Source organism: Magallana gigas, chromosome 6 (assembly GCF_963853765.1).
Source record: "Magallana gigas chromosome 6, xbMagGiga1.1, whole genome shotgun sequence".
NCBI lineage: Eukaryota > Metazoa > Mollusca > Bivalvia > Ostreida > Ostreidae > Magallana > Magallana gigas.
Window position 1 is genome coordinate 17,168,990 of NC_088858.1, and position 71,248 is coordinate 17,240,237.

A 71,248-nucleotide genomic window follows, 5' to 3' on the forward strand; every position below is an offset into this window, starting at 1 on the left:
TGACATAGAATGATTATAAATTTGAAATGCAGGAATGTCAATTATAACTTCTTCGGGAAACATAGTATAACCTGAGATAGATTTTATAGACGAAGCATTGAAGAACTGCTGTAATAATGCTAAATTTACAGGGTGAAAGTAAGTTGGTTTTAGTTTGGGTCTTGAATTGCATGCAGTTAAACGAGCGGGAAAGTAGAGATTAGAGTAAGTCAAAGAACAATAACATGGAAGTTTAACTAAACAAAATTTGCAACCTGTAATGTTGGCGACTTTATGCTTACAGTTGTATATAATTTCCGGAACATTGTAAACAATTATTGAAGATGTATCTAATTCGATAAATTTAGGACTTAATCGTTCTTGAACAAATCTGAAATTGCATGTTTTATTAATTGTTTCTATGTTATTGTTGAAAAGCGATATAAGACAAGAGTCGTTGTTAGTAGTCGCAGTCAGTGCATTTGTTAGTAAACAATGTTTGAGTGTGTCACCTGCACATGTGTCAATCATCGATTTACTGACTTCTGTAAAGTAATCTGCTTTGTTAGAAATGGCAATATAATCAGGCAAATTTAGTAATTCTGTCGCATGGTTAGAAGAGGAGTTAATAGGAACTGGAAGGGAAACAACTTTGTACAGGGTAAATGGTAATCTAAAAGTAGATAACGGTATTTTCAAAGTAATAAACAAAGTTGAACGATGTCGTGCAAAGAAAAATTTAGAGTGCGCATAATGAACTTGAGGATCAGTAGATGAAATATAAGTTCGTCTATAGTTTTTGCTTAGTATTCCCTGAATTTCTCGCAAAGATTTTTGTAAAAGGGCGGGTTTAATAAGTATAGGAGAGAGTTTTCCTTGCACTAAAGTTTCTACACCTAGCTTGAATTGTTCTAACTGAGATTCTAAAGTTTCTGCATCATTAAGTTGGTTAATTAAAAACGTTGATACAGTGTCAATAGCATCATTCAACAACGTAATATCTTTTCGTAATGAATTGCTTAAAGAAATAAGTGCGTCATGATTTTGCTTTACACCTAGAACCATATTATCGAGTCTACGGGTAACCGTTGCCGTAAAAGACGACAAATGTTTTCCGTGTTGAGCTAGCGCTTCGGTAACCTTGTTGACAGTCGATGTGACTCTATTAATATGCTGTGCCAAAACATTAACATCTTCAACTGTTGCTAACCCAAAGACAGATTTATAAATTGTTCCAACAAACCCTAATAATGCTCTGGGCGATTTGCCCGATTTTCGGTCTTGGCGTATTTGAGGAATTAACGTGTACAGTTCTTCAATAGTGGCATTTAGCCTTGCTTGACATCTAATTTTAATTTGGTTCATGGTTTGAACAACCTTATTAAATTGTGTGCAGTTAAAACACTCATTTGCCGATTCAAGTGCCATACTCTTAGGTATGTCAACCGCAAATGTATGCAGCCACATCTCGTTCGAAAATTGTACCTTGGTCTCTTCCTTGAAGATGACCCCATAGTTCAGCCTAATCTTGTTGGAACTTTCCGCAGGTGAAACCAGAGAAGCCACAAGGATGATGAAGAAAATATACCACCGCATTCTGTACTTTGAGGTCTAAAATTAGATATAAATGAAGGATTCTTAATTGTTTGTTAACTTGTGTGTTGGCCACCACACTTAGCACTAATATACGAGAATAATCCCAAAGTTACAAACAATGAAGGATGCTCATTAATAATAAATCTAAGTAAATTTTGAATAAAATACAGAATGCATCTGGTAGAAGTTTCAACTTACCTATGTATGCTTAATTAAAATAGGTTTTATTGCGCTTACGCTTTTTACCTGCCATAGTCCTCGTTGCATGATACTCACGTATGAGTCCTGGGCCAAGGTCTTCTTCCTGTAACCAACTTTTGGCGTATTTACCTTCCCAATCCACTAGGTACTGACGCTTACCTTGTACATATCTAGACTTAACTATCTTTTTGATCGGAAACCAGCCATTGCTAGGATTGCTCGGCGCCGCGGTTTGCTGCATGTTTGCATTTTCGGCCGTGTGAGGAAAATCGGTAACAGTGTTATTGGGCGCAAGGGGCTTACCGGTTTGATTTTGCAATTTATTATCTTGTTCGGCAAGCTCATTGTCATTCTTACCTGCATCTAGATTTTGATCCTCAACAGGCTGCAGTCGTCTATCTTGTGGATCGTGGTACGCTTTTAAACGATTTGCATGAATAGACGCTTTTAGAAGTTTGTTGTCTGAACACTTTCGTAAACCGTATGTGTTGTTACCTGTAATTTTCACGATGTAGTAAGGTCCTTCCCATTTTGCATGTAGCTTTTTGGAAAAACCCACCGGCGTCTTTTCAACTTTAACGAGGACTTGTTGGAGCATGCGAAAAGATGGTTCTTTGGATTTTACATTGTTAGTAGCTGTTGTTTGTTCCCGTTTTTGAGAAACGTTTTGTTTTGCTGTGTCCTCAACCATTTTTAACTCATCAAGAAGTGCGTCAAAGTGTTGTTTTGCATCCTTACCCATCGTTTCCTTGGGAATAATTTGTGTGTCGAAAGCCAGATTCATCTCCTTACCAAAAAGCATCTTGTAAGGCGAGTACTGCGTAGACTCGGTGCATGGTGACCTTCTCAGAGACATCAGAACACTTGGTAAAAGTTTGGGCCAGTTGTTTTGTTCTTTATCAATGTAGGCTCTGAGACACTGTGAGATGACTGAGTTATACCTTTCTACTGGAGAGTTGGACTGCGGATGATAGGGACTTGTAGCAATCTTCTTGATCTTGAAAAATTCACACAAAGCACTTACCAATTTAGACATAAAGTTCTTTCCTCTATCTGACACTAAGGTTACTGGTGCTCCGTACCTCGCAAATATTTCTGCATACAAGATCCAGGCTACTTCAGAGGCTTCCTGTGTTTTGGTTGGAAATGCTTCAATCCATTTGGACAGACTGTCGGTAACCACAAGTACATGTTGATATCCTTCAGTTGTTTTGTTGAACGATAGGAAGTCTATGTGCCAAGTCTCTAATGTGTCCGATATCGGTAGTGGTTGTAGAGGTGCGTTCAGGTGGTTGGTTGGTCGTTTGATTCGTTGGCATACGTCGCAGGATGAGATATAATCATGTACATCTTGATACATACCGTGCCAGAAGTACTTTTGTTGTAGGGCTCTGTGTGTTCTTGTTATTCCCAAGTGACATCCTCCAGCTAGGTTGTCGTGGTAGGCTTGTAGGGCAGCTGTACGCAAGGTCTCAGGCAGCCATAACTGTTTAATTGATTTGCTAGTATCAGTTTTACCTTTTGTTCTTGGCTCATAAAAGTGGTAGAGAACGTTATTCTCAAGTACAAAGTAGTTCTCCATGTAGAGTATGGTTTTAGCCAACTTCTCATCATCCGGCAATTCCTGCGTTTCTAGGTATTTGATTAGATGTTGCATCTTTGACTCACCAACTCGTTGTAGTTGACCAATCTCACAAAAATCTGGCAAACTTGGTTGTGGTTCTGCATCCACCAGGTGAACAGAGGGGTTCTCCTCGTACGTAAAAACAGTTTTACACGTCTCATCAGAAAGTGGCAAACTTTTGTCAACAATGCTTACTTGTACTTCTGGTCTGTCATTCTTCGTGTTGTCGTCTGCATTGTGATCACTGGAATATGGTCGTCTGGACATGGCGTCTGCATTTTGATTGGTAACTCCGGGGCGATATACTACCTCAAAATCGTACTCTTGTAATCGTAGAGCCCATCGTCCGAGTCGTCCAGTTAGATCTTTCTGGTTTTGTAGCCATTTCAGAGCTCTGTGATCTGTTATTACCTTGAAATGGTTGTTTGCTAAATAGACACGAAAATGTTTGATACCTTCTATGACAGCTAAGCATTCTCTATCTGTTATCCCCCATTTCCGTTCAGCTTTGTTGAGCGATCGGCCCCCGTACGCTACTGGATGTTCCTTACCATTCTGCAGTTGTCCCAATATAAATCCAATAGCCGATGCAGAAGCGTCACACGTCAAGATAAAAGGTTCTGACATGTTTGGATAAGCTAAGACTGGTGCTGAGGAGAGTGAAGCTTTAAGCGTTTCAAAGGATTTCTGGCAGTCTGTTGTCCACTCAAAGGGAATATTTTTCTGAAGAAGCTCGTTTAAAGGAGATGCAATAATAGAATACGAATTGACAAACTTACGATAATAATTGCAGAGACCCATGAAGCTTCGTATCTCATTCTGGTTCTTAGGAACAGGATAGTCCTGTACCAACGCAATCTTGGATGGATCAACCATAACACCGTTTTTAGAGAACCTGTGCCCAAGATACGATACCTGTTCTACTGCAAACTGGCATTTGGACGGCTTTAGTGTAAGTCCAGCGTCCTGTAGTCTATGAAAAACCTGTTTAAGATGGTGCAAATGAGCTTCAAAGTTCTTACTGTAAATAAGGATGTCATCCACGTAAACCAGAGCTTGTTTCCAATGAAGACCACGTAATACTTGGGTCATAACCATTTGAAAAGTAATCGGCGCGTTGCGAAGTCCGAATGGCATTCGTGTCCATTCATAAATTCCCGTGTGCGTGATGAAAGCTGCTTTATGTTTTGTGGACGGATCCATCGGAATCTGCCAAAATCCGCTGGCAAGATCTAATACCGAGAAAATTTTAGCATCAGCTTCGCCAATAGCATCGACAACGTCTTCTAACTTCGGAAGCGGAAATGAAGCTGGTCTCGTGACCTTATTTAGTTTCCGATAGTCTATCGCGAAGCGGAACTCACCATTTTTCTTCGGGACTAGTACCACAGGCGAATACCAGTCAGAATTAGAAGGCTCTATGATATTATTTTGCAGCATTTCGTCGACTTGGCGCTCAATTTCCTTTTTCATATTCGGTGACGTTCGGTAGTTCGGTCCGCGAACCGGAAGTGCATTGCCTGTATCAATTTGATGTTGATATGTTTTACTTTGACCTATTTGCGACAAATTAGACGAAAATACGAACCGATTTTGATTGAGAAATTCATGAAGTTGTTCTTTTTGATTAACTGTTAAATCGCATTTTTCTAAATCAAACTCTATAGAATTTTCAGACGAAATATTTGCGACAACCGCCTTTTCCGCGCGTGAATTCGTGTCTATATCAACAATTGATTCTTGATGTACGTTTGAAACCGTAGCAATGACAAGTTGCGATGAAAGAAAACGTTTGTTTTTCGTCGGATTCATAATTTCCATTACAGCGCAGCCTTTGTGAACTTTAACTAAACAGCGCGCTCCTAGCAATTGACGGTTTGCGAGTGCTGAAGTTGGTTCTAAAAGTACCGAGTTACCTGATACTTGTCTTGATACTGACACATTCAAGCGTACTGAACTGTCTGGTTCAATCACCACAGATTCCAATGGTCTGACTAACCCTAAATTTCTATGTAATGTACATACCAGAGGTTTGTTTCCTGGGATCGTCATGGTCTCTGAGGAAAAATCTATTTCTACCTTATTCTCAACAAGAAAATCTCTACCAAGGATTAGTGCATGATGCAAATTGTCAAAAATCAGAAAGGTGTTAGTAATTGTTACATCACCAAATGTTAGTGGAAGAGTGATTTCCCCTTTGACATTATGACATTCTCCGCCAACACCTGTAATTTGCATGATATTAGATGACCGTACTTCAACATCAGACATTTCTAATTTTGCAAGCAATTTTGAATGAACGCAACTAACATCAGCACCTGTGTCAACCAAAGCATTAGTTTTAACATTTCCTACATGAACTGTTACTGTACTTTTCTGTAAAGATGTTTTTAGACTGAGCACAGAAGGTTTTGGGGATTTTGTAGATTTAGCACTTTTGTTATTTTTACACTTTTTCTCCGACAATAATGTATTTTGGATCAAAAGATGTTGCTTGATTTCAGAAAGTGTTTTATCCCTAGCACTCATAGCAGCTCTAAGTAATTCTTTGTCAGTGTGCCCACCTATAGAATTTCTATAGATAGGCCCGAATCCCTATTTACGAACCCCCGATCTACACATTCTCTGAAAATGATTTGGCTTACCGCACTTTCTACAAGTCTGATTGTGTGCAGGACAGTTCCTCCTACCCCTACAATCCATCCCGCATTTCGTACATTGATACTCAGAGTTGGATTGATGAGGGTAAGAGTATCTACCCAGAATTGGTCTAGATTGTGATCGATAATTTCTATGATTTTGACCCTGAGTTCTCTGAACACTGTTGACATTTACAGAATTGAGCGTTAATTGTTGTATCTGTTTTGTCATTTCGTCAAATTTAGCATGTAACGATTCAACATGTGCATCTGAAGTGCAATTCTTTTCCGCAAGAACTGCATATCGACGGACTTGTTCTACTGATTGTGGCTCCTTCATATTCACATAGTTCTTAATTGAGCCCGACAAACCATTCAATAGAGCACCAACCTGCACATGCTCAGGCCAGTTAACTTTTTGTACTTGTTTCAGAAATCTAGTAACATATTGCTCGGCTGATTCACCGGGCAACTGCTGAATCTTAAATAATGATACATCAGTCTGATTTTGTTCATTAAATCTTTCTAGAAATGCTCTCGTAACATCTTCAAACCCTCTCGTTTTAACCCTTTCATCAAGATTTTCATACCAGACGAGAGCAGTGTTTGTTAGAAAGAATTGAAAGCCCGCTGTCAGTTTTTCCAGTGGCCAATTCATGAATACAGCATACTGGCGATATTTGGCCAGCCATGCTGCGGCGTTCTCATCGCCACCCCCAAACTTCTCCAATTGAATAGAAGTCATTACCTCGGCTTCTGAGGTGTCCTCTAGTTCTTGGTTGTCCTCGACTTCTAGTTCAAAATCGTCAATGTCCTCGTCCACGTCGTACACTGTACGAAGATAGTAGTTGTGGGGCCTTGGCATCTGATGAAAGAGAGGTCCAAGATCTTTTCCTCCACCACGTTTTACGAAGTTCTTCTCGTAAAGGGGAACTCGCTGTTGTAATTAGCCTTACGCCCGGACGTAAATGGTAAGAAACCTTATTAACCTGAATAAAGACAAGGTCGAGGATACAATGTACATATGATGTTTATTCCTCTGTGTCCCAAGCGTAAGTGACACAGTATAAAAATGAATATTAATTACAACATATTGACAATTAAATTTAAATTGAACATTATTAAAGAACATGATTAAAATAGACATTAATATAACATCACTGGTCCGCCATTTAAAGAGTGGCGGCCATATTTAAAATCAACTTCCGGTATCAATTCCCGGCCGTTGATTGACAGTATTACAATTTTAAAGTAAAAATATTGACTAAACAAATTTTCAAATACTGAACCCAATATCCAAATTAGTATTAAATTATCATTAAAGTAAGTGAATATGAATCGGATTTACTGTACAAAATTATGTTTAAAATTATCTTAACACCCAAGTTAAACATGTTATGGAACTTTTACTAATTTCTTAATGTTAAATTAAAGCTATCACTTTAACTTAATTTTTAATAACTTGATTAAATAATAAAAATACCTATAATTCATATAAACAATCTAACTTATAAAACATAGAAATACTGACCTGAATAAAGACAAGGTCGAGGATACAATGTACATATGATGTTTATTCCTCTGTGTCCCAAGCGTAAGTGACGAGAGGGAGACGGGGGAATAAACTTAATCCTCGACCTGTCCTCAGTGAGGTCACTCAAAGGGGGTAATTACAGTGTAATTAACAAATTATTATAATGACTTTATTGAATTTCCTTTGGGGAGCCTCGCGAGGTTAGCGTCCCCTTTTACCTTAATTTTTATTCAATTAGCGGAAGAGTTTCTCACTATCCCTGGCATCTATTGTTATGCGTTAATCCTAAAGTGATAGTAAAATTAACTCAAATACCTACGTACTGACAGTTGAATAGATAGACCGACTTTTGTTTGCATTACTTCTTAACTTGAACATTTGATAATTGCCGAAATGTGAGAATGATTTATTCCTAAATAAATTGTTACTAACTTTCTAGATCCGAACAAAAAGGAAACGTGTAAACGTTAATCCGAACCCATGTACATTATTTATCTAGCACGACGCTTTCTTCTTAATATTTCTTTAGCCCAGAAATTCTTAACTTTCACGTACCTTAAATCTTAAATTGTAAAATATAAAATAATTAAAACATTTACGAAATATTATAGACTATAAGTAATTATTACGTAAAATATATAAAAATCAAAATGTGCACCGTCACACATTTATTGATAAAGAAAACATATTAAATACATTTAACGACCTGTTGCATTCTTCTGTCAAGTTATCTGTATACATAATGATAATGCTATATACAGCATGATAAAAAAATATCGAAGAAAAAAATATACTGAAGATTTAAAAATCTGATATTTTTCTCAAATTAATAGTACAGTGCCGTACAGTGGGGTACAGTGCTGTTCAGTGCCCGGTACAGTGGCGTACAGTGGGGTACAGTGCTGGTCAGTGCCCTGTACAGTGGCGTACAGTGGAAGTCAGTAGGACTGTACAGTGGTGAACAGTGGGATACAGTGCTGTTCAGTAGCAATGTACAGTGGGGTACAGTGGGATACAGTGGAAGTCAGTGAAATGTACAGTGAGGTACAGTCAATGTACAGTGGATGTCAGACAATGTCAGTCAATATTTGAGAATATCAGTGGATTTTGAATTCAGTAGTGTAAGGACCTATAAGCACTTTCTTAAAGGTGACTTAAAGGCGGCTTAAAGGTTGTATAGCCTTTAAGCTCCTTTAAGTCACCTTTAAGCCACCTTTAAGGACTTGCTTAAAGATGGTTTTTCGCCCTGTGTTCTGAATGATCTTGGTTTAAGCAATGGCCGTCGTTTCTACTATGAGCGTTTTGGTGGACATTTTCTTTGGAGTCCTGAAAAATATATACAAAAACAAAATGATTTGGGAACACATAAATTAACTATTGCAAGTTATAAAGTCAGAACTGTCAAATTGATTTGAAATTTATACTTACAAATGAGCACATCTTGTCCCCTAGAAAGACCTTGGTGCTGGCTTTTGCCTGGATTCTGTCGCAGTTTAGATCTGTATGCTGTACCAGGAGCTTGGTTTTTTGACGAAGGTCGATTATCTTCTCCGACACACGGGTTACGATCAAAATCTTCGCCCCTTCAAGCCTGGTTGGTGGTGGGAGTTCCGCACATGTCATAATTTCCCCTTTCCTCTGACAGCAGCTAGCTAAGCCTATGAAACATATGAATACTAGAAGTCTTGTCATCTTGCTATTAAGATAATGATGGAACGATCTATGGCGCTGGGTTGATCAAAATGGAAATGACCCAATGAATATGATTTAACTTTTATATTGGGTGGATAAATGAACTAAAAAGGAATGGTCAAGATAGGCATAGCCTCAATATTTGAGGTGCAAGTCGATTATTTTGCCCTATCCTAAATATTTCAGTATCATTTACACTAAACATGACTTTTACTACCGTAAACTTTAGCATTCAAACTCATTAATTATCAATCGTTTAATATAAAACAACCCGTCCACCCCTTTCATTTTAATATGGGAGGGTTCCTGGGTAGAAGGGGTGAAAGATGAAAAGTAAATTCCTAATTCAATTATATATGATTTAAAATATGTAGATTCTTGGTCTATTTTAAATAAAGTTTGGACAAGGTGAAATTGAATTCACGGTAAATTTCAATTACATATTTTAAGAATGAAAAGGTGAAGAACCAGTCCAGCCCACCCCTATTAAAACAATGGGCCTACTCTATGGGAGAGCGGTCAGCGCGGGACGGTCTGTGTATAGTATTGTTACGTAATTGAAAGGGGACAGTCTGAGAAAATGTCCTATGACCATCCGCGTCGAGGGTTCGTGTATTCCGAATCTTTCTGTCAAAGGTCTCTTGTGTTAAGCTTAAACAGTTCAGCTACTTTCAAAAAATTAAGTAAATGAGCATGTTACAGAAAGTAGATGGACATAAGCTTTTCTTATACATGTTCAAATCCTGCATGTTTATCTCTTCTTCTTGAATTGACCAATGTTATTAATGTTAATTCTCTTGATCTTTGAAATAAAATGTATTAACCACGAGTATGTCTTAAGCGCGTATACTTGAGTTAAACGTTGAATAAGAAGCAAGATCCGAGAAATGGAGTCTTGTATTAAGTGTGATGAGGCCAAGGGAAAAAAGGGTAGGGGTGATTATATAATACAGCTGTGCTTTGTCCGAGTTTGTTCATTTAAGTTGACCATTGTATTTAATGTTAAATCTCTTGATCTTGGAAATAAAATGTCATAACTACGAGTATAATTTAATTATTCTTATGCTCTTATGCTCGTCTACTTGAGTTAAACGTTGAATAAGATGATCCGAGATATGGAGTCTGGTATTATGTGTGATGAGACTATGGGAAATTAGGGGGATGGGGTGATTATATAATACAGCAGTGTTTTGTCCGAGTTAGCTCATTGAAGCATTTAATGCTTATATTTATATATTCATACTGATGTATATTTGTATGAAATACTGTCTATCGCCGCTATAAAGCCATTATTTGCGCTCTTACATGTGGTCAGGGCTATGAAACATACATGGAACGGCCAAATTAACATGTTATTAAGTTAGATTCCGCGACAAAAAATATAGTGCCAGAAACTTTGTGGAGAAAAATCTTTTTTATTAAGGAGTAGAGATATATGAATGATTGTTTTTCAAAAGTACATATCAAATTGGTTATGTAAGATTGAAAATTTTATTTAATCTTAAAAAAAAATACACTCAAAACACGTGAAAACTGCGCTGGAAAGTGTGGCAGTACTATTGGCATAGACAAAACTTTCAATTTAGGATCCTGCTTCGTCTCCCCCCTCACATACAAGAATCAACATGTTATCAAAAGAGAGTCAAAGGACTTCCAAATTTTCCTGGGCCCAGTTATGCTCTTTTACGAACGTGACTTTGAAACCTTTTTTTTCTCACATTAAACAGAAAATTGGAGATGTAGAGATAATTTTTGGCAGTGACGAAGAGAAGGCCATCAACAAAGCCATCCATAATGTTTTCCAAACGCCACACATCTGCTTTGTACGAAACACATGAAAGACAATATTCGACGAAATTTAAAAGATAGGATGTTCTAGGGAAGAAAGAAAAAATTATTCAATTTTTGGACCCAGAGCAATTGTCAGCCTTAGTGATGATGACCCGAAGACTTTGGGCCTTCATTTACAAAGCCTTCGCCCATTGTTCGTGAAATATCCTCCATTTGAAAAGTACTTCAAGGAATATATTCACCAAAATCTCCTGGAACATGTCATTCAGCCAATCAACAGGCAAATTACCCCCGGCCTATAGACAAACAATAAATATGAATCAATCAATAACAAATTAAAAATGCAGTATAACTGGAAATCTCAGAAGATGTCATTCTCTTATATCAGCATTGGAAAATATTGTTTTGGTCCAGTTTAGACATTTGAAGAGAAGCCTGCTTTCGGCAACTATAAACTATTTGACTTTTTACATTTTTAAATACCCCAATTATCCTGGATCTCCAAATCTTCCAGTCAAAAACAGACTATCTTAAAGAAATCTAGATCTCTAAACGCATGTACAGTATCTCAGAATTTGGACACATCAAAATTTGATAAAACCTTCAAAATTCTAAAAACCCGAAGACAAGCCAGAAAACCAAATCAAAGAAGAAGACCAAGATCAGAGAAAACGAAGTCCTTCGCCAAGCTGAAAAAAGTGAAGAGACGTGATAGCGAGTTAGAATTATAACTTTACCCAAACATCGATCTCAGCGACAATAAATCTGCTAATGGTGCAAAGCTATTACGACAATCTTAAATCAATGTGGATTGACATATATATGGTATGAAAACGCAATTAACATACCTGGTTAAAACTAATTATACAATATTTTATTAGACCATTTTAAGCAATAATTGGATAGTGAAGTACAATAGTCTCTAAAAAGTTTAAATCATAGGATTTTTTAAAAATCACTGGATTTTGAGAAGTATTTATTGGTTTTGCCAACAAAATTATGTAAAAAATATTGTAATTTTAGAACTGGTAATGCTAAATTACCTATTGAGATAGATGGACGGTTTAATTCCTAAAGAAAACATTTTGTAAATTGTAAAATTCTGTAATGAAATTTGGGATGGGTTTCACTATCTAATCAAATGTACTGATGTATATATATATATATATATATATATATATATATATATATATATATATATATATATATATATATATATATATATATATATATATATATATCCAATTCAAGGGCTATATGTTTACCAAAATTATTCGTTATTCCTTCATTATGCCTGTACGAATGATTTCCATCTATTATATTGTAGTTTGTACATAAGTATTTTCTCTACACTGTAAATTAACTTATGCAAATAAATTTAGAATTGATTCTAATGCACATCAAATATCGAACGCACGCTACTTAGATCCTCAAATTCCGATAAAATTCCTTAAATACTCTCCAAACTGATATTTTGTTCTGCAGCCACATCAACTTCTGTCAAGGCCGGCCATTGTGATAGCTAATGTTAAACTCAGTTTCATTGATTAATATTCCTGATGGTCCAATCAGAATCAGTCTTATTTGAAGACGTCAAAATGGCTGGTCCTGTCAGATGTCAGTGTGGTTGCAGAAAAAAAGTTCAGTATGGAGAGTAATTAAGGAATTTTATCGGAGTTTTTTCATGTAAATATTGTGCGTTTGAGAGATTTCAAAAGATAAGTGCGAATGTTTCTCCATTTGTCGAGATACTGTTGATGTCATAGGCAAAAACCCATCGTGAGCCCTGGACCGTTAAATGTCCGAGTAAAAATAAACTTGCGACTTCGAGGGAATAATGACGTATATCTCACTATTTTAAGACCCATCAACTTGAAATTCGGTACGGTTGTATCTCAGACATCACTTTTCTGAGAGCCACATGCATATTGCAAAAGTTATAAAAATTATTTGAGTTTTTAAGCTTTTGAAGCGAGCTTGTATTTTTTTTTCTAGGTCACAGTTCGACCCCTTTCTTTATTAATGGTTACATTAAGATTGATGTTAAAACATGCTTGGCCCCTGTGAACTAAAATAATGTGATTTTGAGATGAGCGGATTTGATGGAGCAAGTATCCATATCTGTTTAGATGTAAAATACACATTTAAATTTTAAATCTTTGAAATTGTAATACAGTTCTGAAAATTGTATTTTTCACTGAAGTCTGACAGTGAGAATTAATATTTAAACAAAGAACAACAAAACATAATTTCATTGCCTAAAATTTTTGGTAGTATTAAGCCCTCTATCTAAAAAGTCACGTTTAGTATGGTAATTTTTAGACAGGTGCTCCAACAATTTTCAATGAAATGATACATGAAACTTTGGCCACGAATTTACAGACTTTCATTATTTTGTTTTTTGAGTACAAACTGATATATCTAATGTATATACGGTAGTATAAACTAATACAGTATAAAATGTTTAAGAGTTACAAAACGAGTTTTTGTTAATTATGCATTGCTTGGAACCAGTTTTGGAAAGATTTATCATATTTGTTAGTATCTTTATCTTTTAATATTTTATATTTAGATAGATATTTTATTTTATATTTAGATAGATAGATATTGATCATCCTCAGATATTTGATACCTTTTTTATTGTACAATAGTTGTTGGAAGACAAGGTTTTTTTCACACCTGTTGTTATTAACCTGGCCATGAATTCACGAGAGCTACATTGACGTGTGTATACTTAACACATACCTCAAACAGATGTCACGATTATTGTGAAAGAATTCTCACCTTACAATTGATCAAAATTGATTGATTTTGTACAACATGTGGGGATCAAGAGGGATCCTATGCAAAAGAAAAGTAAAACTTATTAAATAAACAAAAATCCCCCCCCCCCATGAGAAAAAATCGTAATCTGCGCAAAGCCAACATGTTAACATTTGTCAAATTTTTAAGGCAGTCAGTCTATTATTTTCAGTACCGAAAGCAATATCAGTTTAGTATTAAAAAAATCACGTGAAACCAAAACACCACACTTAACGTGATTACAAATCAATACACGCATTAAAGAAAATGATGAATAAATGAACGAATGAAATGTTACTTCTATACAACTATTAAATAAAAACATGTGATAGTCACCCTGTGACATTCTCCCTTGCTTTAACAAAATGTCTCCTGACATTTCATTGGAATACTTCTTACATTAAGTATTTCTTAATTACTTATAACTAAGTACTATCAATACAATTTACTACTATACTGCTATTGAATAAAAACGTGACTGTCACCCTGTGACATGTTTTATGACCAGTGACCTGTAATAAGTTGATTATATTAAGTTACCAGTTTAAATATCAGTTTTGTCTCCATAAATGATGAAAAGTAATTTTAATTAAAAATTCATTAAACATATGACTCAAAGTTTTAACCGATGAGACTATATATACATTCGTTCTCAGTCATCGCCAAAAATGTGAAAACAATAACTTGAAAAGAAAAAATATGTAATTTTAGAATAGTTTTTTAATTTTTCATAGGCAAATGTATCTTGAGAATTATATCATTCACGTTACATGTATAAAAAATATTTAAGTATAAATTATAATTCCAACAAAATTACATAAATTCTAAAGAGACCTTACAATTTTATTGTATATTCTCCTTATTTTTTTTTTTAATTCAAGTTGTCTATTTTGCTCTGTATTCGTTTTCAACCATTAGACATATGCGATAAGTTACGCCATTCATATCTAGAAAAATCCAACAGCCGGCAAATTTCAAACGGAAACTGTACTACATAATTAAGTACGTTTGGTGATAAGCCTGTGAGATTTACTGCAGTCTTTGCCTTATGCGGATCTTTATACAAAATTGAAATCAACAACTAGGGAATGCAATTTGGAAATACTACTTAACAAAGGTATTTTTGATAAACTCGACAGAACTGGGAAATACTATATACAGGTAAGATAGATAGGCTAATGATAACATATTTAATGTGTCTGAATAGAATTATTTACAATAAAACATATCCTTCTTATCATTATGATTTCTTTCGGTAACGATGACATCTGTTGCTTAAGTGATCTCCGTATCGATCTTATTCTGAACTGTAATATGATTTCTAACAATTTTAAACATATTACAAAACCTTAGTTGTCATGCACGCAGTTTTATTTATCAGTTTAGTCAGGATTTCATGCTAAAATTCAAATTGTAAACTGTATTGACAATTGATCTTATCAGTTTATTATATCTTTAGAATGTGGACTATTGTTGTCCTCGTCTTCTTTGCATCTGCTATTGCTGAAGAGTAAGTAATGATTAATAATTGAAATAAATAAAACAAAACAGTAGTAATCTCTTTTTTCAAAAATAATTATCCTGTTTAATTGCCGAGATTAAAAAACATCTTTATGAAGGGAGCCATATGTGATATGAAAATTAAACAAGATTATTCAGATTCACTTCTTGCATTCAGCACCTACCTAATAGTCACACCCTCAGACGTTCGACCCGGGGTACCCCTCAATATCAGCATCAATATTCTACAGTCCCATGGCAACGTTAACGTCAAAACCGACCTGGTTGAGAGAAGCACGAAAAATCAAATTGCCACAGCACACGGAATTTTCTCTCAAAGTTGGTGTTTTGAATATACAATAATTTTTAATATCAATCCCCTTGCGTTTTTTTCTAATTTACTCAAGGACCATTTATTATACTTGAGAACTATATACACGGATGAATTGCGAAGATTAATTGATTATCATCTACTCTACTACAAATGACAGAAAAAAAAAGTATATCACGAATTTACTCAAAGCGAACATATCGCGTAAAATTAAATTGACCTTCAGTTAGATTATTCAAAACCAAGTCTTCATAACTTAAATGACATGCTTCTCTTAAGAGAATTTACATTTTTGATTGTAGATGTTCCAGGCATTCTAACAATCCAGGTAAAATAAAGGGGTAATGATATTTCTTGTTTTATGTAATATTTGCAGGGTGCTATTATTGCGATTAATCGCAATTTTGGTGAGAATTTTTTTTCTAAGTCTAGTCATACTTACACCAATTATTGCATAAGTGAATTAAAACCAATTCATTATATATATATATATTCAATTACACTAGTTTTTCTTATAAAAGGTTTTTATTTGAAAGTATATAGAGTAAAATACAAAGCAGATGATTATTAGGGTCTTCCGTCTTCAGCGGAAGACCCTTCTATTATTCTATTGTTTCTTTTTCACTTTTCTTATTGTTATTATTATAATTTTTTTTTCTTACCGATTTTGTGCAGACGATTTCTCAGAGATGGCTCGATCGATTTCAATAAAATTTTCAAGATTAACCTGTTTTTATCTGAAGTTTATTGTTTTCTATTTATTTCTGAAAATTCACTTCCAGTCGAAAGTTATCGTCCGTTTACGATTTTAAAAAGTCAATTTTGTCTGCGACGTTTCTCAAAAACGAGAAAATATATAGGGCTGAAATTTTCTGAGATGATAGATCTACCGTTTTTCTGGTGCAACACACTCACCAAAATGTCCACCGTCACTTCCTGTTGTTATTGGAAAAAAAAAATCAAAAATCGATTTTTTCGACTTTTTTATTTTTTAATAGTTTTCTTTGAAATTTTTACACCTTATAGTGACCCTCTCACTGACTCAGATATGTAATTTGTTTTAAAATCGATCAAGGCGTTCTCGAGAAATTAAGCGTCAAAGTTCTGAAGCGAGAGTCCGAGTAGCTCAGTCGATAGAGTCGTGGACGTGGCCCAGGCGACCCGGGTTCAAGCCTCGAGTGCCGCAATTTTTTTGTTACTATTTTTCGCTTAGATCTACGTTTTTATCTTTGAATTGATAAGTATGATCTAATCTATTCAAGAATCGAACGGAAGACCCACTCGTTGCTCGCAACGAGATCGAATCTAGTTGTCTTTTATTATTCGTTTAAAAAAGAATTTCGTGATGGGTTTTGATAAGGTACCAGACAGTTTGGGACCGGGATCTTACTCACTTGCCGTTCATGGGACTCATGGATTGAAGTTTAGCAATGAGACGGATCTGTACTATCAGTCCAAGAGTGTTTCATTCTTCATTCAGACGGACAAGGCCATGTACAAACCAGGTCAAACTGGTGGGTGAAGTTAAACAAGTTTGCAATCTAATAAAGGAATAGGAAATCTTATTAAATACATAACAATATTTACGTATTTTTCCACATGAAGTTTTTATTGCTATGAACATTAAATTATTTAATGGATCATTAGTAATATTATCAATGAAAATCTACTTGATTTTTATGTTTTATGTTAAAATGCAATGTTAACCAAACGAGACAGAAACCTTTACATATTATTAAAAATGTGTATACTTGATGTAATTGTATCATTATAGTTTTTCTTTAAGTCAACTTCCGGGCATTTGTTATATATCCCAACATGAGTATCTACACAGGAGCTATGGATATTGAAATTTATGTGAGTGAATCTGATTGTTTTTTAAATAGTATAAGATTCATCAAGAAAGAATAAACGAGATTTGACATGGTTTTACCCAAATCGTCTTAATCAAACCAAGAAACGGTTAAACAAGTGTTTTATTTTTTAGGGTCAAACTATTACATAATAATATATTACTAGCCCTTTCTGAAAAAAAAAATGAGAACAAGAATATTATTATAAATGTTTCCCTCATGAATATAATCAAAAACTTAAACACATGATCAGTTAGTCGTCATTCTGTTATCTCAGTAAAGGTCAATGTCATATCTAGAGAATAGACGTTAATAATGGTGACGTCTTCGACTGTAACTTTTAACTTTGCATTGTTAGAACTCATCGAAAGTTGAAGCTGTCGTGGATACATTTTAATCATTGTGACATATTTGAATTTATGATTCTTTTCAAGTTCACTCGAACAAAAGGTCTAACCATCCAGGCCTTGTCGCCCGCATACCGTCCGTAAAACTGTAAATGTCAGTGCAAGCATTTCACATCCTCACTAGATTTAGGGAAACAAGTTTATCCAAACTTGTCAGAAACTACCTTTAGGTAGATATACTCCAAATTTGTGCCTAAATGTGCAGAAAAATTTCTCCTATCAGAACAATTGAACTGGAAATGCCAATATTTACATCAGAGATTTTTTACGTAGTTACAGTGGGGTTGACACACTGACTTTAAAGCTATTCAATGTCGGTAGTAAGAAATATGCATACATAGAAAGTGCATCTTCATAAATAAATAGGAGATGTCTTGAAAACATCAGGTTTCACCGAGAGGTCGCTGGCTCATGATATACTAGTATGCCACGCTGCAATATTTACATTTCCCTGCCCTTGCGTGGCAATGAAACGACAGGGAAACTCGATATTATTGTGTTGGCCCAACGTTTAATTCTATTTTTGCTTTTAAGTTTAATTTTTAATTTTCTAAAGTTCATCTTTTCAAACGATATATGAACATGGGAAGATGGGAAAATCGATAATAGGTAAGTCATTGGTTTGTGCGTTACCAGTATCCTAAAACTGGACCAACAAAGAACCAAAAAAAGTTTTTTAAAAAATTTAAAATTCTCCTTTAATTTTTTTTAAGAAAGTTGTTATCCCTAGAACGCTTAATCGAAGAACTTAAAAATACTAGAGAATTTATAAAAGCAAGCATTGCTTTAATCATGACATTCCCATTACTGTCCAATATGTCACATCTATTCTTAATCTCAAGTACATGTATAGTGTACTGAATGCGTTAAGTGCGTTTGTAACAAATAGGTCATTTTCATAAATGCCATAACAAATATAGAAGAGATTTGAAAACGTACCTTTTTACATGCATATTAAGATCACGAAGCGTTGATTTAATCATCTTAAGCTTCTTTTAGGATTTTGCATTTGAAACAATGTCGATAAGATTTGTCTGACGTTTTTTCCTCATCACTTCTTCTGTGCCTAGTAACCAAATAAACATATTATAGGAAAATTTCGGATATCTATTATTTACCACCTTAAACATTTTACATAATACATTTGCAATTGAAAATTAGCAGGATACATTCTAAGTATAAAATAAATCAGTGTTAAAATGCAGTAATTACTACGCTGATATGAAAAGAATTGCATGCAAATGTAAAGAGTGTTACATTTAAACGCAAAAAAAAAATTATTGAAGTGCATCTTTAATAAAATAACGATACCCTCGATCATAAATGTTGTAAATTGGTTAGTTTTAATTTAATTCAACGAATTCACCGAATGTTTCCGATACTTAAATTACCTTCTTATATACGAGTATGTAAGTGACTGCTTCATTTTTGAAATATATAAAAGTTATATATTCAATTTTTATGACATGCAACAGGACCCCAACACTAATAAAATCAAACAGATTTTGGGAGCCAGGGACTCCACAGGTGTGATCACCAACTATTTAGAGGTGGATACCCAACCTGTTCTGGGAGATTGGAAAATAAAAGTCACAGCGCACGTAGGTCGTCATTTAATCTAAAATCATTCTTACAAAAGATTGTTTATTTGGTATAAAAAGACATTCTTATGGTTTTTTTTACTTCAGGGTACATCTTCAGAAAAGACGTTTACTATTGCACACTATGGTAAGCATATTCTTTGACAATTTCAAACTCGGAGAAAAAAATTAAGAATTGATCATTCTCTTTTTTACAATGATTTCATGATACATGGTAAGAAAGTGAAACATGACAGAGACTTAAACGACGAAATGTTAAAAGTAAATAGTAAATATACTTTAAACAGGTTTTACGTTTTAAAAGAAAATGTTAAAGAATCAATTAAACTCGCGATAATTTTGTTCAGTTTTACCAAAGTTTGAAGTGACAGTTGATCTTCCGGCATTTGCTCTCTCTTCCGATGACAGCCTAATGGGGACTGTAAAAGCTAAGTATGTAGTTTGTGGTTTGCTTTGTTTCTTTTGTTGGTTGTTTCTTCTGGCCTCATAGCACTTGAGTTGAAGGTCAATTGAACTTTTCTAATAAAAACTTTGCGAATTGTCTGTCATCGGTATTAACTTATACTTTTTTTAATATCATTCTACATTATAAGTTTCACTGACTTTTCACAAAATATCCTTTCTTTAAATTTCATTGTTGATTATTATACATGTAAAGCAATACCGTCCTTAAAACTGTGATTTTTTTTAACAAACCCAAAAATGGTCGATTGTCAAAATAATTTTTCCTTAAAGGGGTCACGATTTTGGTCAAGGATTATTTATCCGATTTTAATATTTACAATGCTTTAGAAAGGCATTTTAAATAGGCAACCGAAATTTTAGTATTATTTGTTGAGTTATAAGCGAGTTACAGAGCTATATAATCAAAGTACTTGTTTACATTTTGAACGTTGAAGTAAAAATTTCAGATTTAAACTTAAAACGAATGTGTTAAACATTAGGAACTGTTTATCTATGCTTAAAATAAATAAAAAGACAAATAAGCTGGAAAAAGATTTTTTACTGGTATGTATATTGAAGCTATGTAAACAAAAACAGAGCACGAGCCTTGTTTACATGACAAAGAATCGTGAGCCCTGTATCTTGCTTATAACTCTTTGAATGACTCTCAAATTTAATTTGATCATTAGAAATGCATTTCTGAAGCATTGTAAATAATAAAAACATAAAAATAAAATTTGACCAAAATTGTGACCATGCCCCTTTAAAGACCTCTGCACTGGAAAAGCTGATATTTACAGGAAAACTTCTTTACATAGTGTCAATTGAATATTTTCTTTAAACATCAATTTTGGACTATGACAAAAAGGGGTCCCAGGAAGAGTTCTGAGTTTTAAATAAGGAAATAAATAGAAGGGCAACTCAGAGGAGCAATGGGACTGATGAAACGTTTTATTCATAAAAGAACTCATCAATGAGTTCAAATAGAGAGGTATACAAAAATAAAATCATTTGACACCAGATATACCTATGGTAAACCAGTGGAAGGCTCAGTCAAGCTGCGTGCTAAGAACGAATACTGGTACCGACCCTGGAACTACCACGGAGACGAACCAATGATTGAGCAAACACTGACTCTGGTACTCTACAGAAACTTATGATTGCAAACATATGCTCCTTTTTAAGAAAAAAATCTTTATTTTTCTTCTTTTTAATATACTCTATGCAATAAATCTATTAATTGATGATAATAATAAAAAGTGTATAATATTGTATTAATTATGCCCCCCCCCCCCCTTCGAAGAAGGGAGGGCATATTGCTTTGCTGCTATATGTCGGTCGGTCTGTCGGTCCACCAACAGTTTCCGTTCATTATACCCGCACTTTCTAAAGAAAGTTCGGGTATATTGTTGTTACCCTGTTCCGTCCGTCTGTCCGTCCGTCCGTCCATCCGTCCGTCCGTCCGTCTGTCACGTTTTACTTTCTCAAACTGCTCTTACATCTTATTAACCAGCAAACTGAACTTTTGGAGTTTGATTTGGGGTATCATGTTGTTTTGTAAAAAGGTTTCAAAAATTTTCTGTTAGTCCTGGGGGTCAAATAATTGGTAAAAAATGACGTTTTTTCACAAAAAACCTTCTTCCTCGAACTCCTCCTACATTTTCAAAAGTAGACAAATCATCTTTTGGAATATGTTTTAGGGTATCCTATAGATGCGCAATAAGGTTTCGGAATTTTCAATTTTGTCCTGGGGGTCATTTAATGGCTAAAAAATGACGTTTTTTAACAAAAAAAACTGGTTTAAAAAACGTCATTTTTTTTAAGCAGTAGCCAAATGATCTTCTAGAATATGATTGGGGGTGTCATATTGAGGCATGATCAGGTTCCAGAATTTTTTTTTAATTAAGGGGATCAGTGGGCAACAAAAAATGACGTTTTTTGGCCAAAAAAATATGGTTCCCAGAACTCCTCTTACAACTTTTGGAGTAGCTACGTCATCTATTGAGATATAATTGGGGCTTTTCTATAGATGTGCAATAAGGTTTTAAAAATTTAAATTTCATCCTGGGAGTCAAATAGTAGCAGAAAATTGACGTTTATCACTAAAAAAACAAACATTGATCCAAGAGCTCCTCTTATGATTTAATGGATAGACAATCATATCTTGGGATATGATAGGGACTGTTCTATAGATGTTCAGTAAGGTTTTCAAAATTTAAATTTCATCCAGGGAGTCAAAATGTAGCAGAATATTGACGTTTATCACTTAAAAAAAACATAGATCCTAGAACTCCTTTTATGATTTAATGGATAGACACATCATATCTTGGGATATGAAAGGAACTGTTCCATAGATGTGCATTACGGTTTTGAAAAATTAAATTTAACCCTGAGGCCCATTACCTACCGGTACATACCTTTTGATGCCCTTTAAGGATCAAGAATATATATGGTTAAGGGGTGGGGATCTCAACCGTTTTCGAGATATTCATGCACTTCCTGTTCAAGGGGGGTCATGACCACCCCCGGGGCCCATGACCTACATACCGTTTGATGCCCCTTGACACAAGGAACAAGAATATATATGGTTTAAGGGTGGGGATCTCAACTGTTTTGAAGATATTAAGGGACTTGCTGTTTGAGGGCGTCAGGACCACCCACAGGGCCCATGACCTACATAACATTTGATGCCCCTTGACATCAGAAACATGAATATATATGGTTTAGGGGTCATGATTATAAGTTTCTGAGATATATGGTAATTTCAAATTCCTGGGGGGTGGGGATGACCCCAGGGGTCAGATCTAATAAACCCTATATATTGCCAGTAACAGCCAATATATGATTATGAAAACCCTATATTATTATCTTTGTCCGTTTTCAAGTTACCATTTACAATAGAGTCTATAATGATTCTTCCTACAAGGTTCAATGTTAGACCCCACACCCTTTTGACACCCCCCCCCCCCCCCTCCCCCGAAAAGTGGTTGTCTAACCCAAAATGAGAAAAATCAAACCAGGGTGCACAACTAGATTTGCAGGCCTATCATATCCTAGAGTTTTGTACAATTATGTTCAGCCATCTCTGAGAAACAAGTTCAGAGTGGGAAAGAAGAAAAAGAAGATGAAGAATATATACATGTATTAAGAACCGTACAAAAACAATAAGTCTCCAAACTTCATTCAGGAGACTTAATAATTAATAAAGATTAAATAGAGATAAGATCATCAAACATCAATAATTTAAAGATAATTGACAATTTCTGATTCTAAGGGGGTCAGGATGACCCCTTAGGGTCATGACTTACATGCCATAATGATCTGATGCGCCTGCATGACCTAAGGAGGAATAATATCTTTGGATTAAGGTGGGGATCTCAATATTTGATAATTTCAGGAAGAGCACTTGGGATCATGACCTACATACCATCTTAAATGCCTTGAACAAAGAAACAATAATATAATATGTACATGATATATGATTCAATTTAAGAACCCAGATATAGATCAATCATCTGTTTTGTAATACTTCCTATGTATATATACATGTACAATGTATTAGTTTGTGTTTTGTTCTATACTATTCATGTTCATGACTGTAGTATGGCTTAGTCTTATTTTAAATTACATTAAAAAATTGTCAAATATACAAATATAAGACTTGGAACCCCCACTCCCAAACAAACTCAAATATAAACTGTTCTCTCCCCCCCCCCCCTTCCTTGTCGAATAATCTATTAAAATCAAAATATAATTTGGGTGTCTAAAAACTTTTATAAACTGGTAAAAAATGTTATTCTTAAAAAAAATTACATTACACCTTGCATAATTGACAAATGATCTATTGATATACGATCAGAGGTCATATTTCTACCTTGGGATCAATAAGTAGTATTCATTGACAAGTTAAAATTAATCAATAACAATAAATGATTCAAATTATAAATGTTTATACTCCACATTCACCCCCCCCCCAATCTAACCTGCTTATAAAGATTCAGTCTTCTTAATACATTCTTACATGTGTACAGTAGCAAATTTTAAATCATTTCTTGATTGCTTTTTCTCTCGTGATTCACATTAACATTTTGGAAATTGCTTAATTCAATTTTTAAGATTTATAAACAAAATGTTATATGCATCACTGCCATGTGTATTCACCTATTTGGGGCAATTGTAAAGTCTCCTAAACAAAGCAGTGACATCATTAGGCTAGGAATTACCCACATGGATCAAACACTACTGTATAACATATGAATAAGATAAAATACATTATTATTTCTAGTTCTAAAATGTCACGGTGTCTCCAAGGGGACATAATCTTACAATACAATTTTACGCGCAATGACACAAAGAGCAAAAATAAATTAAACGGTTTAGGGATGAGGATCTCAGATCTCAGAATTAAGTTAACAAAATATACAGTGTATCATATCACAACACCTGGGGGTCATTAATGTACTTTACACCAGTTGATGCATCATAATGACTTTAGAAGATATTTTGTATTTTCCTGTTTCGTGGGGTCAGAACAGTCCCATAAGGTCATGACCTACATTGTATTTGATGCATTATAATACATTAAGAAAGAAATACTCCTTCCTTCCTATTATTACTCATATAAAGAATATAAGTGTCTACACTTACTTACATATGCAATACACAAATTTAATAAGAAATTGTTTATACAGGGTCAATATGGGGTCAACTCAACAGTGCATGCAGTCTGACAAATGAAAAAAATAACTTTTGCAACTAAAATGACAGAAACTTTACAAATGCGATAGGATAGGTAACGATGATAAACTTATTTAAATATTAAAAGATGATGATACAGTATGCTGTCAAAGGGAGATTACATTTAGAAAGTGAAAGTAGAACTTATATACATGTGTATGTATGCTGGCAGGAATCCCATGCTGGCATCTTATTATATTGTGCTACTGCTACTACATGTATTATGCTTACCTAAATTGGTCAACATCATAATGATAATCCAATTAAAACACAATAATGAATTCCTTTAGCTGATCTTAACAACCGTAATCCTTTTCTGCATACGGAAAACAGACATGTATGTATGGGTGTTGCTAAAACGCGGAACGGAAAACGGAACGGAATGGAAAATATCATCACGTTTATCGCTTAAAAAGGGTATAGTGAAGACTGGCCAGAAACGATTTACTTTGTATCTTTTATTTATATCTAATGAATGATTATCAACATGTTGCTATCTTATTAATATTCATATGAATGTCTATCAATTATAGCATTGTATTCATTCGGCTTTAGTTGAGTACAAAATGGAAAAATCAAATGTATACGAATTGTGAAACATTAACATGATTAAACGAGCAAATTAGCTAGGCCTATAACTTTTTACTTATTTCTGTTATATGGTATTGCTGGCATATTAGCGTAACGTACGCAGTTAGTGAAAGCGTTTTATGCGTGTTTTGAGTATTTTTATATTATTTTCAAATATGATGTACATGTATATACTTACATCAAAATTGAATTTTCGGTGTTCTAGACGATCTTTTATCATACAGACGATACAGTATCATTGAGATGGAAGAAAAAACTGTAGGACTGACGACATTAAAAAATTAAAATACAGTAAACATTAAAATACCCGGTAATTTGTGAAACTAGTAATTTGTGAAACTAGTATTTTTAGCAATGCAATTTTGTTTACGTTTGCATTACAAAGCATGCAGTTGTTTATTCCAGCAGCTATATACATATGATCCGAATAGAGAGCTCTAGACGTTGCCTGGTTTGATTTTCCGATTATATATTGGAACTATAGTCTGTCGATCCCAAAATATTCATGCAGCACATTTGGACGATTTATAATGGAAAATGTTGACATCTTTTCTCCATTTGGAAGTCACTCAGAAGACCTTGCACAATTTTTCAACACTATCATCCGGGTCTGTTAAAATGCAAAACCCCGTAGACTTCTTTATTTTTAGCCGTGTATTTATACCAGCTGATAAGCTAGAGAGGACGTTTTAAAGAAAGAATAATGAGAATCTTTAATGCTTCTAAAAGAGAATCGCTTGAACGCTGAGGTATATATAAATATACAGCAAAAAGTGAATCGAGGATATTTTGGGACAGAATATAGTGGTCAATGCATGTACTGTTAATTTTGAGGAAATAAATATTCTTGAATAAATAATCTAATATTGCTAATCTTTCACAAAAAATTAAAAAGGTACATAAAGTGTATCGTTTTAGCACACTTAACAAATCTATGAGGTAAATAACATTAGATAAGATTTTCCGTTTTCCTTCCGTTCCGTTTTCCGTTCCGCGTTTTAGCAACACCCATGTATGTATACACGTGAACCCATCTAATCGAAGAGCTGGGTAAAACTAGTACCCGCTAATGAGACATGCAAACCTGTGTTGTGTACGTAACTTCAGACAAAGATCAGTCATTTGTAACATGCATGTATTTTTATGAGCTATTCTTCAAATCCACTTGCACTATTTTATTAGGTAAATAACAGTTTTAAGGTGGTGCAGGACACCTGCATATTGTGATGTACATGTATACTTCCTATTGAGATAAACAATAAAGTATGTTGAATATTGATTAAATATTTACCCCCCCAAATAATGTTACCTAACATTGAAGCGCAATGGGTTAGAGCGTTTACATGTCTGTAAGAGCATTGGGGTCCAAGGTGTATTTTTGGTAATTTACGAATTTTCATGGGGAGGGGGGGGGGGGGGGGTCTGTACCCCTCACTCCCACCCCTTCTCTAAATCTGTGCACATGATGATGTTCATGTAGGCACACAGAAGCAAATCTAAAACCGGCAACCGCCACGGGGAGGGGGCATTATTTAATTTTTAATTTTGTTTGTAATAATTATATAGACCATTATACTTCATATGACATAAAATGTTAAGATTATTGATTAACTGAAAATTCACTGCAAACAGTTCTACCCCAAATTGCACATAAAGTGCTGCTCATGTCACGATGTGTATTATCCTATGGGCAGGGATCTCATCCTTCAGTTATGAAAATTATAATTTTTAAATGTATTACCGGAGTTTGCATGTAGCCTTCATTTTTAATTAAACTGGTACAAAACAGTGTTATTTAGGGGCAAACACATGGTGCGGGTATTACTGTCTAATGACAGCATCTAGTTTTCTTTGCAAAGGATAAACATATTGAATGAAATTTGGTATACAGGTTTATCATGATAATTCCTAGGTCAAGTTCGATATTGGGTACGATCGAGCAATTTTCGACAGAGTTATGGCCCTTGGACTTGGAAAAATTCGAGTTATTTGCAGTTTCCGCTCCTTTTCTTTGCATAGGAAAAACATATTGAAATGAAATTTGGTATACAGGTTTATCTTGATAATATCTAGGTAAAGTTCAATATTGCGTACGATCGAGCAATTTTTGACAGAGTAATGGCCCTTAGACTTGAAAAAATTCGAGTTATTTGCATTTTCCGCACATTTTTTTCGCATATGATAAACATATTGAAATGAAATTTGATATACAGGTTTAACTTGATAATATCTAGGTCAAGTTCGATATTGGGTTCGATCGAGCAATTTTCTACAGAGTTATGCCCTTTGGACTTAGAAAAATTTGAGTTATTTGCAGTTTCCGCTCTTTTTCTTCGCATAGGTATCATATTGAAATGAAATTTGGGATACAGGTTTATCATGATAATGGTTTGAACATATTTTATTGTATATATAATATGCAAAGGGTTCGAACACAAGTTCTTGCAACTTACTAGGTTCTCACCAAATGATAATATGTAGGTCAAGTTCGATATTGGGTACGATTGAGCAATATTAGACAGAGTTATGTCCCTTGGACTTAGAAAAATTCGAGTTATTTGCAGTTTCCGCTCATTTTCTTCGCAGAGGGTGCACATATTGATATGAAATTTGATATGCAGGTTTATCTAAATAATATCAAGGTAAAATTTGATTGTGGGTATGATAGAGCAATTTCCGACAGAGTTATGCCCCTTGGACTTAGAAAAATTCAAAAAATTTGCCGTTTACGATCATTTTCTTTGTGGATGTTTCCAAGGGAGGGGGGGGGGGCATAAGAGTTACACAAACATCTCTTGTTTCGTATAAGTAACAAATACATATTCCTGTTTCCAAATTTCCTATACATGTTATTTCTCCATTCTTTAGACAAACGGTCAAGCCAAATTCACTCTATCTGGTCTCAGTACACTCAACAAGTACCTTGATGAACGGTACATTATCGTGGAAGCCAATGTGACAGGGAGTCTGACAAAAATAACACTAAGTGGGAACAGTAAAATACAGTTCCATCAGCATGCTGAGAAAATGGAGTTCCTCGACTCAAACCCTGACACATTCAAGCCCGGACTTCCTTACACTGCCTATGTGAGTACTGGCGCATTCCAAAAACAATTTAGTGGTGGTAAGACATCTTGTACATATATGACTATTTCTCTCTGGTACTAAAGATGGTTTCTAAATGTTTTATTGAACAACAGTAACAACTTAAAGTTGGTTGCATTTGTTCGAATTGAATTTATAATCACAAGGACCCATTAAACTATTTTATAAATGCTCAAAAGGGATAAGTAGAAGGGTGATCCAAATACAAACACACTTCTTTGCATTGTAACAAACATATTAACCATTTTTAATTAAATAAAGCCTCATGATACAACCAAGCTACATCATTATTCGTTGTGCATAATTGAATAAATCAACGAAATCAATTTTTTATTGGATATAGATTTCTCATTTGAAATAATCTGTATCACCAATATGGAATTGATTCTAGCCAAAGTTGCATTTAACTTTATATCAAAATATGTAATTATTGTTAGCTATAACTGCAAAATTACAAGTTCAGAGTAAATTTAAAAGCTGCTTTTTGTTGTACCTTGGATCTTGTCTTAAAATGTTCAATTTATAAAGAAGGAATAATGAACAATTTTTAATCTTTTTAAACTAGTTAAATATGTATTGCTAGATAAAAATAAAAAGTGAAATGAACCAAATTCACATGACTGACAACATATAAGAAGCCGACTATTTTTGCACCTTAAAATGTTTTAAGATATCTCCTCTTGATGAAAATAGAAAATTTCAATTTCGTCAAAATATCTGCGGTAAATGATTTATTTCATTTCATATTTTAAAGAAAAATGTTATGCATGTAATAACCAAGAGAGTTTTACGAATTTTAAGGTACTTTTTACAATATCTTAATAAAACATACTTTGCCCATAGACTTCAATGCAAAATTCAAGGTGTAATTAGTTGGACCATAATACAAAATTTTGAAAATTCCTTTGATGGAGTGTTTTTATTTGATAACACCTTCAAATGATACCATGATTAAGGTTATCGGACCATTCATTTATTAGATACAAAATGTGGTGGTTACACATCAATTACCTTAAGCAATCTGTTCGCTTTTTATACACTATCCACCGAAATACCACCAATTGTTAGATTGCCACACATTAGAAACGGTTTCTTAAATGCCGCTTTCAGCTGTACACGATGAAAGCAATTTAAAATTTAAAGAATTGAGTGTAAATTAAGATTCGCTTGTTCCAAATTTTTAAGCTTTCGTTGTTCTTGTTGTGATGATTAGCTCTTGATACCCGATGATTTATTGGTATAATGGGAACATAATTGCAACACGAGTTATAAAACTTTGCCTTTTTAGTATTTTACCGCCACGTTTCTGCTTATGAGAAAACGTATTTTCTGGTGGTGTTTTTTAAACAGACATTTTTTATTTTCTCTGCTTATTCTTTTAAAGAAATCAAATAAAAAGTAGTGAAGAAAAAAGAAAATAATTAGTAGGTTTTAAATCAACAATTTTACTTTTTCAATTATATTGATAAAATGATCTGCTAAGATATAAATATTGATGCATTTCCAATAAAAAAAACAGATAAGAGTCACCCGCCAGGACGGTAGTCCCATTACTGGAACAAAGCAGTCTGTAGTCCTTCATAACACAATATCCGCCCAGCTTCCAACCCCTTCCACAACACCTCAGTTCTACTGGGGACCACAGACCACTAACTATAAACTGGATGACCAGACATTCACCCTTCCTGATACTGGCGTTGTTACTGTCCAGGTTCAAATTCCAGAAAACGCCACAAGTGTCAGTTTACATGTAAGTTGAGCTTATTCCTTGATCTATCTGATAGAATAATAAAATTCATTTATCCAATTTTAAACTGACATGAAGTCATTCATATGCATTTTTCTCTTTACCCCCGACGATCGCCAATTAAGTTCTTGATTGGTCTTGTTACGTGTGTCGATTTTCTTCACTTTAACACGTTACATTAGACGAACAGATATAACGGTACATTTTGTATTAAATTCTCTACACGCACTTCGTATAAAACATGTTAAAGTCGCGGTGACCCGAGAGGGAAATACAATGAAGCACCTAACAAAAGAAACCGCAGTCCAGTTTCACATAATCATAAAATTTTCGCTACAAAACGCTCCGTTGTCTTCTTGACTGGATCGTGCAGAAATTGAGTGTTTTTATTGGACTAATACATTGATCACAAGTTGTCGCCTACTTGGATTAATGATTGCATACCAGTATACCTGGTATACTGTTTAAGATATAGTGGTAATGTCTACAATACTATGGACTCGTTATGCACTATGTTTATCGAGTGAGATTTTTCTATTCCTTATTAATTATTTTCGTACAAAATAAAGTCAGTATCCGAATGCTACAATTGAAACATAAATGACCGCAACTCTTCTAACTGTTCCCATATAGCCGTAGAGGTAGGATCAGAAATAATACGGCAACCATGATTTCTAGTCAGCTTTTTAATATAGTCAAATAAAATTTGCCTCAAAAGCAATGAGAATTCAAAGCACTTTTAAAAATCCATATTTGGATGATAGTTTATGAATTTTGATTGTTAGTATGAACATATTTTCTTTGTTTAAACACGCTTAAATACTTATATTTTAAGAAAATTTAACTTCGTTTTAGGCGGAATATGGATCTGTTTCGAGCTACAAGACTCTTAGGAAAAGTTATTCTCCTAGTGACAGCTATATCCAATTGTTTTTGAGATCCACCACCTTACGTGTAAGTTTGACTCAAAGCAATCACACACCTGATGTTTAAAAGAAGATTTTCAAAGGTTTAATTTCTTTTGTGTTTAGGCAGGAAGTGTTGCAAACTTTGAAGTTCAGTCAACAGAGGGTGTGGAACAACTTACATATCAGGTAATTTATTAGCTCATTTGAAAAACGGAAGTGATAAATGAACCAGCTTTAGATAGATGATATTGAAACATCGCCAACTACATTATCATACAAAACATTATGTATCAGTACATTTGAATTTCTTATTCACATTTGCTTGGTCACGTTTAGTGTGAATAAAAACTGAAGGACAGAATTTGAGATATCATGATGAGATAATTTTGGTCGGGGCGAGATCATATCCAATAAAGCCTAAAGAACGATTCCTTATTACTAATATTTAAATAAATGAATTTCAAAAATTTAACGATTATATTAATTTATGGACAACAATACCATATTCTCATTTTTTTTTATTTTGCAAACCCTCCTTGCGCCTCGCATCAAGTCATTGATCAAATGTATTGGACTACACGTTACACATTTGATTTGTTGCGTTATCACAAACTAAGACACTCGAAAATGTTAATATTTGTGTTTATATTTTAAAAAGATATGTTAACTAACTTGCATTTTCTAAAAATTAAGATTTTATCTCGGGGGTCTATTGTACACGCTGAATCTGTGGATGGAAACGACCAACAGTCTTTCACCTTCAGTGTACCTCTGACAGACAAAATGGCACCCAATGCCCGAATCGTTACATACTACGTCAGAACTGACGGAGAAGTTGTTCCCGACAGCATCAGTTTTAACGTTGCAGGAGTTTTCCAAAACCGGGTATATAAAATTCTACTCTTTTCTTTTTTTAAGTTAAATTATTGGAATAAGTATTTATCGAATATTTGCAAAGTGCTAAGAAAATCTAGAATTTCAGCATGGAGTATCTTAAGGATGACGTTTACTCAGAATGAAACAAAATTCCACTGATGATAATGAAAAACCAACTATTGTGTGTTATTGACCTTACATGGTAGTGTTATTCTTTACTTTCAAAAAAGTAAGTCAAACACCTATTTGTAATTTTTTGAAAATTTAAGAAAAATCCATAAAAAATTTACACTATGATTGAGATTTTCTTAATTGTGAAAATAATACGAATTGCTTAACTCTTTAACAAATGAAATACAGTTTATGAATGGCAGTGACATTAAATAGATACAAAGCATTAAGTTTTCATTCACATTTTTTATAGATATTCTAGTCCGAATTTCCTCTATCAGTTTTCAAATTACTACCCATTTTTGATTCAATATAACAAAAAACTGAATGATGATAATGCTAAAACATTTATAGTATTAAACTAAGTATATTGACCTTTCTCAGCTGGCATCAAATTTATATGAGGTCAATGATCAAAATTTTAAGATATGGTGTCTTTTATCATTTTTCAATATTTTTGTAGTGCGTGCCATACAATTATTTAAACGAAAAAGCAAGGTAAAACCAACAGAAAATATGCAAAATTATCTTGACTTTCATATAAAATCTTACCTTTAAATATTATAGTACTACCAAAAATATTTCAGTGGAAAACAAAACTTGAAAAATTTTGACCGAATTTCCTCTGTTTTGCTAAAAGTCAAACTTTGTCAGAGCCCAATTCCATAATTTAGTACAATTATCGATTGTAATGTCAATACTAATTTATTTTATAAATACATTTTGTATTTAAAACAAATTTTACTCATAAAATTGAACTTTTTAACAATCCGGATTTGAAAACTCAAACCCTGAGTAAACAACATCCTTAAAGGATTTTGGTCGAAAATTATTTTTCCGATTTTAATGATAACAATGCTTCAGTAGGGCGTTTTTATACGGCAATCAGAATTTGAGCGTCATTCGTTGAGTTATAAGCGAGTTAAAGAGCTTACAATTCTTTGCAATGTAAACAAAGCTTTTGTTTACATTTTGAATATTGGGGTGAATATTCCAGTTTTAGACCCAAAAGAATGTGTTGAACGTTGGGAACTGTTTACTTATGCTTAAAATGAATAAGAAGATGGAAAAATCAGCTTGAAAAAGATTTTTTAATAGCATTTTGAGCCAATGTAAAAAAAACAAGACAGAGCCTTGTTTACATGACAAATAATATTGAGCTCTGCATCTTGCATATAAATTTAGGAGGGACTCTCAAATTTCATTTTATCACTAGAAATGCATTCCAAAAGCATTGTAGATGATAAAAACAGAAAAATAATTTTTTTTTCAAATCGTGACATTGCTACTTTAAACATTTTTACTAAATAATAGTATATACATTACAACATTGCAAACAGGTCGCTTTAAGTTTTGACAAAACGAAGGCTCAGCCCGGGGAGAACGTCAATGTCCGTGTGACAGCTGACCCTATGTCCACAGTCTATCTGTTGGCCGTAGACCAAAGTGTCCTTTTGCTAAAGTCCGGAAATGACATCACCCAAGAAGAGGAAGAGGTAATTTCATAAAATCATCAATATAACGCATATCAGCTTATATCATTTCATAATGTGCAGATACTAATTGTTAGCTCTTGTGTCATTTATTTTGTAATAGTCTTAACCAAATATCTGTCATTAAAGAAGACATAAGACAATTCATTTTATGCATTTTAGGTAATCGATGAATTGAAAACATATGATACAATTCATCACTACGACAACGGACCTATTTTCTTTGGGGGCGGTGGAGGCATTATGCCATTAGGAAGAAAGAAGCGTATGATTTGGTGGCCATATCCTACTTATTATGGTGGATCTGATGCCTCTCAAATCTTCGCTGTAAGTGCCATTGATCATATCTTTATTATTACTGCTTTAGTTAGGTAGCCAACTTATAAAAGTGATCAATATCACAGGTTAAAGTAGATCTTTACATCAATTAAGTGTACGAGATTTTTGTTGCATGTATTTGGTACTAATAGAACCATTTTAACAAGACCCTGAACTTATGGTAGGACGTAACTATCTTTTTCTTGCATCAGAACAGGTTGCAGATGACGCTCCTTTCGAGTGAAAGATGCATATAGATTCCGTAGTCTTAGTTCAAAAGCCAGACAGATCTTTTTGATTTTAAAGAGCCATGGCTAAGTGGCCAACAATGAAATAGACATGCCTACATGTACGTTACAATGCTGTTGACACAATTAATTAAAGTCCAAGCTCGTGTTAAAACGGTTCTAGTAGGCCCAGTTTTCAACAATAAAAGACCTCATATTTTCATCAATTTTCTCCAGAAATGTTTTAAGAGCATTTGCTATGTTCCAGACAATCGCTTATTTATCAAATTTTTAAACATTTCTGATTTAAAATTCTCATGACATTGAAATGCCAAAAACAAATGATCATGAATTATTTTTTATTGGAATTCACATAAATATGGATAACTGCTTCACAAAATCTCACAACAATCTGAAATTATAAACAATATTCGTTGGTTAATGGGAATGAAATGAAGAAAAGAAACTCAAACATTAAAAGTGCTGGATTATTGCAAGAATCTTTGGATGAAAGATTCTATTTATTTCTTTATTATACATAATCTCAAATATCTTGGTACCAATTATTTAATGAATAAAAATCATGAAAAAATTTAAAAAGGTTTTATATATTGATCTCTTAAAGGATCATCGACACTCCGTGCTTTTTACTTTTTATGACAGTACGTCACAATATGGCGATTTTTGCACATTGTTTATATCGCAAATGTTGTCTATCTCTGTGGCGCAATGGTTGTTGCTTCGGTCTACCAAGCCACAGGTCCCGAATTAGAATACTGATGGGGTTTCTAAGGACGACGGACCTAATTCGCTTTGCGCAGATATATCGTGCACCTAAATAAGGTGATTGTTGCGAACATCGAATTCTTAATATTACGTCCCAATCACTTAAACTCGATGAAAAATTGCTTATGACGCAATATATCGCTGTTAACGTCATCAATACACAACTTCATATTGCATGTAATGGGCGACCATGCTTTAATTATTTAAATATTTAATTATTTAACATGCTGAAATACGCTTTTCAACATAATTTAACTTGCTTAAATTTTGTTAGGAGATGTCAAAGTTCTGTAATGAATTTTATATTAGCTCACGATATTAGTAATCATCTACATAGATTATTTAACAGAGTTTAAGCCAGTGAACAAACCACTTACCTTTCGATCCGCATCAATAGTCTTATCAAAAAAATATAGTAAACCGTCCCTGTGCTCAAGTTTTGAAGTATTGTATTTCAAAAATGCCTTGCAAACTATAAAAGTTAAAAAATTAACCTCGGATAATAACTCTAACTCGTATAAAAATTTCATAAAAATCACTATTGTAGAAGTGAATTGGGTCTGCCATCCTTAATTCATTCACAGCAGTAGAACTAAAACAGTTAATTATTTTTTAATATTTGAAATTTTTTTGGCATTTTCAAGTCGAACAATGCTAAAAATCCATATCTTTAAGTAATTTAGAACAAAGGAACTATTCCTAGGTTTGTGGAGGACCCTTATTACAATATCAATTATTAACAACATCTATCATCATTTAAATGCTAACATTAGTCGTCCGTTGTGATACACATGTACGTGTGGTAATGATAATTAAACATGATCATTTTTATAATTCTTTCGTTCTCTCATTTGGCTTGCTTATCTTCCACTGCTATTGCTACATGTACCTGTAAATTTTATTATAAAATACATATGTACATTACCTTAATGTCAAACATGTCCTTTGGTTTTTGATTTGCTTTCAAAGTCTTATAATGCAAATGTTATACATTTGGGCAGTTCAATCAATTCATGAAATAGAACTACCGTTTCTATCTATCTATCTATCTATCTATCTATCTTAAGTAAAAATATTATATCTGCTTACCTTTATCATTTGTCACGTATGTGGTATTGTGCTGCAGAAGGTTGACAAAAATGTAATGCCAATAGCAGGGAAACAGTAAATTATTTAAATTTCACGTTTTCCATACAAAACAGCTGATATTCTGATAATGTTACATGTACCAATGCGGAACAAAATGGCGTTTCAAACGGATGTCAGACATGGTATGACGATGTAGCATTCCACATTAAGAGCGAGCGTGTATAACCTACCTAAGGCTTTTGTACTTGAATATTAGAGACACATATAGAATAAACATAGCGATAATATGTAATTTTGCTTTTAAATCAACGTTATAAATAATTCAGTCCTATACAATATTATTATGATAAATTACTTTTGACTTCATATTTTAGAATGCAGGAGTGAAAGTCTTGACGGATGCTCAGGTGTTTAAACATGTTGAACCAATGCGTCCTTGTAAGTATTCTATTTTACAAGCAACATATGCATGATTTTGTCACAGTTTATTATCCCAATATACTGCAAGTAATTTTATAAGTAACATTTTGTCCATCGCTCGTTCTTGTATTTTTCACAAAAATACAACTTAAAAAGGCCAGCAAACTTTACTGCTCGGTGCAGATTACTCAATTACTAAGTACTTTAGACTTTCGAATATACCACGACACGCCAAAATGAAGTTTGCAATGTTGTTTTAGATATTAAAATGATTTGAAAAAAAAAATCAACGAAACAATAACATACCATGGCGTTTAATCAAACTCAAGAGATACATGTATACTATTTGAAAAAGGTTTCCATTTTGGAGAAAAAGTGGGCTCACAGAAAATATTAATCGATTGATTAAGATTATTTATTGACGGATGGAGGTTTTCAACCTCATTTTGGAACAACAGTCACATCATTTACAACAACTACATCAAGCATTAACAACAATTTAAAAGAACCAGGTCGTATTCGGAATGTATTTCCGGAAACGTGGTTATGGACAAATGCATCGACAGGGTAAACTCTTGCATTTGTCCCTTTTTGAAATTGCTATGCATGCACTATTGAGTTCATTCATTCAAATTACAAAATAAAATGAATGCAGATTTTTTTTTAATCATAAGTGCAGCCTGAGGGGTTTTAATGCTATAAATGCATCCCACCTTGTGTTTTTGCGTAAACCTTTTTGTTTACTTTATTTGGCAGGCTGATAAACAGCTTGAAAATTGTTCTTTTTTATCAAAATAATAATTCTATCAATTTTTTAAATTGCGCAAAGTTTTATTTTATCATGATAATTCGTCATGATTTTCTTGTACTGTTCTGTTTTAACAAAACATGTCTTTGTAGTTAAATAACTCAAGAGCTTAAATTTGTTCCCATTTAATGAAAAATAAAAGCTTTTTAATTGGCAATGGAAATGTTTTAGTCAAAAGATAAATTAAGGACGTTGTTTACTCAGGGTTTGAGTTCTCAAATTCGGATTGTTATAATGTTCAATGTCATGAGTAGAATTTGTTCTTAACTCTGAAAGTATTTATGAAATGAATTATTATTGACGAACCATTCGATATTTTTTACTATGTAATGGAATTAGGCTTAAGCAAAATTTGACTTTTAGCAAAACAGAGAAAATTCGAACTAAAATTTTCAGATTTTGTCTTTCACTCAAATATTTTTGGTAGTAATTTGATATTCAAAGTTCAGATTTTATTTGTTAGTTAACATAATTTTGCATATTTTCTGTTGGTTTTATCTCACTTTTTCGTTTAGATTTTCGAATGGCACACACTACACCAATATTGAAAATTGCTTAAAAACGATGAAAGACACCATATTTCAAAATTTTGATCATTGACCTCATATAACTTTTATTCCTGCAGAGTAAAGTCAATATACCTAGTTTAATGCTATTAATGTTTTAGTATTATCATTCAGTTTTTTTGTAAAATTGAATAAAAAAAAGTAGGAATTTGAAAACTGATAGAGGAAATTCGAACCGGAATATTTTATAAAAATTGTGAATGAAAACTTATTGCTTTGTGTCAGTTTAGTGTCAATGCCATTCATGAACTGTATTTCATTTTTGGAAGAGTTATGTAATTTGTATTCTTTTTACAATCAAGAAAATTTCAATCATAGTGTAAAATTTTTAAGGACTTTTCTTAAATTTTCAAAAAATATTCAATGACCATTATCTCAAAAAGTAGGTCATTGACCTACTCTTTTGAAAGTGAAAAATAGCACTACCATGATAGGTCTTTAACACACAACAGATGGTTTTACATTATCATCAGGAGAATTTTTTTCATTCTGAGTAAACGTATACCTTAAAGTAAAAAAAAAATTAAAGATTTTTTAGATAATGATAACCTCCTGCTGAGCAGCATGTCGCGACAACCTTCTTTCCATGCGACGGTGACATGAAAAGGGGCTTCAAAATATTGTGTCTGTGGCATTGCAATCGTGACACTCATTTAAAAATAATTCCAAAGTCAATAAGTTTCAGGATTTGTAAGTTAAAATCAAGATAACTATCTTATTATACCCCCTGCAAACGAAGATTGGGGTAATATAAGAATCATCTTGTCCGTCCGTCTGTCCGTCTGTCTGTGCAAATTCGTGTCTGGTCCATATCTTTTTTATGGAGAAACATTGAAAGTTCTTACTTCACACAAAGAGAAACAAGTTCTTACTTCATACAAAAATTGCTTATGACCTTAGATTGTGTCCTGACCTTGATCCAAGGTAGCTTGGGCAAGGTCAAAGTCACTTGCAGAAAAAGGCAAATTCGTGTCTGGTCCATATCTTTCTTATGGAGAAGCATTGAATGTTCGTACCTCACACATATATTGCTTATGACCTAAGGGTGTGTCATGACCTTGACCCAAGGTCATTTTGGCAAGGCCAAGGTCACTGGCAGAAAAGAGCAAAATTCGTGTCCGATCCATATCTTTCTTATGGACAAATATTGGAAGTTCTTAATTCACATAAAGATTGCTTATAACTTATGTGTCATGACATTGACCCAAGGTCAATTGAGCAAGTTCAAGGTCATTGTTTAAAATATGCTTTATTCCGGTCTGTGTCAGGTCTTGTATTAATGGATATAATTAGCATCTAGAATTTGACACAGAGCTTGCTTATCTCAGGCCACATAAAATTAGTTTTTTAGATTCTTATTCCCGTCTCCCTAACAATGGCCTGCACCGATGTATTTTTTTTTTGGGGGGGGGGGGGGAAATGTGTGGAAAAAAATTTGCTTGACATGTGGATTTTCGTTTGATTCGAGTTATGTTTGTTAACATAAGGATGCATATGTCCTCATGCATTAACAGTTAAATTGAAATTAAATGGAATTAAAGGATAGAAATTGGTTTGTGTACTCATATTAGCTTTAAAAGTTTTAAAAAATAGGGCAGTTGTTATTTATAGAAAATGGACGGTGAAATACATTCATCCAATATTTTCTGTAATGGCAAAAATACATGAGTTATGATTTTTAATTTAGCGGGGGTATCAATTGTGGGCTTGCTCACAGTACCTCTAGTTTTTAAAGACCAACGCATGTTGTGAAATGACGTAAGAATAAAATACAATTTGTAGACCAGACAAGTTACATGTATCCAAATAACAGTTACTTTAAGATTGAAAGAGAAGAAGACAGTTATGTACGAAAGCGTGTCTTTCCTCCAAAATTTGGTTAGATGAAAGTGCTCTTTGACGTCATTGGTGTGGATAATAGCAGAAGAAATGTAGTGCACATGATTAAATCAGCAAAGTCCCGTTACTATCAAGATAAGCTCACAACGACAGACAGTAAAGAGACGTTTAGAGTTATAAACAGTCTCATGAATTAGAGGGACTCTCTTACCATCGGGTACCAGTGACCAGACCCTTGCTGACGAATTAGTACTCTTCCTCAATAACAAAGTGCAAAAGATCAGACTAGGTTTGGACAAGTCAAATTTCAATGATAATACAGCTTGTCCAGACCTGGACAAACCGGTACCTGAACTTCGTCCAGACGCAGGAAGAGTTGGAGAAGGTCATCAAGAGATGTGCCAGTAAGACCTGATCACTCGATCCCATTCCTACGGCGCTCTTGAAGAACAGCTCTGTTCTCCCTATAGAACTGCCGAACATTACTGACCAGGTGAATGCATCACTTTCATCTGGGATCTTTCCAGAAAGGCTAAAACGTGCACTTGTTACTCCACGTTTGAAAAAGACTGGACTTGATACAAATGCGTTTAGTAACTATAGACTAGTCTCAAACATCCCGTTTATCAGTAAGGCCATTGAGCGTGTTGTAGCACAGCAAATCAATAATCATCTCACCAAGAATGGTCTGCAGGATAACCTGTAGTCGGCATATAAGTCAGGTACCAGTACTGAGACAACCATCCTGCGAATTAAGGCAGACATAAAAGAGGTTCTAGATGAAAGGGACGACATACTTCTAGTCCTTCTGGAGCTTAGTGCCGCATTTGACACCATAGATCATTCTCTCTTGTTAGATAGACTGCAAAGAGAGGTTGGACTGACGGAAACTCTTATGGATGCAGTCATATCTCAATTGGGGAACTCAGGCAGTAACAATCAATAACTGTGTATCCTCAGATTTGTCACTGTCCACGGGAGTGTCCCAAGGATCTGTTCTTGGTCCTCTTCTTTTCCTGGTGTACCTTCTACCACTTAGATGAGTTATCAACAAGTATGCCATATACCGCCATGGATTTGCAGATGACACACAACTTTACAGCCGATTGACTTTTAAAGACACAACCATGCGTAACTTTCAAGTCAAAACCATGGAAAACTGCATAACATCTGATCGATCTTGGATGACTGAACAAACTAAACGACGCAAAAACTGAGGTAATGGTGGTTGCTAGTACCCACAACCAGTGCCGTCTGAGAGATATCAGCATTAAGTTTGGCGAGGCAATAGTGACACCTAGGCCCAATGTAAAAAACCTTGGTGCTGTCTTAGACGCTACCCTATCAATGGAGAAACAAGTCAGCTCTGTCGCCAGAAAGATGTACTTTAACATCCGGAGAATCTCGAAGGTGAAACACCATCTCACCCAAGAAGCTTGTGCAACTGTCATCGATGCAACAGTCATATCTCATCTTGACTACCACAATGCCCTCCTGCTTGGCATAAGCGATCGTCAGATGCACCAGTTAAAAGTGGCTCAAAACAGCGCCGCACGTTGTCTAACAAAAACACATTACAGACAACACATGAACATGTTCTGTCTACCAACCACACAGGACAGTGAGATCATTATCTGACCAATGGAAACTGGTAGTGAAGAGGTCATCAAATAAATACGGCGCACGAGCTATAAACATTCTAGGTGCCCAACTGTGGAATGAACTACCATTGGAACTTCGTAAGCTTGAAATACGGAGCATTCTGCAAGACCCTCAAAACACTGTTGTTCAAGCGTGAATATAAAACATAGACGAGTAGTATGTGAAGACTACGTATGTACATATCCTACTCATCCTTTAATTATGTTTTAGATAAGCTCTTGTTGTTTTATCATCCCTCTACTAATATTTTTTAAAGTATCTCTAACATAGCATTTATAAGCACACCCCTTTTGTTAACACAGTGTACAGCGCATAGAAACTACATGTATATTTTGCGCTATATAAGTTGATATAATAATATGAAATCGAGGAAGGAACTATCATTTTATATCTTTGATTTATATAGTTTCTCTTTTATATAGTTTTATTAATGTTTAAGATTAACCCAATTTGGTCAAACCAAAATAAGCCCGAAAGGCTTTATGGTAGATGTGACCACACTTTGACCGAAGGATCACCTGATAATATTCAAAGGGGTTTTACTTTTTACCTATATTTATATTATTATACCTCCCGCAAACGAAGCCTTGTCCGTCTGTCTGTGCAATCGTGTCCGGTCCATATTTTTCTTATGGAGAATTATTGGAAGTGCTTACTTCACAAAAAGATGGCTTATGGCCTAAGGGTGTGTCATGACCTTGACTCAAGGTCATTTTGGCAAGGTCAATGTCACTGTCAGAAAAAGTACAAAATTCTTGTCCGGTCCATATCTTTCTTATGGAAAAACATTGGAAGTTCTTAATTGACACAAAGATTGCTTATGACCTAAGGGTGTGTCATGACCTTGATTCAAGGTCATTTGGACAAGGTCAAGGTCGTTGGGGAAAAAGTGCAAAATTCGTGTCCGGTCATTATCTTTCTTATGGAGAAGCATTGGATGTTCTTACTTCACACAAATATTGCTAATAACCAACAGTTTAAAAAAAATAGAGCAATATTTTCTATAATTGGAAAAATACACGCATTATGATTTTTATCTTACCGGGGGGTATCAATTATGAGCTTGCTAGTTTTCAATCTAAAACCACTGTTTATCTAAGAAATTTGGAGCTGGGGTGGTGGGGAAGATTCCTTAACTATGCATGATAATGAATGGGCAAAGAAAGATAACTGCTGACCACTGTATACTTGGAAGGCTGTGCAATATTTGTCCTTTGGGATTAATTATCTTCCACAGGAAGAAAATCCTAAGCTTTATCTTTATCTGTCACACTGAGATTAATTACTGCACTGCCTGTGTCTGCAAATGAACTTTGTTTTGAAGTTAAGGTCAATTTTGAATGATGTATAGTATTGTGTACATTCTTTGAAATATGGATTTAAAATATATAATATTCATACTTTATTTTGGTTAAAATACCGTACACAATGATTTATAATAATTTTATTGAATTCTAAAATCAAGATATATATTAAGATATCCTTTTTCACTTTTATTTTTTAATTATTAATTTTATTTTTTTCTGCCTTTATGCTGTTAGTTTTAACAGGTAATCAGATAATAACCCCATTCTGTCATTTCTGAAAAAAAAGTCTTATTGTAAATTTAGTAGAAAAGGATGAGAGAGCAGAACAATTAATCCCCTGGAATTAATTATCTTGCCTGCTGCAGAAAATTTAGAGGCTTATCTCTATCTGTCATATGAAGATTAATGAACACCTTTGTCTGTTTTGAAGTTGATGTCAACCCTGGGTGATACAATGTATTTGCGTTCACTGAAGGCTTGCATTTTATAAAGTACCTGTTTAAATCTTTTTTAAATACACATTTAATTTAGTTTTTAGCTCACCTGAGCTGAAAGCTCAAGTGAGCTATTCTGATCACATTTTGTCCGTCGTCCGTCTGTCTGTCCGTCCGTCTGTAAACTTTTTACTTTTTGAACTTCTTCTCTAAAACCGCTAATCCAATTTCAACCAAATTTGGCACAAAGCATCCTTATGGGAGGGCGAATATAAATTGCAGAAATAAAAGTTCGATCTGTATTTTAAGCGGAGAAAACCTTGAAACTGTAGAAAAAGGGGGGTGGATTTTTTAAAATCTTCTTCTCAAGAACTACCGAGGCAAGTTCAACGTAGTTTAGCATAAATTATCCTTATGGGAAGGAAAATATAAATTGCAAAAATTAAGTGCTAATTCTGTTTCAAATCTGAGTTATAACGAAAATAATAATAGAGGAAAGGCGTGTTTCAGCTTCGCGTTCGGCATCCGGTAAAATGAGTAGGCAAGACTTGGTGGGCAAAACAAAAGATTGGCAGTTATTAATCTGCCAATCTCATTAAAATTTCAGGATATTTGATGGACCAGTATATTTGTATTCGCTGTAAATATTGTGCAAAATAATGCGTATTTGGAATTGACGATTGTCGATCTGCCCCGGCTTTTATTTTGCCACGACCCGGGTTTGCATACCAATTTTACCAAGACTCGTATTCCATACTTCTAAAACGAGGTTCTTTGTTTAAAGCAGCCTGACATACGAAAAAGGGTCGATCTGATTATGATGAATTTGCTTGTTGTGCAACAGTTTGCGTATGAAGGGAAATTTTTGAAACATGCAAAATATATTGGTGCCGATTTTGTGAAGTAAATTGAGGCTAAATATTTCAATGCGTTGACAGTTTTCACACATGACGTTGGCGTTAGCTTGTTCTGATTTTCGTTTCGTTTTCATTATTTATGCTTTGTAACCTGGGAACTATCGTCTGTATTTCGTGATTTTTACGTATCAAATCAAACAGAGACTTCGGTAAATCAAACAGTTAACTGTTTACCCGCGCAAATTAAGCAAAATCTGATGTATAATAAAAGTACTGAAATACAATTCATTCTATCGGTAATTCGGTAGTATCTTTTGCATAATGGTAGATTAATGCAATAGGTTTTGTTGAGATGCTCGGCATTTTCTCGAGTTTATTCAGTTTAAATAGAGTTTGATATCGCTGACGGAAATTTGTAGGTATATACATGTATATATATGATTCATTTCGAAAAAAGAAATTGTGTTCCTTATTTGTTATAGTGCATGTTTCTTGTGTTTAATTGTTTACAATTTCTATTTACTAACCATATTTGAGTGTTAAGCTTCGAATTATAAGCAAGATACAGAGATTTTCTCACAATTCTATGTTTGTACACAGATCTTAAAAACTAAAGATTAAAAAAGTAAAAAGTTTGTCAATATTTATTAAGAAAATTTTCATAGTCTGTTCTTCCAGAAACCAACTTTAACAACTAATTGTATTGTAAACTTAACCTTTTTTCGTCATTTTTACTCCTACTGTACATATGATCCTGGACTGTGTTTATATACATTTGTATAAACTGATTTTGAACCTCAAATACCAGTGAACTGGTCTTGAGTGAATAAAAGAATAGAAAATCTTAGACCATTCCTTTTTTCCATTTTAAATGCTGAATAGGAAATACCAAGTTAAAAATCTTAAGCTGAATGTAATAAACTCATGTAAACAAAATTAACTCAAACCTAGGCGAACTGTGAGCTCTGTATCTTGCTTATAATTCTACGATTGACGCTGAAATTTATTTTGGTTGAACATTAGAAATTCTATATGAATTAGAGTATGTTAAATACTTGTAAAAACAAAATAAAAGAATGATATTCTGTATATACCTACTCTCTGGAGCCCCCTCTTTATACAATGAATAATGTGAAATTTACAGAAACTTTGATAGTTTTTCAAACACGAGTAAATAAAAACGACATCTTTAAAACAGTTTCCATAGTTCTGACACATTTCTGTTGCGGGGATAAAGTAATTATCGCTATTCCTAAGAAAATATCACAGCGGAAAATTATCCTGGTTTGTACGCGAGGTAAATAACAGTCATTTAATTATAATGGAGAAGACAAATTAAATTTTTGAATGTTTTAAATTTGAGGAATTGAGCACATTGAGGTACATTTTTCTTCTTCACATCTATACATGTAGTATTTTTTAAATAAAATACAATAACTATTATATTTTTTTTAAAAATACAATAACTAGTAAGTAGTTGATGAAAAAAAAGTACCTATATATGCTCTCATATATTTTGATCGCTTTACAAGGGGGGGGGGGCAGAACGAATATATATAGGGAATTGGAAGTTAACAACTTAACAGTGTACACCAACCAAATGTTTAGTTTTATATCTTGCGTAGGATTTTCTTATTCTGGTAAAAAATAGTATCTCATGAAGGTACAATGTCAAAGATTACGTGTATGCAAAAATAAGTGTAAAATTCGAATACTTGACAATATTTATTTTTTGTTATTCTACCGAGGGACCATATGGCATAATATCTTTTGAACGCCCATTGTTGCTCAGGTGAGCGATGTGGCCCCATGGGCCTCTTGTTTTTTATAAGACATGAGGTTATCCCTGTTTTATGCAGATACAAGGTTATTTTTGGACATTCAGGAATTTTCTTGAAATTTTAAAAATACAGTTGTTACTTATAATTTTCATAGTTTTTTTTACCACCTTATATATATTGCAGTTCTTTACATCTGATGCCGGGCATTTATTTTTCATCCTTGTTAATATAATGAGGATGGAATTCAAAGTTTTTTTCACTTCTCTATATGTATTGTCATAGCGGGGCCCTTCCTGACTGGTCAGTTTTCTAGTTTGATATTAATTTTTTTTTTTATTTTATAGCTTTTCATGCTATTGAATGTTGAAAAACGAGAACTTTTTGAATAGCAAATGTACAGATGAATGTGGATATAAATACATGCAAATGGTTATGCTTTATTTGAAAGGGTTTTTACCTGGTGCCACAATACCACCACTGCTAATGATGATGTCAACTCCTTTACCTAATTTCCAGCTGAAAGAAGTTGGTCGTGTTCGAAGTGTTTTCCCTGAGACTTGGTTGTGGACCAATCGTTCTACTGGGTATTCAAATGATAATAGACGTTATAGTCAAATATGTAACAAAACCCAAAATACTTGACACCATAAGCTAGCGTTTATATCAAACAATCGAAGAGCTGCTAGTGCTAAAAAAAGTAATACTAGTACATTGTTTGAATACCCCCTCATTCTATTGTTGATTTTTTGTCCTGAATGAAAGGAAAAGCTGTATGGCGTTTAAGATTTCTTACAAACATCAAAAAGAATTTTTAGATATACGCACTCGATTGACATTTTTTTTACAAATAAATTCCCTCGAGCTTTGTTATATAGGCAGTTAGGAATGTAAATCCAAACCTTGAAAACATGTAATGCGCAATTTATTGTGAATTTTTGGTAGAAACAAATAGTCTTAGAATTCTTTAGCAATAATATATCCAGTAATTCTTCTAATAAAGCATATTACATAAGAACAGTCATTTGTTAAAGGGTTTAAAACTACTATCTGTTGTTTTATCACGCTTACAATGAGTCAAAAAGGCCAACAGAAAATAAAATTTAAAATTGCCACATTTTAAGGAAATGCAGCTTTCTGATCAAGTACTATAACTATGTTATGACATGTATTTTTGTAGGATAACGTAATGGCTATTCATTTTTGTGAACATATTTCACGATCGTTCTGCTTCATTTTTTACCAGGCACTATCCAAAAAGTTAACAATAAGCAACAGGTCGAAAACAGATCATTTTGCGTTTGGTTTTTTCAATAAAATAAATATTGACTAAGGGAACAATGAAGCATGTTTAAATAAACAAAATATATTTGCAATGGTCCTTTTAGTACACATTGCATAAAAAAATTATGCATAGGTGAGCATATATTTCAAAATCCCTACACGCTGGTCATTTTTATTCAAACAACGGTATATTATGCTGTGATTATTTTCAGAAATTTTCTGTAAAAACACTTAACCTTTTTACGGCGCATGAGCACAAATAAAACGTCATCACGTGTTTTGTTTGAACATATTTATTATTGTAAGATTAAATAAAACGTTCCAACATACATGACAAACTTGATATGTAAAAAATTATGAAAAAATAATCGTTTAATCATATCAATTCTTCAATAAAAAAAACCTCGATAAAGTTTCTGCCACTATATTTTCAGTTGCAGAAAAAACTAGATAACATGAAGTATCCGTTAACAAGCCTTATTATTATTACTCAATGGTATTTTATTTATCACCTTGCTTTCATTTTAATATAGTTGACAGTGAAGTACATGTACGTGTACTATACATTCGTTCATTAATTCAAAATCAATTTAATGCGACAACACTTTTTTTTTTAATTGAACAAAATAGGTGTCTCTTTCTGATGAAATATAACTATTTTAGCTCTTGAAAAAGTTTTTTTTTTCTCACAAAATAATACACAAAAGTCTTTGACAGTATGCCTTAGCTTAAAGCAATACCCAATTTGCTTCAAGGTAGCTAGTTGCCTTATATGCCTTAGTTATAGTCTGGTGATTTTCTTGCGTACATATGTGGATACATAATTATGAATTCAATTTAAACTATATTTTAAAATCATTTAACAGCAGTTTGAAATACCAATATGAAAATTTAATGTCCAATGTTGTTTATGATTTGTAAAGTGAATTTAGGTAAGTGACCTTCTCAATTTATGATTTGCTATCTTTATAAAAATTAAATATTATGCCATAGATCTGATGGTCAGGTTCAAATTTCTACCACTGTTCCTGACACCATCACCTCCTGGATTGCCAGCGCCTTCGCCATCAACAGTGCGTCTGGTTTGGGCATTGCTGATACCACAGCTAAGGTACTTAAAAAACTATACTTACGTCGTCATTAAAGAAAACTTTTTAAATATCTAGTTATCATATTATTCTCTGAAAAATCCCATATGTCATTTGTTTCATATGTACATGTATATGTAATGTAATATTTGTTATGTAATCTTATCATATGTACATGCATATGTAATGTAATATTTGTTTTGTAGATTGAAACTTTTAAACCCTTCTTTGTCAGTCTTAACTTGCCTTACTCCGTTGTGCGTGGTGAACAAGTGGTTCTTCAAGCAAATGTGTTCAACTACCTTTCACAGGATACTGACGTAATAATACAATCCATGCTATATATAAACACCCATATATTAACAGGTCGGGTACACTACCTTTTATGGATAGCATTATTTAACACGTGACAGTATTTTCGTCAAACAGATTCTCCAATCCATTGAATGAGTTGCAATGCATGACGGTCTACAACGTGTCTACGATTCAACAAACGCACATGGTTTTTGTCTGTTTTATTCACAATATTTAATTGCTTGCCGGAATGTTTGTACATCTTGATTTTTACTTTAGAAGGTAAAAAAGGAAAGATTACGTACCATTAACTTTGTTCCATGCTCACATTGAAAAATACTGTTGTTTTAGTTGATCAATTGTTGCTTCAAAAATGATCAGTATCAAACGACTGACAAACATACGCATACAAGTACAAACAGGTTTTGATAAAAAAAAAACCTGCGTATTGGTGACTTTATCATTGTGCACTAGAAATAAATACAGGTAACTGTACATTTGTAACATACGTGAATAGCCACGGTAGTAGAAATGCACAAATATACAAACGCAGAAGCACAAGCTGTGCAGCATATGGTATTTTGTCCGTGAAGCATTCTGATGAATGTCCCTGAAGAAAATATCAACGCACATTCTAATAGTGTTGCTTTAAATATGGGATATCATGTGAAAAAACGGTACTCGCTGCTTCTAATTATATAGGACGTACCTCTCTTTTGAACAGTGACAATGGGATATTTAAATAGGTTGATATAAGTCCTCATATGCAATATTTTTTAAATGTGAGCATAGAAATTGAAGTTCAGACATAACTGTCCATATTAATTTCATAAATTCTGAAAAATCAATTATAATGAGTTTCCAAAGGACAATTCAAAATGGTATATATTTTCAATACGCTTTGTATACACTGAAACTTGTAGTAGCCCATAATGCCTTGCAACTCATTCACCTGATTGGTTTGTCGAAAAACTAATATAGTATGCAAATTTATGCCGACGTCACAAAATATAGTGGTCTCGACCTGATTAAGATAGCGTAAGGTTTTACAGCCTGTCAATCATACTACCCTGAAATTTGTCAGTCAATATTAATTGGTATCTCAGGGTTTTTTTTATGACGTTTACGTATTTCAAACACAGCAACGTTGACAGACCACCATAAGAAATTCCATTTCAGTGACATTTAGCAACAATAACATTCATGTCCACAAACGCATCCAGAAACGGTTAATTTTTTTTAAACGAACTAGACGAATCTACGTTCCATGAAAAGTAATCAATACTTGAACAAGGCCAATTTTTGCTAAACAAAATTTATCAAACTTTGTATTTTCAGTACGAAGTAACATTCCATTAGCGGAACATCAATATTTTGTTTACACGAATGTTAAAATTAAGTTACATGTAGTAGAAAATAGTGTTAATTTTATAGTTGGCATCGTATGCACATATGCCATCAATGTAAAGTCGTAAAAAGACGTATTTTTTTACTCCATGTTATGAATCGAAGGATTTTAGACTTAATATGAAGTTTGTATTTGTCTTTGATTTTTGCGATCTTTAACCAGTTGATCTATCTTTGATAATAAAAAGTTAAATATCTAATTGTAAAAGTAACTACGCATGCAAAATTTTAAATTCATAAAGTCGTCTTAAACAACTTTATATATAAGTAGAGCATTTCAAATAGACATACATGCTTTTAAGAACAAAATGGCTTTGTCTATTATATCTTTGATTTTTAATCACTCGCTAATTATTATTTCACGGTGTATTCTTTTAACGGCTTCTATAGGTAGAAACGGCGTTCGATGTTTTATATTTGATAATTGAACAGTTGCTAGTTGATATGTATATATTTCATTGGTCACGCCGCAAAATCAACGAAAAAAGTCCCAAAAATTAAGTAAATTTTAAAACAATCTTTATACACGAAACATTTAGGAAAATGTTGTTTTTGATAATAAATGTAATATGCAAAATGGCCTAATAAGTAACAATTGTGAAAAAGGAAGAAAACTTTGTTAATCTATTTTCCTTAAATTTCAAAAATGATAATACCAATAATTGTAATAATGGACAGTTACATTTATATACTTTTGATATTTTGATGAGCAAAATTCAAAGTATATTAATTTTATAATAAAAGAAGCATAATGGCGCAACATCTGAAAAAGTGCATTTACAGGGACCAGCAAAAAATTCATAAACAGTTTGAATTAAGAGTTATTCATGCATGTATACGTAGATTGCTCTTACTGCGCGTTATAAAAATATACCAACTTCTTACGGAATATTGTTTTTCATAAAAAAACGTAATTTACTAAACGATGAAAATATTAACCAAGGTACTCCGTAACAATGACCTTAAATACAGACCGTTATGCATGTATTGCATGTAAGTTTTAATAGTGAAGAAATCTGTTGAGCAATCAAGTTTAAAAAACAATTTTGCTTGGGCATGATCCCGAATTAATGGCAGTTTTTCGGTAAGTTTAGTGTATTATCTTTACCTTTGTAGAAAAATTAACTGATATTTTAGTGTTAAAATGTACTTTTTGTTTCGTAAGTGTTGACAGCTACTCTACTAAGCACACTGTTTGAATAAATGAGCATTGTTTTCAATGTACGAAGAAAATACTTACTTTTTTAGCTTGTAGCAGTATAATTTTGGAATAGAAAAAATGAACGCGTTATTTTTACCAATAGCATCCGTTGAGGTACTACGCCGAGTATTTGTATGGATAAAATTCAAACATTGATTAATTTAATGCAGCATAAATGATTAATCTTAATATAATTGTTCTTTATTTTTATTTTATTAACACGGTCAACTAACTCGATCTAAATGTGACGTAAGCAAACCGGCTAGCGATATCAACATATCGAATGAATTAACCGCATATCATATTACACCCATTATATGTATAAAATTAGTTAAATGATCGTGGAACAATGTAACAAATTATCAACTATCTGCCCATGTTGTCAATGGATATAGGTTTTGGTAACCTTGGAGAAGAACGACGACTTCCGTAGCATTGTCATGGACGCCAGCAATAACCCATCATACGTGTCTCAAACACAGACCTCAACCATCCATGTGAGTGCAATCCTATCTTTTTCATAAATTATTCTGACCATCATTTTATTGTGTTGTATATAATAAAGCTATCTCTGATCTGTTATTATGAATACAGGTCCCCTCTGGGCAAGCTAAATCAGTTTTCTTTCCCATCGTTCCTGCTGGTCTCGGAATGATTGACCTCACCGTTAAAGCCCAGTCCACATTGGCTGCTGATGGCGTCAGAAGACAACTGTTGGTTGAAGTCAGTTATACTATCTTTTTTTTAACCATCGTCTTAACTTACATGTATTAACACTGCTTTATGAATGTTCATTTATTTTATTTGTGACCTATGTCACATGCCATTATTTAGAAATATATGGCCCCAAACAGAAATGATACATGTAATTTTCCTGAAATTGCTGCCAAAATTTGGAATGAAAATTTAATATTTAAATAAAACAAACAGATATCTATAGTTTAAACTATTATTTAATTTATATGGTTTCAATACAGTATGAAGTTGAACAAATGACTATAAAAGTAATATCTAAGTCAAAGTTGAATTGTTAAAAGATTTCGGAGTAATCCAATTATAACGTAAATAAAAAAGTACTAGAAATGCCATCTTTTCAAAACTGCATACAAATATCAAATACACATATAATGTCTCGTATAAAGGTAAAACAAAAAGTAGGGGCCATATCTCAGAAATTGAGAAATGACACGAAATAAGCTAATTTAAGGCAAAAATTCGAGTAATGTTTCTTGACTACTATGAAATATAAGCCAAATGTGCCAAAATATATCGATAAAAATATCGAAGTATTATTCAAAAGTTTTTCAATAGCATGAGTATACATCCTCTCTGGGGGTTTGATTTGCGCTTACAATAAGGAAGCTAAAGTAACAACACTCTAAAACTATTCATTTATGAAAATTGTTTATTTCCTTAAAAATTTTCCGCCACAAAATATAGTCCTTACTAAACTCATGAAATATGTAATTTTCTTTTAAAGGGGCATGGTCACGATTTTGGCCAAATTCTGTTTTTGTTATATACAACGCTTTAGGAAGGTATTTCTAATAATCACATGAAATTTGAGAGTCAGTCGTAGAGCCATAAGCAAGATACAGGGTCACAATTCTTTGTCATGTAAACAAAGCTCGTGCCCTGTTTTTGTTTACATAGGTTCAATATACCAGTAAGAAATCTTTTTAAGCTAATTGGTCTAAGTTTTTATTCATTTTAAGCATAAACAAACAGTTCCTAACGTTTAACACATTTATTTTAGGTCTAAAACTGGAATTTTCACTTCAACATTCAAAATGTAAACAAAAACTTTGTTTACATAGCAAAGAATTGCAAGCTCTGTAACTCGCTTAATAATCAATGGATGACACTCACATTTTAGTTGCCTATCAGAAATGCCTTACTAAAGCGTACTTACTTAAAGAATTGGAAAAATACTTTTCCACCAAAATCGTTACCACGACCCTTTAAATTTATTCAATATGGTTTTTTTTTTGGCATTGTTAAATATAAATATATGAAAGGAATTGTTATGATGCAGAATATTTGTGACATGAAATAGTTACCCCAAAAGAGAGGAACAAACCTCTTGAAATGATAATATTATATATATATATATATATATATATATATATATATATATATCTATATATATATATATATATATATATATATATATATATATATATATATATATATATATATATAACATGACAAAAATGATTTCTATCGTTCTAGCCTGAAGGTGTTCCAAAAGAATACAATGTACCGATTCTGATTGACCTCAAAGATAGCAACACTTTTACCAAAGATGTTCCTATTACACTTCCAGCATCGGTGGTTGCTGGCTCACAGCATGTTAAAATCACTGCCATTGGTGAGTAATTGTTTTGGAGCAATATTCTGGATATGTAAAGTCAGTAACACAATTTACGTGGAATATTTTTACAGGTGATTTAATGGGACCAACTGTAAATAATTTGGACAAACTCTTAAGTATGCCCAATGGCTGCGGTGAACAGACAATGTTGGGATTTGCCCCAGACGTTTTTGTGACAAACTACCTCTCTGCCACACAACAACTTTCTTCCGAAATTAAAGAAAAGGCCATAGGGTTTATGGAAAAGGGTATGTAACCTTCATCACACATAGGTTTTACAAAATATTCAAAACACATTTCTTTTTTAAAGGGACATGGTCACGATTTTGGTCAAAACAGTTTGTCCCGATTTTATTATTACTAATGCTTTAGAAAGGCATTTTTAATAGGCAACCGAAATTTGAGTGTCATTTGTTGAGTTATAAGCAAATTTTAGAGATTGAAATTCCTCGCTATGTAAATAAAGCGTTTGTTTACATTTTGAACGTTGAAATAAAAGAACTATATATCATTTGAGTTAAATTTGGCCCCAATAATTCGCCATTTTTTAAAGTGTTTCGGGTACAATAAAATGTTATATTATATTTCAGAAGAGTTGATGTAAAATATATTTTTCACCTATTTATTTGATTTATTTGCACTCATTGGCAGTACATGACGTCAGAAGTGACGCTATTTCTATAATTCAATCAAAATCAGTCAAAAATTGACATTTTTCTTATCTTTTTATGAATGGGAAATATAGAGCGCATTCTTGAACAAGAAAATTTTTTTTGTCACATATTAGCCTTGGCTAGATACATCTCTGAATAAAATATTGCGTTTGTTCAAGAATGCGCTCTATGATTTCTGAAAGAAAAATTGCTTGAAAACAAGCTGTTTTATGCTAAAAATGCAAAAAATGGCTGTAAAAGGTTGTCTTTACGATGTCATATTTCGAAATTGTGGACAGTTTAATCAAAATGAACATCATGTAAAAACATCACATATACATCTGTACAAATAAAACAAAGAATTACAGTAAAATGATGATATTCATTTTAGGGGGGCAATTTAGGCCCATATCATATATAGTCCTTTCAGTTTTAAACCTAAAACGAATGTGTTAAACGTTAGGAGTTGTTTATCTAAGCCTTAAATGAATAAAAGGATAGACAAAGAAGCTAGGAACAGGTTTTTACTGGTATATTGAACCTATGTAAACAAAAACAGGGCACGGTCGTTGTTTACATGACAAAGAAATGTGAGCCCCAGCATCTTTCCTATAACTCTACGAATGACTCTCAAATTTTATTTGATTATTAAAATGTATTTTTAAAGCATTGTGAATAAAAAAAAACATAAAAAAAAAAAGAATTTGACCAAAATCGTGACCATGCCCTTTTAAAAACCACACACTTGTATATGTCGCCGTGCTGGCCAGCTCCCAGAATTAGTTTTAAATACATGTACTAAACTGAAACCTACTGGAGAATCTGCCAAAATCTACAGTAAAGACAGCGACACTCAATTTACAATAGTTTTATCAAATTATATGATTATAATAGATAAAATGTTGTAATTTGATAAAATTTTATTTCGAATCTGTGCATGCAAAACGTCACTTTCGTATTATTACAGAAAAATCAATATTCATTTCCCTGCAGGTTATCAAAGAGAACTGACTTTTCAACACAGAGATGGATCGTTCAGTGCTTTTGGTGATAGTGATAAATCCGGAAGCATGTGGTGAGTATTAGTCGTTATAAAAACTTGTTCTGTAGCATGGATTAGTTTTCTCTCTTCGCGGATATCGAGTTTATATCACACCATTAGCATAAATATTTAACTGATATACTATACTATTGGAATTCTTAGGGTATAATTATATTTACTAATGATTAGTTATTTAAAAATTAAGGTGTTAAGAAGTATGTGACTATTAAGCGTTTGCATATTAACCTCATACATGTTTAATGAATTTTAAAGGCTGACGGCCTTTGTTGTCAAATCTTTCCACCAAGCCAAATCTCACATCTTTATTGATGAAGAGACTCTGCAGAGAGCGATTGATTGGATGATCAGCCGACAGAATGCGAACGGATCCTTCCCAGAACCGGGACGTGTCATTCACAAAGATATGCAGGTGCCTAGTTTAGCATTTTGCGCTCAATTAAAATCTTGAAACCTTAATTTACATTTTCTTGTTACTTAGATAAGTATTGTTACACAGCATGGTAGTCATTAATTGTATTTTGTGCATACATACATCGTTTAACTTGTATGAATATATCAATAAATTGATAGGGAGGATCTGGATCGGGGCCTGGACTGACTGCTTTTGTCCTTATTTCTCTGCTGGAGAATAATGATCTAAAAGGCGTAAGACTATTATTTATTTATGTAAGATTATTCATTAACAATTGTGTCTGTTCCATTTTTGACCACCTAGTTCAGGATTTTTTTTTTCATGGAACAGGGGGTAGCACAAAGAATCCAGATGGCCAGTCATAAAGCAGTGTCTTACCTTGAAAGAGAAGTCGCCATGTTTGCCGATAACTATGCTCTCGCCATTGTAAGCTACTGTCTCGCGTTGGCGAAATCGCGGTTTGCTGGACCGGCGTTCGCCCGTCTTTCCAATGACGTAATTGTAAAAGGTAAAATTCGTGATTTATAAATAGTTCATGTTCCATTTAAAATTAGATTTATTTAGGATTCATTCCTTGAGTATTATGAGGTCATAATTTCGATCGGGGCGTGATCAAATCCAATAAAGCCCGAAGAGCTTAATGATAGATTTGACCACGTTCCAACCGAAAATATTACCTTAAAATATTCAAAGAATAATTCCTTATTAAATGTACCTATATTTTTATTCATTCCAATTTGTATCCTTTGAAACAACATTTTTAAAACACTATTTTTCATGTAGCACAAGCTATGTTTCACTACGCGGGGCAGCCAATACCGTTTTTTCGGTTATACTTTAAGACACGCCCATTTTTTGTGACTCATCCTTTAGGAAATTATTGGGCTACATGCTTCAAAATTGATTCGTTATGTTATCACAGACAAAAACATTTAAAAATGTAAATATTTCACATTTCAAACTAACAAACAAACAACTGTGTTTAATGCCTAGGACACCTTTTCTGGTCATGCCATGAGTCTGTAGTCGTTTTATTCTCGTTTTTTAATCTTCCTCTGGATCCACTGAGTTAATTTCAACTATTCTTAACATAATGCAGACTAAAGATTTACAAGTTTTCTTTATCTAATTAAAGAGCCATCCCCCTTTTTAAGGAAAAATAATTATGAAATAATAAAATGTTATGTAGTATTGTAAAAATTATCTTCTCAGGAACCAAATACTTTGTTTCATGTTAAAACTTTGATAACATAAGCATCCTCACATGCGATTTCCTTACTTTTGTAGATATATCTGATTGATTGTTTTATGAATTTCATCCAAAAAAATAGACAAACTTAGCATCATTAAAAACAAGGAGGCTAAAACTTTTAATATACTAGTAATTGCATTTTTTTCATGTGTATGTCTTTAGAAAATGTAAATCTACGGAAAGAGGACTATGCAGTTAAATACGGTATCAATATTTTAAAAATGTTAATATTACAGAAAACAAACATGCATTTAGATTGTATTGTTAAACTACTTCATTACTTGTGAAAGTGCTGCTCAGGTTAAGTGTTGTGGAACATAAGCATCTTCTTTCAGATGGCATGAAACACTGGCACAAAGCTCAAACCCAGACCGATTCCAACCACTATTGGTCCCCGCCTCATCGCCAGTCTAACCCAATCGATATCGAGATGACTTCATACGCCCTCCTTGTGTACGCCTACAACAACCAGGTTACCGATGGACTCTCGGTCATGAAATGGATCACATCACAGAGAAATCCCCAGGGTGGATTTGGTTCAACACAGGTTATATATTTGTTGATTTTTCCACTTCCCTAACACCCCCTAACCGATTAGCTAAATGTATATCAAGAAAATATTTTTCGTTTTCAGGATACCGTGGTGGCTCTTCAGGCTCTCTCTGAATTTGCTAAAATGGTCTATTCCAACAACTTTGACATACAAATGACGGCGACGGCCGGAAGTTTCTCCCACCAATTCCCTGTAAATGCCAAAAACGCTCTTCTTCTTCAGTCCGTCGAGGTAAGCACTGTTGGTCATTAAGCTTTCTTATTCACTTCATTGTAAAATCTGATAAGTTTAAACAAAATTTAACCAATTTCCTCTTCAGTTGTTCTGCTCTGCTATTTTCTTCAATGTATCAACGTAAACAAAATTATACAAATAGCTGCATCATTACTATTTTTTCCCTATTCGTTTGCACGTTAGCTTCCGACAATCCCATCCCAAGTAACCATCTCTGCCACAGGACATGGTATGGGTCTCATCCAGGTAAACAAACTACATAACTTAAGTTATTATCTACATATGTCATAACGTATATGTCTTGGCAAATTCAAATGTTTTACAAACTAGTGATTAAGGTCCCAGATTTGTAATGTAGGTTTCCGTATTCTTCAATGTGGAGCAAGAGATTCAGGAACCTTCCTTTGAGATGACAGTTACCATGATGAAAGATACACTAGACGCCATTCAGATTGAAACTTGCGCTCAGTGAGCCAGATATCTTTAAGATGAAATTAAAAACTATTAATCAGAATATCTGCCAAAAGTTTATTTAAGAAACAATTAGGCTAACTAATAGATGATATTTACATAGATTACTTTTTTCACACATTTCCAGTTGGCTTAAGGTCGGTGCTAGCGGAATGACAGTACAGGAGATCGGGGTTCCTACAGGATTTGAGGCAGATTTAGAAAGCATCACTCAGTTACCAACATTGAAAAAGATTGAAACAGAAAACAAAAAGATCATCATTTACTTAGATGAGGTTTGTTAAGGGGGCGTAAGCAATAATGTTTGAAGAGTTTTGAGTTGAATGCCAATGGTTGCTAAAAAAAATTAATCAAAATTAGACTTTCCTGCAATACTTTATCTAAGTCTTATTCTAATTAGATTGTAATTCTAATTGTATAATATATTTGTATGAATAAATTGCTGTTATGGAGTAGGCTATATAATTAATAAAAAGTATATGTAACTTGTTTTTATTTTTAGATTTCCACCACTCAAACCTGTATAGTTGTGGACATGTTCCGCACAGGATTAGTTGCCAAAACACAACCTGCTGCCATTCGAATCTACGATTACTATGAACCTGGTAACCTTTCAGTTTTACGGTTTTAAACATCCGAGCTTATTTTGTCGTTCATTTTGTCCGTTGAAATTCATGTTTTGATATTTACAATAATATTTTGTAGCCAACCAAGTGACTAAGTTTTACCAATCTCAGCGTCTGAAGAACTCTAATATCTGTGACATTTGCGCGGATTGTGGATGTACAGCTTGAGCTGTTGTTCTGATCCCGATAGAGAACTGTTTATCAAGATACTGGTTTTATAAAACTTTGTTATTAAAGAACAAAAATAAAACAAGCTTTTATTAGTTTCATACGAATATTCAAATGTGTTGTTTAGTTGTATTGTAATGTAGATTTATACTTTATGCTTGATATCAAGGTTTTAGCTCACCTGAGCTGAAAGCTCAAGTGTGGAAGCTTTCTGAGATAGAGTGCATTCAAGTTTGTTGAAATCATGATCCAAAGGGATAGGATGGGGCAACACTGGAGGTTGAAGTTTATATAGGAATATAGATAGAGTAAATCCATATAGAAAAAAATCTTCTCAGAAACTAATCTGTCGGGAAAGATGAATTTGTAGGGAAGCATCATCAGGTATGGTTGATCCAAGTTTGTTCAAATCGTGATCCCCTGGGTGGGATATAGGATGGGGCAAAAATGAGGTCAATTTTTTATATAGGAATATATTGAGAAAAATATCTTAAAATCTTCTCTTCAAAATCCGATCGGTTAGAAAAGATAAAACTTGTGTGAAATCACCCTTATGTAGGGACTGGGTAAATTCAAGTTTGTTACAATGGAAAACATTTAAATTTTCAAAAACTGAAATGATAAGGTGTTACTTATTTGCAAGTATTATGGCAAATTGCTGATTCTTCAGACTTGTTTCGACTTTGGCCCCTGGACATTTTTGGTCTTACAAGAGGTTCAGAGTTTGATGCAGTCTTATATCCCATAAATGAAATTTGTTAAGGTTCTTGTTGAGAACTACAATGCTCAACATGTGACATGACTATAAAATCATCCTGTTTGAAAAGAGACTTGATTATAAACATAAGAATATCCAAGGGAAAAATAGATTTTTATTTATACAGGATCTACATGTATCATACTGGGTGCTGGTCACTTCGCCCCAAAGCCAAAGCGCCCCATGCACGAGCGCCCCAAATTTTTCTTGGTGCGCCCCAAGTACAGTTCACGAGCGCCCCAAGTGTATGTCACGAGCGCCCCAAATGTTGCTTTTTTTCATGATTAAATTTTTTCACGTACGAGCGCCCCAAAGTAATAATTGGAATGTTATAAGCAAAACTTCCAAATGCTCCGAATGGTAAATCATGTCGTTGTTTTTTTTTTTATTTTGATTTTTTTTTTACGAGCGCCCCAAAATAAGTTTCGTTCTGAAATATTATGAATGTAAAATGACTTTTTTTCCAAGTGCTACACAAATTGCTATTCTTGCTTGTTTTTTTGTTTTTTTTGGTGGTTTTTTTTTTTTTTAAGATTCGCTGTCTATTATTATATTTCAAAATGTAGTTTTCGAGTCATAAGCTATTAATGTTTTTTTTATTTTAATTTCGGAGCGTCCCAGAATAAGTTTTGCTATACAAAAATAAAAATGCTGATATAAAGCGATGACAAATATTTCCGTAAACTGTTTTTTATACAAAGATCAAAGCATGAGCACTGAAATTGATATTCATCAAACAATATCAATCAAACAATATGACAATTATCTACCCAATTGACCTTCCAACGCCCCCCCCCCCCCCCCATTACGTCACATATTGTCAATCCAGGGTGTTCGGTGTTATTCCTTCGTTGACATTCGTACGATTGCAAGAAAAAGGTAAGTGAATATTCTCATTTATTTTCTCTCTCTACTTAACAAAACATTAATTTATTTTATTTATTTAATTTATTTATTTAATTTATAAATTTTTTTTATTTATTTTATTTAGCACGGTCATACTAATATGTAATTTTAGGAAACTTTTGCAACCAATTTAACAACAGAATCAATAATGTTCGGATCTTTAATATATAATTACGCCAAATTAAAGAATTTACAAATAAGGACAATTTGAAGAACCTACAACTATGCATACCTTTAAAGTTTTAACTGGATACTTATTACGAAATTCGAATCATAAGAACAAACTTAGATCAAAATTTTCCATGTAATTAGATTTTCTTGTTTAATAATAATTAATTTAAAGAATATATGCCAATATTTGTAAACAGATCTGTTTATTGCTTCCTTTATAAATATCACGTTTCTTTTTGGTTTGTTTTAGTTCATTATTGATAGTTTCTACAAAATACCGAAAACAATCAATGTATACATACAATACACACAGTGATTACTAGCACATGGTGTACACACATCTAATCAAAGGGGTACGCGACGAAGCCAACGTCTCCCGCGTGTCTGGGTACGTTTTCTCCTGCTACCGTGACAGGATACCCCCTCCCTTGACACCTTTTAATGTTTCCGAATATCCCCTTCTATTACATCATCGTCAGTTGTCTTCGGAAGCTAATGTTTTAACACATACGGTATATGTAATACAAAATAAATAATGACACACCCGTCCCATTAGCCCTATATTTATCACTTCAAATACAATTATAACATATATAATACACATATTACGCATTCTATTTTTTTCTCTTATAAATGATGATTGACTGTAAATGTAAGCTTAAAAAACATATTTAGAGGTTTGCGCAGAAAATTTGAGAGTAGAAGAACAATTGTGTTGGATTATATCTGACATGATAAAAAAATTTCCTTCAAAAAATAAGAATACTTTGTACAATTCAACAGAATTGGTGCGCTCGAAATAAAAAAAAAAATTGAGGTATGTATTTTGGGGCGCTCGGAATAATAATGTGTAAGTTTAATGAGATTCCATCGAAGATTAATAAGGACAAATAAACAAAACCATTTTGGGGCGCTCGTGAAATTAATCCAAACTTGGGGACTCACACACCAACGTTGATTTTAGTTCAAAATAGAATAATCTCATTTGGGGGGCGTTCGTGTAAATGATGCTTATTTAACGTAAAAGTGAGATTCTCCAACATACATTTTAAAGCAAAATCAGGTTTCAAATATTTATTACACATGAGGTCAAATATTAACTTTATAGCAACATAGAATGCTGATTTGAGAGCAAAGTTAAAAGTTATTTTGGGGCGCTCGTGGAAATGATTTCCTAATCATAAGATAGTTTTCTTACAAATCGTAGGCAACTCCAGGGCACGTTCGTAAAAAAAATAATCCAACAAGATTCTATGCAGAAAGACATAATCAGGAAAATCATTTTGGGGCGCTCGTGAAAACGATCCCAATTTTAGTACAATATTGGAAAATCCAATTTTGGGGCGCTCGGGGCAAATTATTCAAGACGTAAGGTGTAATGATACAAGATTCTATGCAGAAAGACATAATCAGGAAAATCATTTTGGGGCACTCGTGAAAACGATCCCGATTTTAGTACAATATTGGAAAATCCAATTTGGGGCGCTCGTGCAAATTTTCCAAGACGTAAGGTATAATGATAATTTTACTTTGGGGCGCTCGTGAAACGTAATTGGGGCGCTCCAAAAAAAAATTTGGGGCGCTCGTGCATGGGGCGCTTTGGCTTTGGGGCGATACGACAGTAACCCATCATACTACATTGTCCAGATATGTATACCCCCGCTCCGAAGGAGAAGAGGGCATACTGTTTTACCCTTGTTTGTCTGTCTGTCGTTTGTACGTCGGTCCTTTTGTCTGTCTGTCCGTAACAAAAATTTCTGTCGCATTTTTCTCAGCAACTATGTTTTGCAGATGCTTGAAATTTAACACACTATTTGTTTAGGTATGCCATATCGTGTGATATATTTTTGTACTAATCGGACGTTAACGTTCTGTTAAATGACGACTTTGTTTATTTTTAGCCAAAATTTTTAATCAAATTTCCGTCAAAGATTTCTCAGCAACTATTGTACCGCAGATGCTTGAATTTTTAACACACTACTTGTTTAGGCATGCCATATCGTGGGATATATTTTTGTACCAAACAGACGTCAACTTCCTGTTAAATGATGACTTTGTTTATATTTAGCCAAAATTTCGTTTGTTTTTTTATTTTCGTTTTATTTTGTTGTGATACACGTTTATAAACGAGATTAATTAAATATCTGGAGTTTTAAATGATATCCATGAACATGAATTTAGCAGCTAATGTTTTAAGGATGGGTCAGAGAGCGGGCTAATGTTTCATGCAGATAACATTGAAATGACCAAAGTTAAATCGATTATAAATACACCTGAACACTGTGCTATCAACATCAGTATTGAGACCATTGATAGTATTATTGATAACTGTAATAGTATACTCATGAAATGCAGCTGAGCAGGCTGATAGGTTTATTACAATTTCAACTACTTTTTACAAGGAAAAGACAAACAAAGCAGTTTGCAAGTAGGAAGGATTTTTAATAAATGATAATTATTACAATAATAAATGCTATGTCAAATGTAAAGCATTTAGAATGTCTCGCAATTATTTTTTTACAAGCTTCGTTCTGAGGCTATTCATCGAAACTTAGTAAGTAAAAGTAAGGATTGCAAGAAATTAAGTTTTACAAAAAAAGTTTAATCAGTATCAGTAATCAGTATTATTCTTACACTTAGAAGCTTTAGAACCAACGATCAAAAATCATATAGGTCTTTGTTGCAGATGGGTTGTGATAAGAGTAATACTGTAAAACAAAAAGTTGCAATGAATGTTTTCTTTGACCTCATGAAAGGGCTATATAAATTTGTATCATATAATACAATATTTTTTCATATCATACAATACTGTATTATAGAAATCATGTTATATCAATTAACAACAAGCACATATATCAAGCAAGTTTAAGAAGGTTTTTTTTAGCATCCTTGATAATGGAGATCAGGCTCTGTATCTGACGCTACATCTGTGATTCATATATCATAGTTAAATCAACCATGCAAGTTTGAAATAGTGCTATTATCTATTAAAACATCTGGCCTGTTCCACTAATCATCCTCTAACATCCGAAACCCTTTGCTCTGATTCAGCATCCTTGCCTGTGGACGTGCATCAGAATCACAAGATTCATCATGTATTCAAATTTGATAAAGACTGAACAAATAATAATTCAGATTGGTCCATTACAGGACACCTGCTCTAAATACTATGATCAGCTCAAAAACCTTAACCTCGTCTAGCATCCGACACCTTTGGCTCAAATTCAACATTCGAGTCTGTCAAATGCACCAAAATTATAAGACGCAAAATCCATGCAAGTTTGATGAAGTTAGGACAAGTAATAACTAAGATAGATTAGTTAGAGGGCACCTATTTCAAAAAAATTAACCAGTTCTAAAGACCTTAACCTCATTCAGGATCCGAATTTTATGGCTCAGATTCAGCATTCGAACCGGTCAAGTTCATATAAAGTATCATTAAACGCACTATCCATGCAAGTTTGGTGAGTTAAGACAATTAAGTAATAACTAAGATAATATCATCAGAGAGCTCTTGCTTTAAAAACTTGAACTAGCTCATTAAACCTTTACCTCATTAAGCATCCGAAACCGATGGCTCAGATTCTGCATTCGAGCCTGTCAAGAGCAAAGTATTATAAGACGCACCATCCATGCAAGGTTTATCTATGAAATGGCTATTAAAGCCGACCTGCTTCAAAAACTTACACCTCCTCCAAAATCCTTAACCTCCTCTGGCATCTAAAATTCATGGCCCAGATTCAGAATCTAAGTCTTTCAAGTCCATAGGCAGGTCAAGATGCATCATCCATGCAAGTTTGCTGAAGATAGGACAAGTTATAACTTATATAGTGCACCTGCATCAAAAACCTCAACCAGGTCTGGACGCCGACGCCGGGGGTATAACGTAAGCTTTCCCCGACTTTGTCTCGGTGAGCTACAAATATGTGTTTAAACAAAAGTTCAATAAGTGCATGGAAGTCATTTATCACTTTATGATACATAAATCTTAAATAGACCAAAATCGAATCCGCGTACGACTTAGTTTCGCCGTTGCACATGTTAATAAGTTAGTAAATAATAAATCAGTTTTATGTTTTGATGAATCATTTGTTTCTCAAATTTTGTTTTATTTCACGTTTATTCCTATATTTGGATGGTATGGGATAGGATATGATAGAGGTTAATTGCAGGATATGATGCAGGATACATGATATGATAGGATTGTTTTGTCACCTTTCACGAAAGCAGCATTGTATGCAAGCATTTTAACCATTTGTTTAAACAGGTTGGGACCAATCGCCCAAATGGGATAGAATATCCCAAACGGGTTCTCATGACCCAATGCAAACGAGCTATATATAGATATCCCGCATGGGCTACATTACGCGGTTTTTTCTGCAAGAATAAGAATGTTTTCTTTCCGCAAGATGTCGAGTGCATTGGTAAGGAAAATGAGTCATTATGTTTATACTGAGTTAAATTGTACGATTTTTATTCCTATATACCTCAGAAAGTTATTTTCTATAACACGAGTCAGCCTTTTCGCTCGGTAATCTTAACTGTTTTTCTTAAACCTACCTTTATTTTCCTAAATCAACAAAAGTTAATGTAAATTTCTTCGACACTAGCACATAGAAGACACATTGAAACAACGAAATCAAACTATCCAATCAAAAAGGGGCTATGATGTTGGGTTTGGTTGAATTTAAGAGCTCGAGGTTATTGTATGGAGCACGAGAAGGATTAAAATAATATAATTATGTATAGGGATAATGAAATGCACCAATAACATTCGATTTCGCTGTATAAGTTGATTAAATAAAATATTATATATAATTTGTTTTGTCATTTAAACTTTCAAATTTAACCCGTGGGAAGAACAGGAGACAGGTTCCATCCCAAAGTGGTTCAAGGAGTGTTAGTCAGTCATTTTTAAAAGAAAATACTCTTCTAGAGAAAGTAAGAATGTGTTTAATTTATTTATTGTTTTGAATTAAATTAAAAAAAAAAATAAAGTCTATATCTAAATATCACATTTTTTGTTAAAAACTATCATACATTATCAATACTACTATATTGAAATAATAGACTCGAATTTCGGGGCTTTTATACCGAGAAATTGGAACAGTATTGTCTTTTGTTTTCTATATTTTAAGCATCATTGGTACTTAAAGATTACCAAATTTTTTTTATTTTTTCTCAATCAAGCTTCGCTTATTAATAATCAACGAAAGTAAGGGCCCTTCGCAGTATACGGTGATTTGCAGCGACCATTTCAACGATGATTGGTACGAAGTCCGGTTTTCTTCCATGAAGGACTTTGATTGCTCGTGAATAAGTGTTTGATCAAGAGATCTGTGCCCTCTATATACCCAAAGCGAATGAGGGATCAACTGAACGAAGCATTTCTCCATTCTCCTCAGCATGAGAACCCACCTGTACGGAAAGGCCCTTGCCAAGCGTGCTAAAAACATGGTAAATATCCTGCTCTACATAACATTGCATCACTTTTAAAATAAGATTTTCTTACCGATGTTAGTATTCATTATGTAAACAATATGTGTAATTTTCGATCGCTCTTGATTGGCGTAAAAAATGTGTATCTGCAACAAGCTAAAACCTCGTATAGATTATCCGTTTTATAGTTTCACAATTGTTAAATTCCATGCATGAACAGAGTCATACGGTGACTATAAACAGTTTCAAACACCTGCCCAGTATTAAATTGCATACATCAGATGTGTACCCATTTACCCATTTATTTTGTTAAATGTTATTTATCTGACAAGTGCTATTATTACTTTAGAACGTTATTGCAAAAACAATAAGGTACTTTGAAGTATTTTTTTTTTTCATTTTGTGAAAGAATTTATTTTTAACAATAGTTTAATTGCACTTGAAATAAAATACTTGCATTTATATATTTTAGATCTTAGTAGAGCTGCTGTGTTAAAATACTACAGAGCCTATAAGAAGAGGAAGAAGACCCACATGAGTGTACAGAGAGTCAGCAATCCCTAATTCAGGTATTGATGAAGGGGACTTTTAATTTGATTATTTTTTTCAGGTACCGGGTAATTCAAAAGGCTGGTTCAACATTTTATGACATGTTACGTATTTATATAAATTTCTGTTTTAGGAAGTGACTAGGACATCTATGGCCTGTCAGACAAAAGCACCTAAATCGCGGACTGTGAAGATTCAAGTGTCTGCACTCATCAAAGAAAAAAGTAAATACTATTAACTTGAAGGAATTTGGTCAAATTATTTATCTTATGTGCAATTTTTGCTGACCCACTATTTTGTTATAAATAACAAAACACAAAACACTTTGTTTTAAAATCTACCTGTTCATTCTTGAGTGTATTTCTTGCATAAAAAATATGAATTGTTAAAAAGGCAGATTGATAATGGGAATTTTATTTTCAAGGACGCAAGTTAATCTTCAACCCCGAGTGCGCAGCATTGGTGTCCAGTTCAATGGCAGAGATGACCTGCCTGTCCCACAGCCACCACTACCCCCACCAGTTCCTGTCGTGGATCTGTCAAGTGAGGGAGAATCAACAGACCAGACAGATGAAGCTGCTTCGCTGTATGAACCATCCAGCGCCAGCTCAGAAGACTCTCAGATACATGATATAAAGTTAGTTACTTTTACAATCATTAAGAATTGACATGTTCATATTTTGAATTTATATGATCGATAAAAGAAATGATGTTTTTGAACTTTTCTGTAAATCATTGTATTTATTGTTGAAGCAAATCCTATCAGCTGTAAAATAACAATCTTTTAATCCTTTTAATTTGTTAACTTTCAAATGTTTCAGCAATGAAGAGCCCTGCAACCCAGTGGAGGAAAGGAAGTTCATTATATCCATGTCTAAGCTGTTGGAGCTGTTCAACACCTGCAAGAGATGCCATAGACGTGCCACAGCCAGTGTTCAACAGACAGTTGGGACCATGGTCAGAGTGGGTGCAGAGTGTGAGTTCTGTGGGTTTTCTTGGCAATGGAGTAGTCAGCCCTCCCTTAGAAACATCACAGCAGGAAACCTAGCATATTCTGCCGGCATCCTGTTCTCCGGAGCTCTTTCTGCCAAGGGTCTTCGTGTTCTACAGTGTATGGGTGTGGCAACTATATCAAGGAGAACTTTCTATTCCCATCAAGCTTCTATCCTGTTCCCTGCCATTGCTGGGGTATGAAACAGACACCAGGAGATGTATGTCAGGCAGGCAGTTGACCGAGGGGATCCATTGGTTATTGGTGGAGATGGACGAGCGGATTCACCTGATCTTGAAGAAGGAATAGTGATCGACATTCAGCTAGTTCAGGTATTGCATAATTGAAGCAAATGAACATTTTTGACATGTACTTGTCCTCATATATTTCACTAGTGATGTATATTATTATGTGAAACAAAAAATAAATGATATTCTTTTCAACATTTGTGTGATTATTTTGTAGAGTAATGAAGTAAAGAACAGCATGGGCATGGAGAAAAGAGGGCTGGAGCGTGCAATTGATTGGTTTCACAACAACAACCTTGAGTGTGGCATGTTGCTAAAGGTATGTTTATCTTAAAGAAAGAAAGATAGATGGATTGATGGATGGATGTTCATTATTTATAATCATCTTTGACACCTTATAGACAGGCTTTATTATTTGAAGATTGAAAAAATCTAAGTTATGAAAGTTAATCCTATTTATTCATTGTAGGTCTAAAGAAAAAAGTACTGGCTGCATCCAGACAGAGTGCCTGTGGACAGCTCTCCAAGTGGACCAAAAGCCTGACAAATCACCTGTACTGGGTTGCAGCCTCTACGCCAGATGGAGATGGAGACTTGATGTGGGCAAATTGGGAATCTGTTGAGAACCACATTCACAACAAGCATGAGGACCACAACGACCTATTTCCATCTTGTGCCCATGACACGCTTGAAGGTGACGAGCGAAAGAAGAAGCGGATTAAGCCAGGTAAATTCACTTGCTAATCGATATCAATGTAATTTGATTTTGTTATTACATGTAACAATTTTTAAGTCCATATGTTGGTGTTTCCAGCTTTGTAAAGACTGTATATTTAAATTGATTTAATTTTGTTCCCCTTACAAATTAGGATCTAAAGCCAGTGAGAAGATAAGTAACATCATCTTGTCAAAACAGATGAAAAGGGGCATCCCAAAGCTTTCCCCATTGTACCAGACATAGCAGATAGAAGCATTCCATAGTACTGTCAACCACTTTGCCCCTAAAATGGTGTCCTTCTCCTACTATGGCATGTACTGCAGGTATGTTTATGACATTATTTTAATGTTAAATAACCTGCTTTTATGATTATTTAATGGTCATAAATTTATGTTGTTGTTTTTTCTTTTGAGGTTGATGGTTGCTGCTCTCCATTTTAATGAGAACACATCAAGAGTGCAAGCTGCTACAAAGGAAGGGAACATACAGTACAAGATTATTTGTGAAACAAAAAAGCATTACAGAATAAACACAAGTACGCATACACCAGTAAAAGTTGAGGTTTTCATGTGCATTGTTTTAATTACTGGTTCTATTACTGGGTATGTCACTTCTTTGATGAGTGAGACAATCGCATCAGTGGAAGGTCAAGTTCAGCCTTCAGCAGCCCGTCAACCACCTGTCTCCTGCTTGCCAGAAATTCAGTCACCGCCTTTGTGCAGTAACTTTGTGCATCCTGAAAAAGATGAAGGAGTTCTCAGTTTCAGAGCAAGATTTGGGAAGAAAGAGGCATCAGTGTAGAAGAGAAACGTTAGTGTAGAAGAGATGTGAATTGATCATAGTGACATACAGTGCGTAAATAATACATGTGAATAACTTTTTGTTTTATTTGTGTTCTATATTGTATCTGTAGTGTAAATAATTCTCCTTGTAAAATAGTTCTTTATATGGGAACATGAAAGCAGGGTCCACGTCCCGTTCCTGGGTGCAAAATTTTTTTGTAGCTAATGCTTTTATATATTTTATTAATATCAATAAAATTTGTACAATGTACCATTTTCTATTTAATATTTTACACGTTATAAAAGTTTTCGACATGATCATGATTTTTTTTCCTTAAAGACTATACAAGGCCTCTCGCTCCTCTTAAATTGGAGCCGATATTCGGCCCCGTTCCCAACGTGAAAAAGGCACCTTTTTTCCCAAAATTAAGTGCGAAATTTCCCAATGCGTGATTGCCTAAAATTTATTTAATTAAAAAAAAAAGAAAACCCACGTAAAATGTTGAATTCGTATCTTCGACAGTCGTAAAAGATCGCGTTGTAAACTGGTACCGGACTAGCGGGAACCATTCATATGTGAAAGCGAAAGTAGACTAGGTACAACTTGTTATAGTGAACATCAACTAGGTACAACTTGTTTATTGTGAACATCATGTCACACAATGCGAAGTATTATAGAAAAAAGATTTCTTCGGCAACAACTGAAAAGTGCAAGAAAATAGACGTTTTATTCAAGCAACAGAAATTACAAAACAAACAATTAGAATGTGAACAAGTAGAATGTGAGACTTCAAATTCACAGAAGCCGGGTAAACAAGGTGAAGGAGATGTAGAGTCTGAGGTAATTCAGACTAATGATTCAGAGAAGGGTGAAACAGATACAGAATCCGAGGTAGAATCAGATGATTGGATACCAACAAAGAAAGTCAAGATAGACAGCAGAAAAAGATATAATCATGAAATAAGTTTTCCTTGGTTATACCACAGTGCAGCCAAAGAGGCCTACTTTTGCAAGTATTGTGAATTCAGATTTGGGGAGTCTAAAAGTGGCATATCTAGTCCGTTTGCAACAGGTGGAGTTCAGAGCCTGGGAACTCATCCAACTCGGAAATTGGAGAGGCACCAAAAGTCAGAACTCCATCAACATGCACAGTCTGTGTACATGGGGTCTGGTACATGTAAGTCTGCTGATCAAAACTCATCAATATTACAAAAACTGAAACAACAAAATGATGCCTTTAAAGAAGAAGACAAGAAGAGAAATTTAGAATAGCTGGGAACTCATTTTAAGACCGCCATATATATGCTTTATAAAAGGTGGGCAATTACAGACAACCTGAGTAACATGATTGAGTTTTTGGGAAATGAACTTAATTACAAACATGTGGCTGACCACCTAGTCCACCACCCAACCATCACATACACATCACCATCATTTGTCCAAGAAATAGTTGCATCCCTTTCCTTCTCCATTGAGAGTGAGCTCTTAGAGTCTATAAGGGAAGCTGGGTGGTATACCTACTAGCTGATGAATCAGCTGATGATGCTAACAGGGAGCAACTTGCTATCATTATTTGTTTTATTGATCCAAATGGTGGACACATTCGGGAAGTATTTCTTGGGACTACTGAAACTTCAATGCACTTATGAAGAGAGCCTGATGTCCGGCATTGAATCAATTTTGACTGCCAAAGGACTTGACATCACTAAAGCTATCTTTCTTGGGTTTGATGGCTATAGTGTCATGTGTGGTGTAAACACTGGTAAATATTAACTTTAGTTTAGCATTGATATTTTTTCTTGATGAACAGAATAGTAGATTTAAAATCAATGTGTTTCATAGTAAGTAATCTGTTTGCAGAATTCGTGTCCGGTCCATATCTTTCTTATGGAG

General features: G+C 33.8%; 2 protein-coding genes, 1 long non-coding RNA gene and 1 other non-coding gene across 7 annotated transcripts; 3 read left to right on the plus strand and 1 right to left on the minus strand.

Annotated features, from left to right (window-relative positions):
• Positions 1-1,501: 1,501 nt before the first annotated feature.
• LOC105327132 (retrovirus-related Pol polyprotein from transposon 412) lies at positions 1,502-9,196 on the minus strand. Its single transcript, XM_066087263.1, has 5 exons — positions 9,002-9,196; positions 6,711-6,904; positions 5,426-5,501; positions 1,852-4,384; positions 1,502-1,590 (listed from the first exon to the last, which is right to left on the minus strand). Exons 1-5 carry the CDS (start codon positions 9,194-9,196, stop codon positions 1,502-1,504), a joined length of 3,087 nt encoding a protein of 1,028 aa, XP_065943335.1.
• A 5,664-nt stretch (positions 9,197-14,860) lies between these two features.
• LOC105344266 (CD109 antigen) lies at positions 14,861-58,894 on the plus strand. Of its 4 annotated transcripts, none has more exons than XM_066087731.1 (36): positions 14,861-15,019; positions 15,318-15,368; positions 15,537-15,697; positions 15,992-16,017; positions 17,050-17,203; positions 17,476-17,546; positions 19,425-19,550; positions 19,638-19,677; positions 19,898-19,982; positions 21,016-21,133; positions 28,191-28,409; positions 29,947-30,177; positions 31,030-31,128; positions 31,206-31,268; positions 31,776-31,967; positions 33,470-33,625; positions 33,785-33,949; positions 36,417-36,480; positions 36,873-37,029; positions 47,991-48,108; positions 48,292-48,405; positions 51,383-51,484; positions 51,582-51,710; positions 53,220-53,358; positions 53,433-53,609; positions 55,008-55,089; positions 55,330-55,486; positions 55,648-55,722; positions 55,820-55,997; positions 57,077-57,288; positions 57,376-57,525; positions 57,712-57,774; positions 57,887-57,996; positions 58,127-58,274; positions 58,502-58,604; positions 58,705-58,894. In XM_066087731.1, the coding sequence occupies exons 2-36, from the start codon at positions 15,319-15,321 to the stop codon at positions 58,791-58,793; spliced, it is 4,323 nt and encodes a 1,440-aa protein (XP_065943803.1). In that variant the 5' UTR covers positions 14,861-15,019; position 15,318; the 3' UTR covers positions 58,794-58,894. The 4 variants fall into 4 exon arrangements, with proteins under 4 accessions (XP_065943803.1, XP_065943806.1, XP_065943805.1 ...); XM_066087734.1 differs by lacking the exon at positions 36,873-37,029 and adding an exon at positions 46,165-46,300; XM_066087733.1 differs by having other exon boundaries at positions 33,470-33,617; positions 33,783-33,949.
• Positions 58,895-64,716: 5,822 nt separating this feature from the next.
• On the plus strand, positions 64,717-66,840 carry LOC105322481 (uncharacterized). Its single transcript, XR_004601622.2, has 4 exons — positions 64,717-65,568; positions 65,818-66,084; positions 66,539-66,635; positions 66,749-66,840. It is a non-coding gene; the product is annotated as an uncharacterized lncRNA (long non-coding RNA).
• A 179-nt stretch (positions 66,841-67,019) lies between these two features.
• Positions 67,020-69,432, plus strand: LOC105322482 (uncharacterized). The gene is made up of 6 exons (XR_010714576.1): positions 67,020-67,252; positions 67,437-67,732; positions 68,156-68,173; positions 68,324-68,581; positions 68,724-68,895; positions 68,986-69,432. It is a non-coding gene; the product is annotated as an uncharacterized protein (transcript).
• The last annotated feature ends 1,816 nt before the right edge of the window (positions 69,433-71,248 follow it).

What these genes read in the sequence shown, in the direction of transcription:
- LOC105327132 (XM_066087263.1), bottom strand. Translation starts at nt 9,196, where the DNA reads ATGACATGTGCGGAACTCCCACCACCAACCAGGCTTGAAGGGGCGAAG. An exon ending in TGGCTGGCCAAATATCGCCA is followed by an intron (nt 5,502 to 6,710) that starts GTATGCTGTATT and finishes AATCCTTGGTAG; the next exon opens with AGATTTTCTTGTTGAGAATA. An exon ending in CCTTGGCCCAGGACTCATAC is followed by an intron (nt 1,591 to 1,851) that starts GTGAGTATCATG and finishes ATCTAATTTTAG; the next exon opens with ACCTCAAAGTACAGAATGCG.
- LOC105344266 (XM_066087731.1), top strand. Translation starts at nt 15,319, where the DNA reads ATGTGGACTATTGTTGTCCTCGTCTTCTTTGCATCTGCTATTGCTGAA. An exon ending in CTATGGATATTGAAATTTAT is followed by an intron (nt 17,547 to 19,424) that starts GTGAGTGAATCT and finishes GACATGCAACAG; the next exon opens with GACCCCAACACTAATAAAAT. An exon ending in AAATAAAAGTCACAGCGCAC is followed by an intron (nt 19,551 to 19,637) that starts GTAGGTCGTCAT and finishes TTTTTACTTCAG; the next exon opens with GGTACATCTTCAGAAAAGAC.